General features: G+C 40.4%; 1 protein-coding gene across 2 annotated transcripts; it reads left to right on the top strand.

Moving 5' to 3' along the window:
- The first annotated feature begins 19,323 nt into the window (after window positions 1-19,323).
- Window positions 19,324-45,382, top strand: LOC109923377 (leucine-rich repeat-containing protein 10B). 2 transcript variants are annotated; one of them, XM_048607391.1, is made up of 3 exons: window positions 19,324-19,529; window positions 41,951-42,063; window positions 43,969-45,382. In XM_048607391.1, exon 3 carries the CDS (start codon window positions 43,988-43,990, stop codon window positions 44,867-44,869), a length of 882 nt encoding a protein of 293 aa, XP_048463348.1. In that variant the 5' UTR covers window positions 19,324-19,529; window positions 41,951-42,063; window positions 43,969-43,987; the 3' UTR covers window positions 44,870-45,382. The 2 variants fall into 2 exon arrangements, with proteins under 2 accessions (XP_048463348.1, XP_020379031.2); XM_020523442.2 differs by lacking the exon at window positions 41,951-42,063.
- The last annotated feature ends 26,707 nt before the right edge of the window (window positions 45,383-72,089 follow it).

Genomic DNA, 72,089 nt, shown 5'->3' with positions numbered 1-72,089 from the left:
ATCAACTGCAATGTCAGCCCTATCCAGTGACTGCACAAGTACACACAAACTTACAACTACCAACAATAGTGTGGCACACTCACCGAATCAAAGTATTAACTCCTTGTCAAGACCCTTCCAGAGACGCACAAGGACAAGTCAATTGTGTACAATTAAGAAGCAATAGATTAGGTAACAAAACACATTAGATACATCTTGAAGCTCCAGGGTGTCATAAAGTAGTAAACATACCCCATTTTGGTGAAATACAGCTTGACAACTTTTAAGCTCCATTATATCAGGAGCAATGTGATTCACCCAAGTAAACCAACATGGATTTTGATGGAATGTTGTTAACCTCCATAGTTTTTTTTAAAGGTCATTTCTGAATCCAATTATGAAATTCCAAAGATATTAAAACTTTCATCTTTCGCTCATTTTTTTATAGTTCCATAAGCTGTAGCTCACATCCATCTCATCACCAAATGTCTATTCTCCATCCTTCAGAATATAGGGGATGGGTGCGAGTCAATAATGCAACTGGAAATGCATGATTACTGACTGTTGTTGTGTCCACAGACCCAAAAGCAGTCTGGACAGGAATCCTGCCTAATTTATCCCTCTTTACCCCAGGAGTATTGAGATGAACCATTCGATCTTCCCAAATAAAATGAACCATCACAGCATTGGCCAGGCTGTTCTTCATCTTACATTGTGAACTGTCAAAATTATCCACATGGTTTCAGGTAATCCTTAGCAACAGGTTATCCTTAGATTTAAAAAAGATAAACTTTACTTGATTTAAAGTCAAAATATCACCCTTGAATGATTGATTCTCAATTTAAAATTAAGATAATTAGAATGGTGAATCTACCTATTCGCAGTGATTGACAAGTTTTGAAATTTGAATAGATAAAAAGAAAAAGTGTTGAAAAATGTTTCTCCTTGCATAGGAATATGTTCAAAACGTTAGATATTATATCTTATTCCACCTAATAATAGGTGGAATTTAATGGAACTTGCCAGTATTAGAATAATGGCAATCAGGCTAGAAGAATCAATTGAGAGTATCCATATTTGATTCACAGTAAACTGTAAACTATCCTTCATTTACTGGAATTGGAAAGGGCTCCTATTGGCAGCAGGATGTCAATTAGAAAAGTGTCCATATTACAGAAGAGGAGGTTCTAGAGTTCCTAAAATGCATAAAAGGAGATAAATCCCTCAGATCTGATCAGGTGTATCCCAGAACTTTGTGGAAATCTAGGGGAGAGATTGCTGGGCCTGTTGCTGAGATATTTGTACCATTGATGGTCACAGGTGAGGTGCTGGATGACTGGGGTATGGCTATGGTTGTGCCATTATTTAAGAAAGATGGTAAGGAAAAGCTGGGGAACTATAGACCAGTGAGCCTGACATCAGTGGTGGATAAGTTGTTGGAGGAGATCGGAGGGACAGGATTTACATGCATTTGGAAAGGCAAGGACTGATTAGGGAGAGTCAACATGGCTTTTATATGTGAGAAATCATGTCTCATTAACTTGATTGAGTTTTTTGAAGAGATGAAAACAAAAATTGATGAAGGTAGAACAGTAGACATTGTCTTTGTGGACTTCAGCAAGGCGTTCAACAAGGTTCCACATGGTAGACTGGTCAGCAAGATTAGATTACAGGAAATCCAAGGGGAGCTAGCCAATTGCATGCAAAATTGGCTTGAAGACAGGAGACATAGTGGTGGTAGAGGGTTGTTTTTTGGACTGGAGGCCTATGACCAGCAGTGTTCCCCAAGGATCTGTGCTGGGTCAACTGCGTTTTGTCATTTATATATATGTTTTGAATGTTAATACAGGAGGTATGGCTGGTAAACTTACAGATGACACCAAAATTGGTGGTATAGTGGGCAGTGAATAAGGCTATCTCAGAGTACAACAGGACTTTGATCATGTGGGCCAATGGGCTGAAGAGTGACAGATGGAGTTTAATTTAGATAAATATGATGTGTGCATTTTGGTAAGACAAACCAGGGCAAGACTTACATAGGGCCCTGGGAAGTGTTAGCAAGCAAAGAGATCTAAGGGTACACGTGCACAGTTCCTTGAAAATGGCGTTGCAGGTAGACAGGGTGGTGGAGAAGGCGTTTGGAATGTTTGCCTTCATTGATCAGTGCATTGAGTACAGGAGTTGGGACATCATTGTTGTGCTGTACAGGACATTGGTGAGGCCACCTTTAGAATACTGCATTCAATTCTGGCTTGCCTGCTTTAGGTAGAATGTAGTTAAACTTGAAAGGCTTCAGAAAAGATTTACAAGGACGTTGCCAGGATTGGAGGGCTTATAGAGTCATAGAGTCATACAGCATAGAAACAGATCATTCAGTCCAACCAATCCATGCCAACCATAATCCCAAACTAAACTAGTCCTGCTTGCCTGTGCTTGGCCCATACTTTTCCAAACCTTTCCTATTCATGTACTTACCAAATGTCTTTTAAATGTTGCAACTGTATCTGCATCCATCAGTTCCTCTGGAAGTTCATTCCACACATGAACTACGCTCTGTGTAAATATTTCGCCCCTCATGTCCTTTTTAAATCTTTTTCCTCTCACCTTAAACATATGCCGCCTAGTCTTCAAATCCCTCACCATAGGAAAAAGGCACCTGCCATTCACCCCATCTATACCCCTCATGGTTTTTAAAAACTTTTCTAAGGTCACTCCTCAACCACCCAAGCTCCAGCGAAAGAACTCCCAGCCTATTCAGCCCTCAATCTCAAACTTTGCATTCCAGGCAGCATCCTGGTAAATCTTTTCTGAACCGTCTCCAGCTCGATAATATCCTTCCTTCAAAAGGGTGACCAGATCTGGACACAGTATTTGAGAAGAGGCCTCACCAACATCGTGCATAGTCTCAATATGACTTCCCACCTCTTATGCTCAAAGGTCTGAATAGAGAAAGGCTGAATAGGCTGGGACTTTTTTTCTCTAGAGCATCAGAGGCTGAGTAGTGACCTTACAGAGGTTTATAAAATCATGAAGGGCATGGCCAGGGTGAATAGCCAAGGTTTTTTCTCCAGGATAGGGGAGTCCAAAACTAGAAGAAGATTGTCAAATGATAGAACAGGATATAGATAGGCTGTAACCTTGGGCAGAGAAATGACAGATAGATGCTTTGTTGGAGGCTACACAGTACTGACGATATCACCTTGAAGGGAGCTGAAACGTTTGCATGAAGACCAGTCAGCTCAGCGAACCAACGAACAACTCCAACCGCACTTGATAGAGGTGTACAAAATGATCAGAGGTATAGATAGAGTGGAAAGCCAGAGACTTCTTCCTAGGTGGAGGTAGCTATTACGAGGGGGCATAGTTTTAAAGTGAGTGGAGGTAGATATAGGGGAGACGTCAGAAGTAGATTCTTTACTCAGAGAGTGGTCGGGGTGTGGAATGCATTGCCGGAGAGGGTAATGGAGTCGGCCTCATTAGGGGCATTTAAACAGCAATTAGATAGTCATATGGATGATAGTATAAGATAGGGGTGGGGGTTAGATAAAACTTAGGTTTAGGGTAAAAGTTCGGCACAACATCGTGGGCCGAAGGGCCTGTACTGTGCTGTACTGTTCTATGTTCTAGAGGGCATAGGTTTTAGGTGAGAGGAGAAAATTTTAAAGGGACCTGAGGGACAACGTCTTCACGCAGAGGGTGGTGTGTGTATGGAATGAGCTGCCAGAAGAAGTGGTGGAGACTGGTACAATTACAACATTTAAAAGGCATCTGGATGGGTATATGAATAGGAAGGGTTTAGATGGATATGGGCCAAATGCTGGCAAATTGGACTAGATTAATTTAGGATGTTGGTTGGCGTGGATGAGTTGGACTGAAGGGTTTGTTTCCACGCAGTGACTCTGTGATTCTAGTCTTATTAATTAGCCTTTTAAAACCAATTATGCCTGAGCCCACTGGGTTTACTGGGGAATCAGGGATTTAATGGGAAAAGCATGACTCTTCTATGTCTATGCAGGTCGAACAGGTAAAACTGGTGGATTTGCCTTTGATCTCAAAGTGGATCCCTCATTATCTGGCCATCTATGCCTGATCCAGAGACTTAGCATCTTGAGGTGTGGCTGTTCAAAGCATCCTCTGCCCTTGTATTCGAACCTCCTTCCAACATCCCTCACCATTGACCCCTTCTCAGGGACCTCCATTCCACCTACTTAACACTCTTCAGAGGCTGAGACAGATCTCTGGTGCAGACCTCAAACCTCAGCACTGTGGGTCTTCTTGCTGTTGGGCTCTGATCATGTGGCAGAACTGACATTATCCAGGAACTGTGGGATTGCAGTTAGGCAGCATTGAACCTTCTGGAGAGAAGCAGCAAGGAGCTCCCAACACCCCTCCAACAGATGGGAGGGATCACTGTCACGCAGACTAAATTCCACCCAATGTGTGGGCACAGCACAAATCAAAAACCTATCCAATTATCAGCAAGCTATTCAAGTGTGTGCACGCACAGGATATTTTGATTTACGCTGATCTGACCTTTATGAATTTTATAAGACTTTAGAACTAATAATTTATATGTATTCCAAAAATACCTCCTTGTGTTTAGCTTTAATTTCAACCAATCACAATCTTCGGAAGAAAATAATTGTTGATAAACTGCCTTGCAAATTAGTAGGGTTTGCTGTCTGTGAAGTTGTCTACTCAAGTTTTGCATGGCTAGAAGGCATTAATTATTTGTTTCTGTCAATTCCTATCAGTCCATTCCATACTTTATAGAACATGGTCAGTCTATTTTCATCCCTTCTTTGCTGTATTAATTCCCATTCCAAATCAAAACTGATTCATGCTGAATTATACAGTACTTCTGTGGGTCTTAGATATTTCTTTACATAACGATCTGAAATACAATGTAAACACTCCAAGATTGGATGAACAAATGTTTGGTAAGCTCTAACTGGTATTTTTGTTGCAAAGTCAAAGTTTCTTCCTCAGAAATCCACAAACCCTGTTTACTTTGGATGTTGTCTACTGAATATCGAATCCCCATTGAAAACTGTCTTTAAGTTGAATTCTCGGGTATGGTTTCTAGTTAACTGTTAGAGAATTCAGTTATAGACTTTTGAAGCTGTCTTTTGGTGGAGCCTTTTACTTGATAATGGATAGCTGGCTTTGAATAATGTCTCCCATTGGCCCTGCCATTTTTCCAAATCCAAAAGATGATTTAACAGTGAATTGATGTAATCTTGAGTATTCCCTGATGTGTAAACCATGTATCATCTGTAAGCAGTGGCACCATATTGTTAACTTGTTGGGAAGGTTGCTTATGTATATTAGCAACAGTAAATATCCCAAAACAGTTCCGTAGGGCACTCAGGAGAGGACATCTCTAGGAGACCATAATTCCCCATCCCACACACACTTTGTTTTCTGTTGATAAGGAAGTGCTGAATCCTATTTAATAATGGACAAGCTTTGACAAGAGATTTTCATGAGGAATTTTATCAAAGACTATTGAAAAAAGCTGGTACTGAATGTAGGTAGTCCAATCTCTTTCAAGACTTAAAGTTAGGTCGATGACAGCCTATAAAATCAGTAAATTGATTCCAATGAAAACTATGCTGGCCTTCGACCAGGATATTATGAGATACAAAGTACTTCATGACATAAGAATGAACAATACCAAGAAGACACACTAGCCCTGATATGTGGAATTCAATACCCCTGGACATACTGACCAGCTTAACAAATTTTTCTTCAAGTTTAAACTGAAAGAAATGATCTTTGATGAATATTCTTAGTGGTAATATAATAATTAATATATTTCTATTTGTCATGTCATTTTCATTTCTTTGTACTCTAAGGTAACCTTAATTAGTGCTCTTAATATCCCTTCCTTTTACTCTCATTTTTTTGAATCAGCACTCATTGTAAATCTGTAAACTCACTATATGGTAATTTTTTTGTAGTCATCTCAGTTTTCTGGCTCTCTTTGCTAACAATACATCATGACTTGTGTACCTCTCTCTTTTTTGCTTCCTATGTTTTCCTTGAGGTTAGTCAACATTCAAACAAATGCTAACAATCCCTCCCTTTCAAACAAACGTATAACAAGAATCCATATAAGCTGTAGTAATTTGAATCTTACGGTTATTGTAATTGTGATCATGGCCATTTGTATTGTGCGTGAACAAAATGAAATAGATTTAGCTTGCAACCTCCTATTTTGTGCATAATTGCTTATAAGGTGATCAGTTGAGCTACTGAGGAAGACCTTAATTCCTTCTTTTTTCAAATATATATCTAACAATACATGCTGTCTACTTTATTTGGATTCTACAATAATACCCATCATTGAATTTCCTACCCTAACTTTCTAATTTGTAACTTATGTCTCTAGTGTTTGAACAGTTTTCTAGGATCAAGTTTGCACATTCCCTTATCATAGTCAAGAAGGAGAGCTGAATTGAATTATTTTATGGTGTGCCTCTTTTACCTTTTATCGAATGAGTTTTTGTTTGTGTTCTCCCAAATTTTCTTTTCGTGAACTCCAATTTTTAAATTACCCACAACAAATATTCTTTGGCATTAATATGAATGTATAGTTAATTTGAGCATCCAAACCCAGAGGAATACATTTTTGCAACGCATGTACACACACAAGCTGACAAGGAAAGTAAAAGTATGGACATTAATTCACTTGAATCTGAATCCAGAAAGTCAATTTCCAGTGAATATCCAGCAGAATCCATTTTTCATTAGAGTTTGAATGTAGGTGGATTCATTGAAAGCATAAAAGTATGATCCTTGTCGTCTATCTCTGAGCCAGGAGGCCTGGGTTCAAGTCATACCTGCTCCAGAGGTGTGTAGTAATGTTTCAAAAAAAGTTGATGAGAAAATATGTACGATTCTTCTTGCATGGGAATATATAATTCACTTTTCAGGTGAATGACAGGATTCTTCCTGGAAATCAAGTTTTAGAACATAGAACATAGAACGTAGAATAGTACAGCACAGTACAGGCCCTTCGGCCCACGATGTTGTGCCGAACTTTTATCCTAAACCTAAGGTCTATCTAACCTCCACCCCTACCTTATACTATCACCCATATGACTATCTAATTGTTGCTTAAATGCCCCTAATGAGGCCGACTCCATTGCCCTCTCCGGCAATGTATTCCACGCATCTATCACTCTCTGAGTAAAGAACCTACCTCTGACGTCTCCCCTATATCTACCTCCACTCACTTTAAAACTATGCCCCCTCGTAGTAGCTACCTCCACCTAGGAAAAAGTCTCTGGCTGTCCATTCTATCTATACCTCTGATCATTTTGTACACCTCTATCAAGTCACCTCTCATCCTTCGTCGTTCTAAAGAGAAAAGCCCTAGCTGTCTCAACCTTTCCTCGTAAGACCTCCCTCCATTCCAGGCAACATCCTGCTAAATCTACTCTGCACCTTTTCCAATACTTCCATATCTTTCCTGTAACGAAGTGACCAGAACTGGACACATTACTCCAGATGTGGCTGAACCAGGCTTTTGTATAGCTGGAGCATAACTTCACGGCTCTTGAACTCAATCCCTCTATTAATGAAAGCCAACACACCATATGCCTTCTTCACAACGCTATCCACCTGGGTGGCAGCTCTCAGGGAACTGTGGACATGAACTCCAACGTCCCTCTGCTCCTCCACACTGCCAAGAATCTTTCCCTTAACCCTGTATTCTGCTTTCACGTTTGTCCTTCCAAAATGAATCATCTCACACTTTTCAGGGTTAAACTCCATCTGCCACTTCTCAGCCCAGCTCTGCATCCTATCAATGTCCCTTTGTAACCTAGAACAGCCCTCCGCACTATCCACAATTCAACCTTCTTCATATCATCCGTGAACTTACTAATCCACCGTTCCACTCCTACATCCAAATTATTTACAAAAATCACAAATAGAAGAGGACCCAGAACAGATCCTTGTGGTACACCACTCGTAACTGGGCACCATGTTGAATATTTTCCGTCCACTGCCACCCTTTGTCTTCTAAGGGTCAGCCAATTCTGAATCCAATCTGCCACATTTCCCCCTATCCCATGCCTCCTTACCTTCTGCATGAGCCTACCATGGGGAACCTTATCAAACCCCTTACTTAAATCCATGTATACCACATCCACTGCTCTACCTTCATCCACGTATTTGGTCGCCTCTTCAAAGAATTCAATAAGGATTGTGAAGCATGATTTACCCCTTACAAATCCATGAAGACTATCACAAATCAAACTGTGCGTATCCAAGTGATCATAAATCCTATCTCTCAGAGCCCTTTCCAATAATTTGCCCACCACTGATGTAAGACTAACTGGCCTGTAATTTCCAGGGTTATCCCTATTCCCTTTTTTGAACAAGGGAATGACATTTGCTACTCTCCAATCTTCTGGCACTATACCCGTGGACAGTGAGGACAAAAAGATCATTGCCAAAGGCCCTGCGATCTCTTCCCTCGCTTCCCATAGAATCCTTGGATAAATCTCATCAGGCCCGGGGGACTTATCTATCTTCAAGTTCTTCAAAATTCCTAGTACATCTTCTTTACTAACAACGACCTCCTCTAGCCTACCAGCCTGTTTCACACTGTCCTCCTCTACAACTAGGTCCCTCTGAGTTGTGAATACTGAAGAAAAGAATTCATTAAGGACCTCTCCTATCACTTTAGGCTCCGTGCACAAATTCCCTTTATAATGCTTGATCGGCCCTACCCTTTCTCTGGTCATTCTTTTATTCCTCACATATGTGTAAAAAGCTTTGGAGTTTTCCTTGATCCTATCTGCCAAGGTTTTCTCATGTCCCCTTATAGCTCTCCTAAGCCCTTTCTTCAGCTCCTACGTGGCTAACTTGTATCCCTCTAGAGCTTTTTCTGATCCTTGTTTACTAAACCTTATATAAGCATCCTTCTTCTTCTTAACCAGTCGTTCGACCTCTCTTGAGAACCAAAGCTCCCTCACTCGACCGCCTGCCTGCTAGGGACAAACATATCGAGCACACACAGTATGCATTCCTTAAACAATCTCCACATTTCAGTCATGCTCTTCCCTGACAGCATCTGTTCCCATTTTATGTTACCCAGTTCTTGCCTAACAGAATTATAATTACCCTTCCCCCAATTATAAACCTTACCTTTTGAGAAGAGTTGAGACAAGGTAAAGGCTTTAGCTGAGCTGGAACTACTTGTTGTCTGTTCAAATGTAGACCAGTAGACTGAGAAAAGGAAGTCAAAGGTGTACAATTCAAGCTATTTAAATGCCAAAAGTTTCAGTCATGTGACAGTCTTCCTGCATGGGGCAATTCAATTAAATGTGGTGGTGTCAATGTCTCTCATTGGAGAGAATAACTTTGGGCCTTTTCGCACCACTTCACCGATAATATGTTTCAATGGTATTCTTTGTTCAGAATTAGTTCGAGTAGAAACAATGGACTGATCCTTATTTTATTTGGCTGAGTGCTGGTTTTAAGATTTCATGGAAGGTTTCTCTCCACAAAGCAAATTCTCTTCTTGCATATTACTAAACTTGCATCAGTAATGACCTATCCCACTCAAATGGCAGTCCTCTTATCTGATTCTGGCCCCATTCTATTGCTCAACATGCTCACGCATAACTTACCACTTCCAGGATATCCCCAGGATATCCCAGAATGGGCCAGCATCCATGGCGCTGGCATCATCTTTAAGAGGATGTTGTGCACCTAGAAGAGCACTGTTAGTCTGGAGCTCCCTGCACAATTCTTGGTATTTGGCCAGGACATGCCAAAGATCAAAAGAAGTTCTATAAATTCACTTTAAGGAACAACTTGCTGCACCTTTTAACTGAGTCCCAGGCATCGAGGTGGGATTCTCACTAGGGCAGCAGCCAATCGCCTGTTATGGGGATCATTGCTTCGTACCAACCTGACTAATTGCATATTTTGCCTCATTAATGTACAGCTTTCCATCTCACCAAGGTTGGCTTTCTGAATGTCATCTCAAATTGTGTATGTACACACTTCCCCGCAATCAGAAAACATCCTTCCTCATGCTCAGTAATTGATATCCTAGCCCATCTCACCCAGATAGAATGTATCTGTATTGCTGCCTGGCAGTGTAAGAGTGGATGATATAAGAGTACCGTGAGCTGCTTGATTGAGCTGGGTTTTTGACATACCACCTTTTCTTTGGTCACATTGAGCTGCAGACCAATAACAGTAAAATAGACTCTGAAAAACAGTTTCCACGATCTGATGAATTGTGTACATTGCTGCCAAATATTTGGAAGGGAATGATGAAGTGAATATGAAGGTAATGAAAGGCAAAGAATGAAACTAGCCTTGAGGTTGGCTCAACTCACTGTCATCACTTCCTCATAAATAATCAAGCAAGCTTCTGCGCTAAATCTCCTTCTGTCAACAGGGATACTTTTCCTCGTCACACCTAATGGAATACGCCTATGTATCGCAGAGAAGTAAAGGCGGAAGGGACCTCTTTGATCTCTACCACCACATAGACTGTCAGGGAGTTTTCAAAATGGACACACTTGGCCTTGTCTCTGTGATACGAACAGGCCTTGTATTCTTGAGGAGATGAGAATTTTCTTTCCTCTCTCTCTCCACCCATTGAGTATCTAGATACAATGTTGTTCAATAATGTTCAAAACAAGTTGTGTGCCATTAAAAGTGTGATACTGATCATGCAAGATTAATACATTAAATGATTAAAAAACTCAGTGTCAACAAACTTAATACTAAATGGATTCATAAACAAATTACAAGAAGAAAAAGCAAGTTTATTCGACTCCTTTTACTTCTGAAGAAGGGTCTAGGCCCGAAACATCAGCTTTCCTGCTCCTCTGATGCTGCTTGGCCTGCTGTGTTCATCCAGCTCTAGACCTTGTTATCTCTTTTATCCAACTCCCGCATGGATAAAGGAAAAACCCTCTCAGCGATGAATTAAAGAAAATGCAGAACATGTCCAGAAATGATCATAAGAGCAAAGATATCTGCAAAAATAAGTGGCAGCTAAGATTAATCATTGCAATAAGACATTATTTCAGTGTCACAATAGTAAGACAGCAATCAAATAAGAAAAAACCATAAAAGATGCAAACAGAGTCGAAACTGTGAATGGACAAAAACAGTAAGTATCCTAAATAATTACCTATTTTAAATGTTCTCGGGAGAAGACATGAACAATAAATAATTCTGCAAAGCAATCCATCCCCAACATAGTCAATGATTTCACTATAATGAGATGTAAATTCCTAGCCAAACTGCACAAGATCTATACAAATCAATCCCCAAAGATAGTTGTAGTTATCCCAGAGTGCTCGGTGAGATGAGGAAGGAGACATTTGATGTTGTAGCTTCCTATTCATTTTCTCATTCATTCATTTGCAAGTTTCTTATCCATTCCTTGGATTTATCTGGAATTTCTCAAACTTTGCATTTGATAATAGCCTGATTCTTTGTATCATGAGGCTATGAAGAAAATTTGGAGAATTTTAACTTTTCAACAAACAATCACAGTGAATGAGATGTAACATAATCAATTAACATATGTTTGCTTAGCGTGTGGAAAAAAAAACGAAATCAGAAAATTATTTAGAATGAACTTCAGAGTAGAATTTGGGATATTAATTGAAATTAGTCACAGGTAATTTTAGGATTGATAACAAAGATTTTTCACACAATAATTATTAACATGTTGAATAAAATTCCAGGGAGAGCACTGGTCCTTACGAAGCCCAAACTGAACATTAGTGATAGCAAGTTGATAACTCTGTCAATTACACATCCATCACTTCGCTAATGAGTGAGAGGAGGGTGATGGGGCAAAAATTGGTCAAATGTTGTCAATACACCACCATATAAAGCATAACCTGGTTTGAAAATCAGCCTTCATTTTGTAATGACTGATGAAATAAACCATCAATCATGCACAGATGTGTTTTGCAGCTGCTTTCTCAGTGTCTGGCAACCTTGAATGTGGCTTGTATATAGGCAGTGATTAGAAGGCATGGATCTGTGCACAGGCCAGAAAAAGACATAGGAAGAATAACCTATACCTGTTCCAGATGTCATTAAAATCCTGTGTAAATAAATGGTAAAGCAATTGGGCATGCTAATACTATTACAATAGGATGGTTCTATTTAGACTGACAGTGGGAAGCTTCTCTCTGCTTTGTCCTGCTAAATTGCATTGTTTCAACTAGTTAACCATCGGCATTAACTCAGCCCAGTTGCAGCTCCATAAATCTGTGCCTTACATCTCTAGACATTGGTGAGTGGGATTTGTTGTTCCTGTTATGATCCCAGCTGAAATTATTACTGGACAAGTCAGATGCCAGGCTGAAAATGGCTTGATTGATTATATTTTATTTTGCTTTGTTTTGGAAACTGAAACACAAATATGCAATTCTACAGATTCGGTTTAACAATAAACTGAAGTTTATTATGAAAATAAATTAAGGTAAAATAGAATACCCCAAAGTATTTACAGATAACATGCACTTAAAGATTTTGAAATATATGGTAAAAATCCAATCCCATTAATTTCAACAGCAGCCCATTACTGTACTCAAATGCCTGAGAGAATTTTCTTCTCTAATTCACATAAAATTAATTTAGCTGTGGCTTCTACTCCCTAATGTGAGAATCTGATAGCTTATTCCTTAATTCATTGCATTACAGAGCTTGGACTTTCTCAGCTTCATGTAATCCCTTCAGGTCTTAACCAAATACTTCTGGCTGGAAATTTTAAATTAATTTTTTTACACTGAGGTAATATCATTCCACTTTTTAAGAGAGTGAAAGAGAAAATCTTGGGAATTATAGACCAGTTGGTCTAATACTATGTGATGGGAAAATTGTGGAAGTCTATAATCAAGAGTGAGGTAACTGAACACCTTGAAAATTTTCAGTTAATCAGTGAGAGCCAGCATGGAATCATGAGAAGTAGGTCATGCCTGACAAACTTCATTGAATTTTTTGTAGATGTGATGAAGGTAGTGGACAGGTAAATATCTATAGATGTTGTTTATATGGACTTCCAGAAGGCATTTGATAATTTCCCATATAAGAGACTGTTAAATAAGGTTGAGGTCCATGGAATTCAGGGCAAATTACTGACACGGCTGGGAAATTGGTTGAAAGGCAAGTAACAGAAGTAGAGATAAGTCATATACCCAAGTTAGGCAGCATTGTAAACAGTGTGGATGATAGTCTATCTGAGGAAGGCCACTCAACCTGAAACATTAACTCTGATTTCTCTCCACAGAGGCTGCCAAACTTGCTGAGCTTTTCCAGCAATTTCTATTTTTGTCTCCAATTTGCAGCATCCACAGTCCTTTTGTGTTTTTTTTTGATAGTCTGCCAATATCCCTTTGTAATTTTATACTGAGTGAATGGGCAAGACTGTGGCAGTTGGAGTTCAACGTAAGCAAGGGTGATGTTATCCATTTTGAACTGAAAAAGGACAGATCAGGGTATTTTCCAGATAATATGAAGTCTAAACAGACTTGATTAGAAAGGACATCAAGGATTATGTGAGAAGGCAAGACAATGGGGTTGAGAAACACATCAGGCGCGATCAAATGGAGGAGCAGATCCGAAGGGCCAAATGGCCTAATTCTGCTCCTATGTCTTAAGGTCTCATGGATCTTAGAGATCTTAGAGATTCAGGTCGAATGTCGGAAAAACCCATCTAGTCCACTAAAGTCTTTTTAGGGAGGGAAACTGCCATCCTTACCTGGTCTGGCCTACATATGACTCCAGACCCACAGCAATGTGGATCACTCTTAACTGCCCTCTGGGCAATTAGAGATGGGCAATAAATGATGGCCTAGCTGGTGATGCCCTTATCCTGTGAATGAATAAAAAAAATGAATAAAACAGGTGCATAGATCTTTAAAAAGCCACAAGCAAATGATCAAGAAAGCTAATGGAATGCTGCCCTTCCTATTCAGAGGACTAGAGTATTAGGATGCAGAGGTTATGCTGCAGTTTTATGAAATCCTAGTTAAAACCCAGGTCGAGTACCGCGACCAGATCTGGGTACCACACCTTAGGAAGGACATATTAGCCTTGGAGAGGATAAAATGTAGGCTTACAAGAATGATTTCTGGATTTCAGGTGTTAGGTTATGGGCAGAGATAGTATAGAGTTGACCTGCTTTCTAAAAGACAGGGAGATCTGATTGAAGTCATCAAGATATTAACAGAAAAAGACAGGTTAGATGGAGATAAATTGTTTCCACTGGTTGGGGGTTCTAAACTGAAGGGGCATTGTTGAAAAAGTAGGGCCAGACCATTCAGGAGAGAAGTTAGCAAGCACTTCTACACACAAAGGGTAATAGATTTTTGGGACTCTCCTGCCAATGGCAATGGGTGCTAGATCAGTTTTTAATTTTAAATCTGAAATAGAAAAATTTTTGTTAAGCAAAGCTATTAAGGGATATGGGCCAAAGGCAGATAAATGGAGTTAGGCCACAGATCAGCTAAGATCTTGTTGAATAGTGGAATAGGCTCGAGGGGTTAAATGGCCTACGTCTGTTCCTATGCTCCGATGTAACCTCTTTCTTAACAGCCACACATACAGCTTCAGACAAAACTTCTGCAAACCTGCTCATACTGAAACTAAAATGCTCCTTTCCAAGCCATGAGTATTTCCATTAATCCCCCCAAAAAGCTATTCCAGAATGTTCAACCTGTAATCCTATGTACTATATTGTTTACATTGTTTAGTCATAAACTCTCCCAATGTAAATAAGACCCCATTACTCTTCAGGAAGTTTCTCTGTCACACTGTGTTTTAAAAGAAATTACCATGGCTACAGAAATGCTTAAAAGCTAATCATTAAACCCTTTCAGACACATTGAAAACCCATAGGCCACAAATTCAAAAGTCTAAAATAAATGCTATTACCATTTCACACATTATGAATGTGAACATTTGGTATTTTACAAACAAAAATTCCACAGATGTCAAGCTTAAACATAACATTGTGTTTACTTCTGACTCAGAAACCCAGCTAAGCAGAATCAAAGAGTTTGGAAGAAGTTGGGGGGGAGCATTTTCAAAATGGCAAACTCTGACTAGTGGTGACACATAGGCATTACAACATATATTAAAGACTTGGATGAGGAAAGTGAATGTACTGTAGTCAAGTTTCTAGACAACACAAGAATGAGTGGCAAGGCAAATGATGAGAATGACACAAAGATGGATAGAGACATGTTAAGGGAGTAGGCAAAAACTTGGCAGCTGGAATGTCATGTGGGGAACTATGAGGTGATACGCTTTATCAGGAAGGGTAGAGGAGCAGACGTTCTGACAAAGGCTTACTGGAATCAAAACATTGGCTCTCTTTTTCTCTCCATGCATGCTGACAGACCTGCACAGCCTCTCCAGGACTTTCTGTTTTTGTTTCAGATCTCAGCACCTGCAGTTCTTTGTTTTGCTTTGAGTGAATTGGGCCTGTACTGATTGGAATAAAGAAGAATGAGAGGTGATCATATTGAAACACACCAGATTCTCATGGTTCTTGACAGGGTCAATGCGAAAGGTTGTTTCCTTTGTGTGAGAGTCTAAGACCAGGAAGCATAATCTCAGAATAAAGGATCACACATTTAAGACAGAGATGAAGAGATTTTCCTTCTCTCAGAGGGTAGAGAATCTTTGGAATTCTTTGCCGCAGAGTGCTGTTGAGGCTGGGTCATTAAGTATATTAGATAGACAGATTGTTAATCAGTAAGAGAATCAATGGTTATGGCTAAAAGGCAGGAAAGTGGAGTTGAGGATTATCAGATCTGCCATGATTGTATTGAATGGCAGAGCAGATCTGATGAATTGAATGACCTACTTCCGGTCCCACATCTTATGGTCTTATTATGGTCTTAAAACTAAACAGCTTTAAATTCTAAATGAGTTTGCTGAGTTTTGCCAGCTATTTTTATTGGGTTAACTGGCTGAAGAAACAAATGGAGAAGGGGTGGTGATAGATATTTACATTTTGCATGTCGGCTGATAGGGAGATAGTTTCAATGTTAGCTCTCCACTGGCAATGGCAGATAAAATAAACCATGTGTCTTACAGAAAAGAGTTTCTCAGCTGCCTTGTTCTAACTTTATACTGTATCTAGGAGAGTGGTAATTTTAACCTCAAAGAACAAGGCAGGTCATGCAAAGAGAAACAGCTTATGGGGCATGGAAACAAACATTACCAAGTTCCGGCTCACAGCTTTGCATACACAAGTGTCTCATGTGAGTACAAGAGCAAGACAGACAAAGAGAAAAAAAAACAATCTGGCTGGCCAAAAAAGTTATAAATGCTCAGCACAATGCCTGAGCTCAGAGAGTACTGATATAAATTACACACACACTTTTTCTTTATTGAGGCTTGTATGGAATGAACTCAAGGTTATGACTGTCAAACAAACAATAATTCTTCACAAACCAAGCAGAGTTGTTAACCCTCTATTTAAAGAAAACAACAGTCTCATAGATTCATGTAATTCCCATCTCAAATATTAAGCAATGATAGTTTTTTTTCTTAGTTTCAAATTATCTTAGCACTCATATAAGATTTTTTTAAATTGTCTTGCAAACTAAATTATGTGAGGCCCAGACGTATCAGTGTGTAATGGTGCTACCCAGAAGAAGTCATCCAGACTTTAAATTCTGCAGTTCAATTCCCATCCTGTGCTGTGTTACCTCATCTGAGTTGAAACAATAGCTGGGACATGAATAATCTCAGTGCCCCTGAGCTAAGGTAGGGTTTCCCATCCTAACTACTAGCAAGTGTCTTTATGTCAATTTTGGATGAAGCTAGTATTGTGCTTTGTTACAATGTCTTCCACTGTTGGGCGGACTGCCAATATTCATTTCAATGTTCATACATGAGGTATGACCACTTGGAAGAGGTGCTTAAGAGATGCCAATGCTTTTGGAATTCTACTCCAGCAGGAGATTGAGCACTTGGCATCTAAAAGAATGGAAAGGAGAAGAAACACGTGGCAAATTTCAAACTAATTATATTGGGCAGAGATCAACTCATGGTGGTTTGTATACATTTTTTTATTCAAGCCTGTAAAATGAATGGATTTCTACAGTGCTCTGTAGCTGCCACAGTGCATTGGTGGTAGGGAGAATGAAGTTGGTGGACGAAGTGTTGATCAAGTGGACTGCTTTGTCCTGGATGGTGTCAAATTTCTTGGGTGTTGTTGGAGCTACAGTCATCCAGGCAAGTGGGAGTATTCCATCACACTCTTGACTTGTGCTTTATACATGGTAGAACATACCTTGAGTGGCCAGATATTGAGTTACTTGCTGCGGCATTCCTAGTGTCCAACCTACTCTTGTAGCCAAAGTATTTGTATGACTGGTCCAGGTAAATTTCTGGTCAATAGTAACACCCTAGATGTAATTATATTTAATAATAACAGGAGTAGATTGGATTTTGTCCTGTTAGGGTTGGGCATTGCCTTACAATGTGTAACATGAACATTGCTTGTCACTTGTCAGCTCAACCTTGATTATTCTCATCATACTGCATATGGACATAAAATGCTACAGTAACTAAGAAGCTGGCAATAGTGGTGACCTAGCAGATTAATTTCTATGCAAAGAAATGTGAGGTAATGCGTTTTGGTAGAAGCAACATGGAGAGACAATACAGGCTCAATCGTACAACTATGAGGGGAGTATAGGAGCACAGGGACTCTGCGGTTCAAGTACATAATTTTCTGAGGGTGGCCAGGCAAGTTGAAACAGTTATTAAGAAAGCTAGTAGTGTCCTTGAGTTTATAAATAGAGGCATTGATTATAAAAGCAGAGATGTAATGTTACACTTCTACAAATCATTGATCAGAACACATTTGGTGTATTGTGTTCAGTTCTGGGCACCTTATTTAAGGAATTGTGTTGGAGCCCTGGTAAGATTTACTAGAATAATACCAAGAATGTGGGATTTTAGATATAAGGAAAGATTAGAGAATTTGGTCTTATTCTCCTTGGAGCAGAGAAGATTAAGAGGTGACCTTATTGAGGTATTCAAAATTATGAACAATTTTGACAGAATAAAGAAGGAGATTCTGTTTCCATTAATCGGTATCAGTTATCGGGGTCACAATTTCAAGATTGTCAGCAAGAGAGTTCGGAGTGAGATGAGGAGAAACTTCCTTACTCAGAGATGTGTTAGCTTTTGGAATGCATCGCCTATGAGCATGGTGGAGGTGGATTGCACAGGAGGTTTCAAAAGAGAGCTGGATATATATTAGAAAATGAGAATTATGAGGGCTACGATGAGAGAGGCTGGAGAGTGGGTCTAGCTGGGACCCTCTTTTGGGAGCTCGTACAAACACAATGCATTGAATGGGCTCCCTCTGTACTGCAAAATTCTAGGAATCTATGAACATGGTGCAATCATCAGCAGATATCCCCACTTCTGACCTTATGCTTGAGCCAAGGTCACTGTTGAAGCAGGTAAAAGTAGTTGAAAGTGCATACGCCTCCTGAGAAAATGCCGCACGTAAAATGAGTTAAGCTGCTTCTGACCGTGCAGTTTGACAGATGAATGTTGGTCAGAACGGCTAGGAGCTACCTATTCTTTTAGTAGTATCTCGGGGTCTATAATAACCACCCGAACCACCCAAACAGGTCCAGGATTTAGAAGTTACCTGAAGGACTGTACTCGAGCAGTGCAACATTTCCAACAATACCGTAATGAAAACCAAGTCTTGCATTGATCAATAATTTTAAACATAGGCAGTTAAGTTAATCAAGCTGGATTCCCTGCAAATCTGACTTTATTTGAAGAGAGTCTTTTCAACTGCAGGATCTGAAACATTTCCAATGGTGTACACAATTACACCATCATTTAGATGGTTCGTGGGCCGAAAGAGAAAAAAAAACACACACATAGATTGAACGTAGCCATTAGCAGAGCGTTGGCTGGACCACTTTTCGTAAGGAAAAGCTTGCTCCCAGCAAATAAGCGAATTTTAAAAAAATGAATGGCTTAACACGATTGGAATGGAGCCAGGTTGCCACGGCTCCCCGGGTTTGGCGTAGCGCTTCCTAGCAACAGATCATCTCCTGGTTTCTCGGCGCTGGCAATGAGAAAGGGATTGGTCGAATACAGTTTCCATTCACCCCGGGGGAACGTGGCAGACCAGGGGCGGGGAACGAGAAAGACAGCAGCCTACCCAGGGCCGGGGCTACTGCATAGGTAGGCAGTGAGAGAGAGAAACAGGAGGGCCATTTCCACGCTCAAGTGCCTCTCTTTTTTTTGTTCCGGATGCTGTCTCTTTAGATATCTCCATGGAGATGGCGAGGACGCGCAGAGAGGAGCAAGGAGGCGGGGACGAGCTTGTTTCTTGTGTGTGTTGAGGACAGTAAAGGGTTCTGTAAAGTGACGTGTGCGGATCAGATGGGTTCTGTGGATGGACAAAGCAAGTCTGAGCTTGGTTAACATGTCACCTCCTTTGGCGCCTGGATGTTGCTCCTGTTTTGGACAGTCTCCATCACACACCAAACAAGGTAGGAAACTCGGTGCTGGCAGGGTTAGCCAGGGGACAATGCCTCTCTAAAGATACGAACGCACTTGGCTCCTGCACATTCCCCGAAACCGCTTTCGCCAACTTTCCCGATTAGTTTGTTCCACACCTATAAAACCCCATTGATTGCCAACAACCCCTGCTCCCGTTAGTCAGCCCATTGCTGTTTTCTCCCTGCTGCTGGTGCCCCGTAATGTTGTAGTTCCTGTCCATTTCATCAAGTGGTGATTTCGCATCTTAACGGCACGCTGTCAGCAACTGAGCTGAGCGCCGGGGCAAGTCCTCTTCAAACGTGAAACCGGAATCGGGCTAACTGCAGCATTGTGAATTCTTCCTGGTTCGCCCACTTGGGCTCGGAATCGCCACTGATGTGATTTCATGAACTATCTGCCACCGCTGGCTGTAAAATGGTGTACGGATTAACTCCTTGTTGGCCACAGATGCCGTCCCGCTCCCATCTTTGGTTCGATACGAGAGGCGCCACTTACATGTCTCTGTCTGTGCTCGTAATTTGTCCCTGACTGTCACTATAACCCCTGACATTCTCTCATTTTAATTTATGTAGAGTTCAGGCACAGCCAGAGAGACCTGTTGATGGCCGGATTCGTCTGTTTCTAGTTGCAAATACTGTGTAATATTTAATGCCTCTTGCCTGACTTTTTGATTCTGTGAATGGGAAAACAAAAGGACTGGAAGAGGTTACAGATTCAAGGGGAGTTTCATTTATATCCTCCACACAATTCTCAGACATGTCTCTTTGAGACAGAAGGGGGAATTCAATGCAGTAAGTTCGCAGTAGTGTGACTTGCCATGTAGTGGTAGCTGACAAGCTTTCTTTTTAATAATGTGAAGACATTATGAACCTCTCTTCACACTGCACCCCATTCACGTTGAGGGCGAGTGGCGCGTACACAGATAGTTCACGTTGCACTGAGCTATTAACTTTTGTCCCGGGCCCTGGAGGTTACTGTCGCCGGCTTCATTGGCCTCTGCTTTTGCTCAGCAGCTGATCGGGAACAAGGCCATGTGGAAACAAACGTGGACATGGGAAGCTGAGGCGACATTGCCTTGGCAAAAATCTAAAACACCAAGCATCACTGTGCCCCCACCCCCGTATTGTTTCCACATCCAGCTCCCTCACGCAATGCCCGGCCACTGGGCGAAATCTTTGCAAACATACTACTAGCGAATGGGAGCGGAGACATGTAGAAATGCGGATTTGTGATCAAAAAGAATCGTGCAGGGACCCAAGCCCAATGAAACATGTGATTATCTGTTGTAAGAGAGACATCCATCAGAAAGGGTCACATTTTTAATTGAATAAAACTTGCAGCAAATAGACGAGTTCGCCACGAGATGTTTTCTGTAAGAATAACACCCAACCAGATAAATATATTTTCCTCCCTTGGGAAAAGGAAGTTGTTGATGAATTGGGACGATTGGGAAGAATAAATTTAGCTGAGTAAAAAAAAACTTTACTCTCTTATCCATTCTATTATTTCACTTTAAATAACTTGTATATAAGTAGCATTTTTATCACCTCACACATCCCGAAGTGTGTTGAAACCATTGGTATTTTTGAAGCGTAGTTGTTGTTGTAAGGCCCCACAAACGATGAGCTCAGTTCAGTGATGTTAATATTAACGAGGCTGCTGGGGAGAATTCTCCTCTTCTTTGAGTATAGGCATGGGATTATTTAACAGACAGGCCAAACATTCAATGTTATCTGAAACGTTGCACTTCCAACAGTGCAACACTCCCTTGGTGCTGCATTGAAGATTGGATCATGTACTCAAGCAAATACAAAAAAAAGGAATCATTAGCAGCTCATGTAGATTCTGTGGAGCGAAAAGCAAAAGCAGAGTTGATGGCCCATTGGAAATGAACTGGGAGATGGGGAGATCACATAGAGTCAGGTAGTTATGATGTTGGGACATTTTTCTGCCTAGTTTCTTATTCTAAGGAGGTTGCCAGATGATGACCACAATTAAAGGCCTTATTTGGGGTTATTTTATGGTGTTGTTGGCGTTTTGCTCATGTTAAGGGAGGTCACTGGTGAAATAGAGGTGTCATTCTTTTGTAGGGTGGGTGGGGAATTGCTTGGCTTTCAGCTCTAGGTGAGGGTTGTTGGTGCGGTAGGTAGCCCAATGACTTCCATGGCGGGGTTTCCCATATGTGTCTTGCATAGCCCCTGAAATTCTAATTTTGCTTTCCTGTTTGCAAGATTTCCCTCACATGTTAGCAATGAGTGTCTTTTCCAGAGCACTGCTGAGGTTTTCAACGCAGAAGGAAAAACCAGTAAAACTTGCAAATGACAAATACTGGTGTGTCTAACCTTATATACTTCAAAACGGAGATCCAGTTTGCTAGTGTATTTATTTCCAACTATTACTTTTTGATTTTTTTTTTGCTCTGGGAAGCTGCTAGCCAACAATTATTATGCTTTTATTGTAATATTAACTGAAGGAACATGTTGGCTCGGTAAATATCTCATTCATCTTCAAATAATGCTTTAGGAATCTGACGTGTAACATGTAATGTGTAACATAGCGTCAGAAGTTGATTCAAGCAGGTGGGTATAATGACTGACAGAAAAGAGGCTATTTGGTTGGTAGTATAGACAATACATTTGACATTCCCAATTGGATCGTGGGTCTATAGGCAGCCACTTGGAAGACCACCTGTGGTAACATTGCTGAGGTGACCTCATTGTGAGCTGTTAGTGCCCCACTTATTATATCCCCATGACCTAAAATTCAGGGTCATGTTTCAGGTCAATGATCTGCTCATTCTGTTAACTCTGTCACTCCCCACTGGTGGCACAAGACCTGCTCAGTATTTCTAGCATTTTCTGGTGGTATTTTGATTTCCAACAATCACACACACACACACAGAGCTGCATGCGTCCTACCTTTGAGTCCAGGCTGGCAACCTTGGTGTTGATGATTACACCAGCCAAAAGGATGAAGGTATCCACTTTCTCTTTGTTTCTTCTCTGACTGCAGTAAGCAATTTCACATGTTGAAAATGGCTTCAAGTTCACCACAGGCCTGGAAAGCAGAAAGCTTATTCTGACAATACAGTAAATTGTGGAAGAATGTTTTTGAATCTCAAATCAACTGCACAAGGTCTGTCCCCAAGTTTAATACTGGGTGCAAGTAGGTAAGAAAGACATGGCAGCCAAGATAATTCAGATTATAAAACAAATACTTTTAGTGAAACAGAATGCAAATGTGCTATGTCATTGCAGACCTGATGTGTAAAGATTATAAATAGAGTTTCAAAGGAGAGCCAATGATCTCAAAACCAGATGTGATGTGCTTTTCTATCAATCACATGATCAATAATGTCCGTTTGCCTGCATCAACTTCTGATGAAACATTGTATTTCAGATCCTCTGGCATAATTTGAAAGGGAATAAGATGCCTTCTTAGCTGACATTTTCCTTCAAATAGGGTAGAACAAATCAGCAGAATAACTCTTTTGGGCATTTGCTATCCGTAACATTGGCTGCCACAATAGCCCTTACGTGAGAACGATTATTGTATTTTAAGGTAATTGTTTCTGAAATGCATTTCTGAGCTACAAAACATGCTAGAGGAGGGCAAGCTGGCTTCTTTTTTTATATCATAAGATACCAATACTTACAAACTGTATAAAAGTGATAAAGGTATCCATAACAATTTTGTTTCTAACTTTTACATTTATTTTTAGTTTTAAAAATTGCTGTCTGCAACATTCATGTATTCCACTTCAACATAGCTGCTTGTACCTCTATCTAGTACATACATTTGCACACTGTGGAGTTCATTTAGAAAATGTTTGCCTGCTGTATTCTTCCTATAACAAGCAGATTTGCATTCTGTGTAGATTCCCTTCAGCTCAGGTATTTACTTGTTGCTCTGGGTTCTGTTAAAACACACATTAGTATGCTGAGTACAGTTTGTTACATGCATTAGAATGCTCCTTGGCAATATTTAAAGTGCATACATTTTTATGCTGTATACTTAAAACAAACATTTGTGTACAGCGTAGAGTATAATTAGCAAATATATATTTGTACATCGTGTAGAATTCCTTTAGAATACCCAAAATGATGCCATGTAGTGAGGGATTGCTATCATGCATCCAAAATGGGCCGAAATTGGGTGAGTTGTCAGCAGTGCCTGTGCTACAATTAGGAAACTTGAAGCAACTTTAGGGTATGGCATTTTTGACTTCAATTGAAAATGTGTAGGTTCCAAATGGGTGCTTCACTGCAGCTCACCAGTTTTGAAAGAGGAGGAATCTTGTAACTTTGAGATGACGCTGGGCAACAGGCCAATTTAGAAGGACCAGCAAAAGCAGTCTGTCAATGGGCCAGATAATTTTTGTGCAGCCAAATCTTACCTTTCCTGAGCAGGCAGTTGCGATATTTTTAAGTTCAGCAGAACTACTTAAACTGATACATTGGAGCTGGTTCCTCGGTTAGGAGTTCTTAGTAAAGACCAACAGTTATACAGAGCACTTGTTAGGAAAGTCATAGAGTCACAGAGTCATGCAGCACGGAAACAGACTCTTCGGTCCAACCAGTCCATGCCAGCCAAGTTTCCCAAACTAAACGAGTCACGCTTTGGTTCATGTCCCTCTAAATCTTTCCTATTCATGTACCTATTCAAATGTCTTTTAAATGTTGTAACCGTACCTGAATCTACCACTCTCTTTGGCAGTTTATCCCACGTACGAACAACACTCTGTGTGTGTGAAAACGTTGCCCCTCAGGTCCCTTTTAAATCTTTCTCCTCTCACTCTAAAAATATGCCCTTTAGTTTTGCACTCCCCTACCCTAGCGAAAAGACGTTTTGCTGTTCACCTTATCTACACCCCTCATGAATTTTGAAACCTTTATAAGGTCACCCCCAACCTCCTATACTCCAGTGGAAAACACCTCAGCATATCCAGCCTCTTCTTATAACTCAAACTCTCCCATCCCGGTAACATCCTTGTAAATCTTTTCTGAATCCTCTCCAATTTAATAATAGTACACAGTACTCCAAAAGTGGCCTCACAAACATTCCGTACAACCTAGGATCCTGAATTTCCACCTGTTCAATAAAATGGAGGGAAAATCAATGTCTGTGGAACCATGATTCTTGACCAGAGCATCATGTTTTTGATGGTGGTCATTAAGGGGGGAATGTTGGTGAAGACACCAGAGGAGAGTTCCCTACCCTTCTTTTGCACAAGGTTATAGAATCTTTTATAGTCTTTTAAGATGGGAAGGTGATTGCCTAGTGGTATCACCAATAGATTATTAATCCAGAGACCCAGGTAATATTCTGGAGGGATCAGGTTTGACTTCCATCATGTCAGGTAGAGGAATTCAAATTCAATAAAAAATCTGGAACTGAGAGTCTAATGATATCTATCTACAAAACCATTGTCGATTGTCAGAAATACATATCTGATTCACTAATTTCCTTTAAGGAAGGAAACTGCTGTCCTTATCTGGTCTAACTTAGATGTGACTTCAGACCCACAGTAATGTGACAGACCCTTAACTTCCTTTGGGCAATTAGGGATAGGCAATAAACGCTGGCCTAGCCAGCAATGATCACATTTCAAGAATGAATAAAGAAACGGCAGATTAGTACCCCGTTTAACATCTTACCCAAGAGATGGTACCTGTTGTGTCTCACCGTTAGTATGTCAGTATACCTTTAAGAGGCATGTTCGTCAGATCATCACTGTATTATAGTATATCAGCTGAGTATATAAAGGTCTCAGACTGCATGTCAACTTAGGAATTGAAGCAGGATGCGCTGATGGAAGTGTACTAACCTTTATAACTGAAAAGTTTAATATTATCTCAGCCATGGAAGTGCCTGGGAGGTAATATTACATACATATGTGAGCTGTTATAAACATTTGTTGGATCTTTCAATATCTTCGTACCCATGTGTACATCGTTTTTTGAGGAATAACAAGCATTAGGTACAAATATCCTGCTTGAGGCAAAATAAACATCACAGATAATGCAGGACACTAAAATGTTAACTTAGGTTGCATGCACAAATCCCACATTGAAGCTTGAATGTATGAGATTTTGACTCAAAAGTGAAGTTGCTTCCAACTGAGCCAAAGCTGTCACTTGATATCAAACTGGGAAATTGTGCAGAATCTTAAGCCCTCTCCTTTGAAATGTTTGATCATGGAGGCATTTAATCAGATGGGAGATTGGTGGGGTGAAACCTACTACATTGCTGCCTTATCTGATTAATTCCCTGATAGGGGTGCCTTTGGACAGTGGCAAAGCCTTAAAACTAATTGAGGCCCATAGGTGGGTGATTAATGCACACTTAAGGAGCCGTCTCAGTTGGGCTGGTATTAACCTAATGGCAGGTGGGCGCTGATATGTACACCGTAACTCCATTAGATGTAATAGGTGGAGTAGGCCTTTCAACTTATCATTTGTGCTCTGCCATTCCATGAAATCTTGGCTATTCTGACAATTCTCAACTTCACCGTCCTGCCTTTTCCCCACAACCCTGATTTCCTTACTGATTAAAAATTGATCATAGCCTTGCACATACTTAAAGACCTACTTCGACAGCTCTTAGCATTAAAGATTTTTACAGATGTATTAATGTCTGAAAGAAGAAATTCCTCCTCATCCCTATCTTTACTTTGAGATTATTACCCCTGGTCTTGGACTTTTTAAAAAAGGGAAGCAACTTGTCCACATTTACCCTGTTAAGTCCCTAAGAATTTCATAGGTTTCAATTAAGTTACTTCTAATTCTTCTAAACATCAATGAGTAGGCCTCATAAGAAGATCCCTCCATATCTGGGAAATACCTATTGAACCAGATCTGGACTGCCTGCTTGCCAATATATTTTTAATCAGATAAGAGGACCAAACCTGTTCACAGTATTCCAGGTATGGCATTACTAGTGCCTTGTTTAATTTTAGCAAGATCTCCATACTTTATACTCCAAGCCCATTGAAATAAAGGCTACCATTCCATTTGCCTTCCTATTACTCCTATGAACCTGTATGCTAACTTTTTGTGATTTATGCATTAGGACCTCCAAATCCCTCTGTGCTGTAGTTTTCTGCAGTCTTTCTCCTTTTAAGTACAAAATTAGCTCCTTTATGTCAAAGTGCATAATCTCATTATAGTACACCGGCTAAGCTTTGCCCACTCACTTAACCTGTCTGTATCCCTCTGTAGACCCTATGCCATCCTCAGTACTTGCCTTTCCACCGATTTTCTTTTGTCATCTACATACTTGAGGATATTACATTCATTTCCCTCATCCACATCATTATTATGTATTGCAAATAATTATGGCCCCAGAACTGATGCCTGTGGCAGTCCACTCGTTAAAGGTTGCCATCCTGAATAATGTCGTCTTTATTCCAACTCTTCATCTTCTACTAGTTAGCCAATCCTCTATCCCCAACATACTATCCCCAACACCATGATCTCTTATCTTATTAAGTTGCCTTACGTGTGGTCCCTTATTTGATATTTGAAGGAAGGCCTAATATATGAATCAACTGGTTCTCCTTTATGTCCTCAAATAATTCTAATACATTTATCAGACATTATTTCTGCTCCATGAAGACATGCTGACTTTGTTTGATTATATTACACTTTTCTAAATGCTCTACTATTACATCCTTTATGACAAACTCAAAAATTTTCCCAATGACAGATGTCAAGCTAACAGTCTTATTGTCACTGTTCTTTTTTAATCTCCCACCCTTTTAGAATAATGGTGTTGGCAGTTTACAAATCTCTGGCACTTTTCCAGAATCTAAGAAATCTTGGAAGATTACTACCAATACATCCATTAGCTCTGTAGCTACTTCCTTTATTATCATAAGATGCATCCCATCAGATCCAATGGGCTTTTTGGTCTTTAGCCGCATTACTTTCCTTTGAATTTTCTGTACTGATAAATATTGTATTTATTTCCTCCCACCTTATGCCCCATGAATAAGTATTTTTGGAATGCTTTTAATATCCTCTACTATGAAGACTGAGGCAAGATATTTACTCAACTTCTCTGGTATTTCCTGTTTCCGCCTTTATTATTTCCCAAGCCTCAACCCCTAAAGGAACTATGTTCACTTTGGTCCCTGTCATCTTTTTATATACTTAAAGAAGATATTGCTGTCCATTTTGATATTAATTGCGAGTTTACCCTCAGTTTATTTTCTTCCTCTTTATTTTCTTTTGGTCATCTTTTGTTGGCTTCTAAAACTTTCTCAGTCCTCTGGTTTACCATTAGTTTTCACCACAGTGTATGTTTTCTCCTTCAATTTGATAATGTCCTTAACTGCCATGATAAACCATAGCAGGTTTATCTCTTTCCGGGAATCCTTCATCCTCACTGAGATATATTGCTGTTGTGAGTCATGAACTATTTTCTTAAATGTCTGCTATTGTTCATAATCTGTATTTTCTGTTTAACTCCATTCCCAGTCCACTTCAGCAAACCCAACCCTTACTCTTTTGTATTTACCTTTATTTGAGTTTAGCATAATTGTTCCTGACCCAGGTTTCTCACTTGAAAACTAAATGCTAAATGCTATCATGTTTTCGTCACTGTTTCCTTGGGGATCTTTTACCCTGAGATTATCTATTAAATCTGCCTCATTGCACATGACCAGTTCCAAAATAACCCGATTTTGTTTCGAAGGTTGTTCTATAATATAATGTTCTAGGTTGTAGTAGTATTAGTCAGAGTTACCATAGCCCAAGAGGACCATAGGGCTGCTGTATCGTTAGAGAGATGGTGCTGAGTTTATCCTGAGGGAAACAACTCCTCAGGTGAGGGATGAAGTTGAGAAGGTTGGATCTCAAGGTGACCTCAGTCGTTTGGAAATTTAACCTACGGTGTTGGTATGAATATGAATGACAAACCAAATGTTCTAGGGCGTCTTCTGAAAATACTTAATGAACTTTTCTTCATGGCTGCCTCTGCCAATTTGATTTTCCCAATTATATGAAGATTAAAGTCACCCATGATTAGTGTGCTGCCCAAGTACTCATTTTCTCCTGATTTATTCTCTCCTCTTACAGATATCCTAACAGCTGCTATTAAGGGGATCTGTAGACTACTTCTATGAGTGCCTTCTTTCCCTTCTTCTTATCTAAGTTCCTTCTTAAGTAAGTAAAGATGGCAGGAGAGTAGGGTGGCTGAGCCCGGGGCTTGTCTGCTCCCATCGGCTTTCTTTCTCATTTTATTCTTCTTTTAATTTTGCCCTTTTTTCCCTTTCTTCTTCATTCTCTTTTCTTTTAAGCCTGGAGAGTGGCAGGTGAAGGAGGAGGCTTCTGATCGCAGTGACAGCAATGTCAGGACGAACCAGATACAGCTACACCCCAGCTTGGGGTTTCCCAGCGAGTGAGGAGCAGGAACAAAAACAAATTTGCTGGAAAAGCTCAGCAGATCTGTGGAGCATCTGTGAAGGAAAAAACAGAGTTAACGTTTCGGGTCCGGTGACCCTTCCTCAGAACAGAACAGAGTGAGGAGCAGGCTCTGGGTGATTCCCCTGGCCGTGACTCACAGGCTAGGCTGAGGGTCCAGGTTTGCAGCCAGGCCTGGGCACCCAAAGGAGGAGAAGTAGGCGGTCTCGGCCTGACATGGTGGCATCCCAGTGTGGAGGTCTCATCCCGGTATAGAGGTCTTCTTTGTCTTCGGCCTCCAGGAATTCCAGCGGGCTTGGCAGGCAGTCTTGTTCAGGAATGGCAGTCTCAGCTTGTCATGGTGGTCTTCTTCAGCAGAGGCTGCTGGCCCAGTATTCCCGGTGGCCCAGAGTGGCGGTCTTGTCCTGGCTACATCTTCAGGGTATTCCATCAGTGCTTAATTGGCTTTCCCCGAACCCAGGAGCTGTTAACTGATCTGTGATGAATCTCGTCTTAATTTTACTTATTTTTTATTATTATGTATGACTTCTGTCATTGATGTAGGTACCATGTTGGGGTGACTTATAAAACTTTTCACTGTATTTTTCATGTAAAAGTACATGTGAAAATAAATTTCTTTTCTATTCTATACTACACTATATTCTATTCTATTCTATTCTGTCTCCACCTCTAAGGAGCCTACATCTCCTGATCCAAGATCATTTCTTGCTATTGCACCTATTCCATACTGTACTAACCAGATTACCCCACCAGTCCTCCCTTCATCCCTGTCCTTTCTAAAATTCACATACTCATGAATATATTGTTTCTGGCTTTGATCTCCTTGTAAACATATCTCTGGAATGGCTATAGGATCATAACTATTAACCTCTATATGTGGTGTTAATTCATTTATTTGTTTCTGAATGCTACTTTACTTTTTTGCCATTTTGTTCCTCTATTTGCTGCTTCTTTTAACATTTGTGCACACTATTCCTTCCTGTCACACTGAGTATCATTACCTAAATAGCTATCCTGCGTTGCTGCCATATCATTTTGCTTTCTAAGCCTATGTTTCCATACTCCAGAACCCTGTCCCCCTTCACGAGTTCAGCACTATTTATTAAATTCACCAGGAAAATGTCCAAACATAATTCAAGGGAATCCCATACCACCAGAACATTTGCCTTCTACCCCAATACTGGAGTCAGTACCCCATGAACTGAAATCCATATCTCAATCTCTGATCTGTGCATTTAACTCCTTGAAAGACTAATCCATGCCAGTTTGCTTTGCCTATGGCTCAGGTGGTAATCCTGAAATTATTGCCCTGGTGGTTCTACTTTGCCAGCTCGCTCTGCAATGTTCAAAATCTTTTAGAAAAACTCCTTCCTAGTCTTCTCAATGTCATTAGTACCAATGTGTGCCAATTAGTACACAGCCTTTGCAACTAAAATAAAACAAAGAATTGTGATGCTGGAATCTGAAACAAAAACAAATTGCCAGAGAAACTCAGGAACAAAAAACAGAAGTTGCTGGAAAAGCTCAGCAGGTCTGGCAGCATCTGTGAAGAAAAAATTGGAGTTAATGTTTTAGGTCCAGTGACCCTTCCTCAGAACTGATGGTGGCTGGGAAAAGGTCAGTTTATATGCAGAAAATAGGGAGGGGGGGTGCGGGGTAGGGAGTAAACGTTAGGATAGAGCCTAAAGAGAGAAGAGCAGTTGGACAGACAATTAAGTTGCTAATGATCAGGCTAGGAGGGTGAATAGTTGTTAATGGAGACTGTTAGTGACTAACAACAGGGGGTGTGTAATGGCAGCTATGTGATACCATACACACCATTTATTGTTAGTCACTAACAGTCCCCGTTAACAATTATTCACCCTCCTAGCCAGACCATTATCAACTCCTTTGTCTATCCAACTGCTCTTCTCTCTCTTTAGGCTCTATCATATCATTTATTCCCTACCCCACTCCCCTCCCTATTTTCTGCATATAAACTAAAGGTTTAACTCTATAAAATACTTTACCTTTATCTCAAAAACTCAGCAATTGTACTCCCCAATTATCTACTTTGTTTAAGCAAATACAACTAAACACCTTGCTCTTTCCATTGCTTACCTCCTTGCGACTCTCAACTCCAGCTCACTACTGTAAGTTGCATTAAGTTGGCTACTTAGTTATATTCCCAACTCAAAGTGCTTATCTCAATAAATTAATGTGGATCCAGTTTCAGCTTGTTCTTAATTAGTCAATTCTTTCATTGCAAGCTTTGAAAAAAATTGTGCTCAAGGCAGTACCTGTAGAATTTAAACTATAGATTTCAGTTTAATGCCAACTGCAAACTAAACTAGGTTTGTACAAATTAGAGGTTTAGACTTCCATACCTAGCAAATGCATGCACTTAGTCTTGTCATTTGGGGAACATGACAAATATATGCTTCTGTGTTTGCACGTGGGCCCACTTTGAGTCTGAAGAAAGGGAGAGAGGGCCCCTTAAAGGCAATCGGTGCCAGATTGAGGGAACCTGGCAGTGGAATAACAGAATGACAGAAGCCTCTGGACTTCCAGGAGGGAAGGTAGTGTGTCCTTCTCTCCAGTTTAATACCTAAAATCTGAGGAAAGCCAGTTTATTTTCCTTTGCCAGTTGTTAACTGCTGTGGCTTTAATTAGCAACTAAGAGACTATGCTGTTAATGTACCAATCGCATATGCCTTCTGCAACGAGATGAAAAGTGTTTGGAGAAGAGAGATTGAAGAACAGTAAGTCCAGGCAAGCAAAAGGATCATCTCAGTAAACCCTGTGATCTGGGGCCATTTGACTGCTTTCTACTCTTTATCCTCCACCCATAATAGCAAATGTTATTTTGTCTTTTTGCCTTTGTCTGTATATGTGTGTAGGGAAGTATTTGTATTAGAAGTAGTAAAGTTTACAGTTTTAGCCAATAAAGTTATATGTCAGCAGCTCATATGGTTAGAATCCATTTATTTGTAATAAATAGTAGTTCCTATCACCCTCTGTTGGGCTGAAAAGTAAATAGGCAATTTTGCATACTTTAATAATTTATTTCACCTTTTGTGATGACTCTGGGAATCATGAGGCTTAAATTCCAACATACTATCCCAGTGAAGTGACCTCCAAGTCACATATCATTCTGAATTGGAAATATATCATTATGCCCTCACTGTCACCGGATCAAAATTCTATAACATACATCATTGAGCTGAGGAGGAATTCTTCACTCAGAAGGTGGTCAACCTTTGGAATTCTGTACCTCAAAAGGCTGTAGAAGTGCAATCATTGAGCGTGGTCAAGAAACATACCTAGGTGCTAATGACATAGCTGGATATGGGAAAGTGGAAAAATAGGTAGATAGATTAGCCATGATACAAAACAGCAGAACAGTCCTGCCTGGCTGAATGGCCTACCCCTGCTCCTATCTCCTATGCTTCTATGAGACCCATGAATATTGCTGCAGTTGTGCTTATCCAGAAAATCTAAGAGTAGCCCATTGTACTCCTGACTTGTGCTTTATAGGTGGTGGATGTGCTTTAGGGAGCCAGGAAGTAAGTTACTCATCCCAGAACTTGTACCCTCTGACCTGCTGTTGCAGCCACAGTGTTTATATGCCTCACTGTGTTGAATTTCTTTTCAATGTAACTCCCAGGATGCTGTTAGTGGGGTATTCCATGATTGTAATGCCATTCATTGAATGACAAGGGAATGATTAAATCATCTTGGCTGTGATTATTTTACCTGGCACATGTGTAGTGCACGTGTTATTTGACACTCATCTGCTCAGGCTTTGATGTTGAATAGATTATAGAGCCAGAGAATTTTTACAGCACAGAAAGAGGCCTTGGGTTCATTATGTCCATGCCGGTCATTAAAAATCCATTTATTCTAATCCCATTTTCCAGGACTTGGACCATAACCTTGAATGCAATGATATTTCACGTTCCTGAATATCTTGAGGGTTCCTGTCTCTACTAGTCATTTAGGCAGTGAGTTCCAGCCATCCACAACCCTCTGGGTGAATAGATTGTTCCTCAAGTCCCTGTAAACCTCCTGTTCCTTACCTTAAAACTGTGTCTCCTGGTTATTGACTCCTCTGCTACAGGAAAATGTTTCTCCCTATCTACTCTCAGAATTTGGTACACGTCAATCAGATTCCCTCTCAATCTTCTATGCTCTAAGGAAAGGAACCCCAGCCTTTCTAAACACTGGTCATTGGTGAATCACTCCAGCACAGACAACATCCTGCTGAATTGCTTCTGCTCACTCTCTAGGGCAATCACATCCTTATTATAGTGTGGTGAACAGACTACACACAGTACTCCAGCTGTGGCACAACTAATATTAGATCTTGCTGCACATGGACAAAGTTTGGTTTGGATCTGATGAGTCACAAATGGTGTTGGACAATGTACAATCATCAATGAGCCACAATCTACATTTCTGACCATATGTGGAAAGGAGGCCTGTCGTGAAGCAGCTGAGATGTTTGAGTTTCTGGCATTACTTTGAAAAACTCCTGCAGGAATGTCTCCGGACTAAAGTGAATAACCTCCAACAACCAAATCATCTTCCTTTGTATCAGATATGAATCCACCCAATGGAGAGTATTCCCCTGATTCTCATCGACTCCAGTTTTGCAAGGGCTGCTTGTTGCAATTCTTGGTCAAATGTTGCCTTAGTGTCAAGTGTAGTCATTCCCACCTCACTATGTCTTGACCGAAGCTGTAAGGCTGATAGCAGCTGCAAACCGAATGCCATTAAGCAGCTTATTGCTGAGCAAATGCTGCTTGATAGCACTTATTAATGAGCTCTTTCATCACATTGCTGATAATATGAAGTAGGCTGTTGAGTAGTAATTGGTCAAGTTGATTTGTTTTACTTTTTCTGGACAGGACATACCTGGGCAATTTTCCACACCACTTAGTAGATGTTTGTATTCTAACTGTATTGGAACAGCTTGGTTACAGGCACAATTAGTTCTGGACCACTGCCATTTGTAGTATCCAGTGGCAATCAGTCTGTCTCATGTGCAAGTCAAAGGATGTTTCAAAACAATTTGCTGCAATGCAAGTAAGGTTTGTGCTGTGTGACCAAGATGGTATCCTGCCATCCCACATGGGCACATCAGTTATCTATCTCATCTAATTCATCAGGGAGATGGAGCACAGGTGTATTGATAGGATCTGAAGAATGGTGAATATACCCGGGGAGGGCAAAGCCTGGCAAAATACTAGTGGAGGTCTGTAGCAATACCGATACAAGTCACTCATCTCACCTTGGTATGATAATGCCAAAGGAACCTGATTCATACAGGGTTTAGGAAGAACATCAGATCATTGAGAAAGAATTTGCAAAGTTACTGGAAAGGAGCAGGGAAGTGGGACCAGCTGAGTCCCGCTTACAGAGACCCAGAATGGTCACGACCACCACAATGGCCATCTTCTCTGCTGTAAATATTCAGTGATTCAATAAAAAAATGTTTCTTTGCTGCATATTGTTCAAGGAGTGCTGGAGTCATATCGCTCAATATCCTAAAACAGTGAAGAAAGGAATCTGATGTGAGTGCATTAAACATTAAAATGACAACTGCTATCTGCAGGTTAATATCTCCAATTAAGTAGTGAACTTTTAATGTTTTTGTTGTAACTCAATGGGAGGAATGGAGTAGTTTTTTTTCACAAAGTGCTTCCCTACTGAAATAGTATAGCTGTAAAATTTAGTCCAGTAATACAGAAGGTTATCAGGCTCTTGGATCAACAATTGACAAAATGCCAATTAGGTGGAAGAGATATATCAGAATTTTACTAAGCTGACACTGGTCATGAGGTCAATCCCTGAACTAAATCATTTACTATTACTGTTAAAATTCACACTACACCCAGGATTTCCTGACTGGAATGTCTAAATTTAAAAGAAAGCTGCACATGATGCAATGCGTAGGTTCAGTGATAGCATTCCCTGTTTATGTCAAAGGGTTGTATGTTCAAGACACACGTCAGGAACTTGAGAACATTTGCTTAATTCTTCCAGTCTTAAATATCTCAGAGGTGGGATGTACATTGGGAAATATGCATCTGGGCTCTGCATTTGTGGAAAAGGCCCAAGAAACTAAATGTTCTATGGATTGATTTCTGCTGCATAGCAGCCTTTCAAATGTCTCTGACCCTTAGATTAGGGCGGAGACTTGAAACAGATTGTGGGACTTCCCTGTGTATTTACCCTGGAAATGTCAGTTTAATACTTGCTCCAATTCAGTGGTTAGCTAGCACAACTCAACTGAGCATCACAACTGACAGCCCCTATCAACCACTGGCCACCCAGCGCAATCACACAACAACCCTCTAAGCAACTGAATAGCTCCACCAAGCACTCAACTATCCTAATGATCACCAGGCTACACACTAACCCACCTACCACCTCACTCACCTATCCACATCACTCACCTCTCCATTTTATCCTTTCATACACCTATCTATCTATTCATATCACCGGTTACCTACCTACCCATTCCCACACTCATCCCTTCACTAACTTATTTGTTTACTGAAATTCGTTGGACTGGAAAGAAGCATGTATATAATTCTTCTACTCAAGATGGGAGGGAAACAGAAAATAGGAAACCGTAGGCCAATTATCCTGATGTCTACTGTGGGGAAGAAGTTAGAATCAATCATTTTAGAGATTATAGCTGATCACTTAGAAAATTGCAAGGGATTTGGGAAGACATAGCTTGGTTTTTTTGACAGGTGGAAATCATATTTAACCAATTTACTTGATTTCTTTGAAGGAGTAACATGTACGTAGATAAAGGGAAGCATGCACACACAATATTCTTTGATTTTCAGAAAGAAAATTTTGATAAGGTGCTATATCAGAGATTATTGCAGAAAATAAAAGCTTATGGTGTAAAGAGTAATGTCATAATATGGATAGAAAATTGACTTGCTAGTAAAAACAGAGAATATGCATGGGTCTTTATCCTATTGGCAGTATGTGACAAGTGGAGCTCCACAGGGATCTGTGCTGAGGCCTTAACATTTTACATCAATGATTTGGATGAGGAGAGCAAAGACATGTTAGCTAAATTCACAGAATACGCAGGATAGGTAGGGAAGTTTGCTGTGAAGAAGACATGAGGAAGTTGCAGACAGATATAGATAGATTTTGTGAGTGGGCAACAGTCTAGCAGATGGAGTATAGTGTGGTAAAATGTAGATTTGTTCACTTGATAGGAAGAATAAAAAAAAAGTGTATTACTTCATGGAAAACGTCTGCAGAATCATAAGGTACAGAGGAATTTAGGTGTTCTGGTGTGTGAGACACAAAAAGTTAGTAAGCAGGTACAGCACATCATCAACATGACTAATATTACAAGAGGAGTTGGACATAAATGTACAGGGAGTTGGTGAGACCACATTTTGAACACTGTGTGCTGTTTGGTCTCTTAATTTAGTGAAGGATGTAAATAGTTCCGAAGTGGTTCTGAGGAGGTTTGCTAGATTGATACCTGGTAAAAGTGGGTTACTTAATGAAGACAGAGTGAGCAGGCTCGTGTGTTTCCACTGCAGTTTAGTAGAGTGAGAGGTGACCAGATTAAAGTGTATAATATCCTGGAGGGTCTGGCCAATGCGGATGTGGAAAGGATATTCCTGTTATTGATCAGTGCTGAAAAATAAGCGGCATGTTTTGAAATCACCATTTCAGAACAATGATGAGAAGATTTTTTTTGAGGGATGAGTAATTTACCTGGATGAGTGCAGCGCTATTACATAAGAGGCTTTACATAATCCAGGACAAAACACTCCACTTATTTGGCACTCTGTCCACCACCTTCAACATTCACTCCCTCCATCAATGATGCACAATTTACAAGATGCAGCAACTCATAAGGGCATCTTTGACAGCACCTTCTGATCAAAGACCTCTACCACTTAAAGGTCAAAAGCAGCAGATGCATGGGTCCACCCTCACCTGTAAGTCGCTCTTCAAGCCACACACTATCCTGAATTGGAAATATATTGTCCTGTCTAAACTGTCACTGGAATGAAATCCTGAAGCTCCCTTCTGAACACAATTGTGGGTGTACCTACATGCCCTCTCAAGGGCAGTTAGGGATGGGCAATAAATGCTGGCCCAGCCAGTGATGTTCATCTCCGATTAACAAATAAATAAAAACACATTAAATCGGTGTCCTTTAGTTTTCAACCTTTCAACTAATAGGAACACTATTTCCCCGATCTATGCTGTCCAAACAGCCCCATGATTTTGTACAACTTGATCAAATCCACTCTCAACTGTATCTTTGATGAGAAAAATTAATATCATTGGAATCATTTGGATGAAGGATAAAATCGTGTTATTCAGGACATTATTAAGTTTGAAAAGACAAAATAATAAGAATTAATTGTTAAATATTACGAAGAATGGACATTGTAAGCCTCCACATTGCGTGAGAAATAAAAAGTCAATTGATATAAGAAGCTTTACATTTTCAGATCCAGGGAAGAAATGGGTCACAATAGAAAATGAAATAGACTATGATTTACATGCAAGGAGAAGCTATCTCATGTAGCTGAAGTATTTGTAGTGTGGTAGGAACAATGACATCATGCAGTATCCTCTGTTATATATTCAATTTCCTTCACAATAAATCATAACATTCTATAAACTTTTCCGAGTACTTGCTGTACCTGCATGTTAATCTCCTGTGATCCTTGCATTAGAACAGCTAGATCCTCCTGTACCCCTGGCTTGTGCAACTTCTCACCATTTAGATAATATGCTTATTTTTATTCTTTCTGCTGAAATAGATAATTTCACTTTTTTTTTTACACTGCACTTCATTTTTCAGATCTTTGCCCACTCATTTAATCTATCAATATCCTTTTGTAGGCTCCTTATGTGCCCTTCACAATTCACTTTCCTACCTTTCTTTGTGTCATCAGCAAATATAACTACTGTACCTTCAGATCCCTTCATCAAAATAATTTATATAAGTTGCAAAGAGGTAAGGCCCCAGCATTTATTCCTGTGGCACACCACTCATGACATCCCACCAGTTTGAAAAAGATCCACTTATTTCTACTCTCTGCTTCTTGTTAGCCAGCTAGTCTTCTATCAGTGCCAATATGTTACCCCAAACTATGAGCTTTTATTTTCTGTAATAATCCTTGATGTGGTACCTTATCAAATGCCTTCTGGAAATCTAATATAGTACATCCAGTGGTTCCCCTTTATCGGAATCACAATTTACTCCTTCAAAGAACTCTAATAAATTAGTTTTGCCAAAGGAAACTGAAGTTTAACTATGTCAACTTTGCCTTTAACTTAACCAAATGCCCTGTTACACCACTGTTAATAGTAACTTCTAACATTTTCCCTGTGACAGGTATTGAGATAACTGGTCAGTAGATTCAGGAAGGCTGACGTTTCAGGCCTAGATCCTTCTTCAGAAAAGGGTCTAGGCCCGAAACGTCAGCCTTCCTGCTCCTCTGATGCGGCTTGGCCTGCTGTGTTCATCCAGCCCTACACCTTGTTATCTCAGATTCTCCAGCATCTGCAGTTCCTACAATCTCTGGTCGGTCGATTCCTGTTTTCTGCCCCCCCTCACTTTTTGAATAAGGGGGTTACGTTAGCTATTTTCCCATCTAAAGCATATTACCTGAATTTGCGTTTTAGAAAATTAAAGTCAACGCTTCAACTATTTTACCAGCTGTTTCTTTTGGGACCCTAGGATGAAATCCATCAAAACATGTCAATTTGCATTTCCAAAAATTTACTCTGCACTTTCTTCTTTGTAATTGGAATTTTCTTGAGTTTGTCCCTCCCTTTCAATTCCTGACTTACAGCCATTTCCAGAATGCTACTTGTATCCTCTCCAGTGAAGACCATTGCAAAATATCTGTTTAATTTGTCTACCATCTCTTTGTCATCCATTACTAATCCTAAAGGACAAACACTGACTTTGTTTTTTAAATAACTAAAGAAACATTTCCTATCAGCTTTTATATTTTTGGCTAACATTCTTTCGGACTCTTATTTTTGTACTACAGAGGATCCCTGATTTATGAATGTCTGATTTATGAATGTTCTTACTTACGATTGTGATCCCATACAGGGGTGTAATTTCCTGCAGTAATGAGTGGCTATTTTATGTTGTCCTGCATTGTGTACCGACTTGCGTGCAAAATGACTTGTGAACAGACTCAGAATGGAACCTGTTTCCAACCTGGGAACCACCTATATATGTTAAGCACCTTGTTAACAGCTCAACTCAGAGATAGCAAGAACTACAGATGCTGGAGTCAGAGACAACACAGTGTGGAGCTGGAGGAAACGCAGCAGGCCATTCGTCCAACTACAGTCCAGAAAATGGGCAACGGTCAGTCCTATAGGACCAGTACAAGCAATTTGGGACCCGACCCGAAATGTCAACTTTCCTGCTCCTCTGATGCTGCCTGGCCTGCTGTGTTCATCCAGCTCTACACTGTGTAGTCAACAGCTCAACTCACCTTATTAATATTCAACTTCCAGGTACATGGAGAGTTCAGCTTGCCTCTGGCTGTGAGGAGCCTTCATGTTGCTCAGCACTAAACTGCATCTTAGAGCACAGTCCATGAGCACCGGCTACATGCACTCCTTGGCCACAAACATCAGCATCTGAGATTTGCCAGCCCCTCACAACCCTCATGATACCACTCCGACCTGCTTGCGGGATGCTGAGGAAATACAGACCTGCATTGTCAGACACACTGGCAACTAGCATTGAAAGGCAGGCACTTTGTGCATCAGGGCAGACACTCAGCTCAGGATTGGACCAGGCTGCATCTCAGGGCAGCTCAGTTATTCTCTGAGTGCTTGCTCACTTAAAATCTACCTACATGCTCACAGTATCCATGCCTCAACTTGCCTTGCCATGCCTGTTAGCATGTTGGTGCCTCAGCCAGAGCCTATAGGCCATCAACAGCACCTTTGTACTGACTTGCTGTATGTGTAGACAGCCAAACAAGATTGTCATGCTCATCAGTGGAGATCTATCCCGGGCTTTGGGAGTCAAGGGGGAGTGCGGCACATCTTGCTATACACCACAACAAGATGTCAGTCTAACACCTACAGTATGTACCAGCTACCTGTGTGGCAAATATTCTGCATGTTTATTTAACCAATTGACTGTGTCAAAATTTGCAAGGGGGCAACTCCTCAGTCCAGTCAAGGGGGGACCGCTCCCTAAGGGGTACCAATACCATCCGTCATGGGCACAGTTTGCACTCTGTCCACTGTCCAGGGACTTAGACATGGATTTTCCTGTGCTTGGCCAGTCACAGTCAGGGCATATGTCCAACTACAGTCCAGAGAATGGCAACCGTCAGTCCTGTAGGACCAGTACAAGCAGTTGAGAAATTCTCAGTCAGGATGCTGCAAAGACATGATCAGGGAACTGATTAGTCATGTCCAGGGGCTGCTCGTTGAAGTCAGTCAAGGTTCTGGGGCAAAAACAATCTCGGGGTCTGTCCATCATTAAGGACAGCTCATGGGGGAATCTGTAAGGTCAGCAGAGAAAAACCAGAGACAAAAGGAGGTGGGACAGTTAAGGCTGGAGAGAAGAGCAGAGGCATGTGTGGAGGTGGGGACAAGGATGCCGACTGCGAGAAAACTCGAGGTTTCCAGTGGGTAGGTGAAACAGCAGCCACTTTGATCTTCCACAAACAGCAATTGGCATTGGCAATGGCAATCACAGCATTGACCTTCAGTTCCAGAAGTCACTTCTGTGCAAGGGCACCAAAGGCCCGTGCAACCAGTAGAACAATTACGGGGAATGCTATTTGTAGCCAAGGAGAAGTAAACTGTGTGGTCTGGTGGTTAAACAATAAGTGGGGTGAGAGAATGGGCTTGCATGCGCAAGCATGTGTCAGCCATACCAGCTATATGACATGGGCACCATGGTTTTGTGGATGCTGTGCCACTATATTGCCAGTGAAAGGCAATGCTGGATTGCCAGTGTTTGCCTGGGTGAATAGTGGCTTTTTGAATATGGCACGGGAAAAAGGGGTGCCATCCTTTGGTGGATATCTGCTGAGTGCTGAGCTGCACTGGGAATGGTGCATGGTAAAGTGGAGATAGAATTGAACTAAAGGGAGATCATTAAGATTCGACAGATAGTTGAAGAGGTGACTTCAGAAATCTCACTAGGCAATGTCGTGAAAATCTTCTGAATAAATTGACACAATGGCACTTAGCCAATCAACCACAAGGTTCGGTCTATTAACTCGATTTCTCTTTCCACAGATACTGCAGGACTGCTGAGTATTTCCAACACTTTCTGGATTACATTCAGATTTCCAGCCTTTGAGGTATTTTGCAGTTGTTCTCCCCAGGGATTAGATCTCATCTAGCTCAGAGCATTAAGACAGCCTTGGGAGAAGGGCCAAGAGTTTCCCCTTTGGGCACAATCAGTGCAAATTGTATTCAAAATTGATTTCAGAAGTTGTTTTTCCTCAAGTTTCCACTTAAGCTCTGCCATGAGCTACTTCAACCCTGCAGCATGTTAAGACTTTTTTAAAAATGGCATTTAAAAATAACATTGCTACATCTAAGAGTAGTAACTTGGTGCAACTTTATTAATAACTGAAAATAGGTTTATTTCAAATCTAGGCAGTTTCAGTCAAAATGGCTTAGCTCACCACTCTTAAATATGAAAATCACTTTAAATGCTACAGTGAGCCATTTACTGGGGTAATTGGCATACAGCAGTAAAATTTAGGATATTTAGATAAAAGTAGTATTGAAAAGGATTTAAAATGTGCGCTTTTGTGCCATTTCCTCCAAAAACCACTTAAATTTTAAGAATCTGTGTTAACAGCCCCCAATGATTACAATTCATAGAATCTCACCAAGTAAATCATTGATCTTCGGGACATAGCAATGTTGTTTTTCTGATGCAAAGCTTTTAAAGTAGCTCAAAAGGTCACATAACTCATATTATATTTAAGATTCAGCCGCTATGGAAGAATTGTACTGAACAAAAATTGGTGTTACCCTGCAAAACATCCTGGTCACCATTGGCAAGACATTATGAAGAAGACACTTGACACTAGATTGATGTGTAAGTAAATTAGTACCTAGCAACCTAACGAGATACAGGTAACTACAGATTCATCATCTTTCTTCAATTTGGTGTAAAACAATCTAATTAATTATCAGGAATAAATTTGGAAATTACAGCAATAATATTGTGAAGAAAAGTCCACTTGCATTGGGAAGAGAAGGTCTTGCGGAAAGCATTATGCAGATGACTGCAACGTTCCTAATAAAAAATATAAGATGTTTCATAAAGTTCTAACCAAAAAGTTATTAGTTTAAATTCCAAGTTGTGTAGGTTCAGGTTAAAGTTCAAGAATGGAATTTAAAAACAGCAGGAGGTCAATGAGTTTTTGTTATATGGAGTTATATGGAAATGTGTGTGATTCCAATTGGAATGTTCTAGAGCTAAGCTTTCTTATTGTTTCCAATTTACACCAAATTACTTTGATTCAGAAACTTCAGACGAATTGGTTAAGTTTGCTGATATAGCAAACTAGTAGAAAACAATAGAATTGGAGGAGGCAGACCAAAAACTATAAATCAGGTGATCAAAGTATGCGAGTAATCAGTTTAATGGCTGATGAAATTTTAATAGTTATGGGTCCTACAAATAGGCAGGAATAATGGGCAACATATGTATTTCATGAATAGCAATGAAATGGCTTAGGATAATTTTTTGTAGGAGAACTAAATATGTCAATGACCTCATTCTCATCAGAGTATTACAAAACAATAGAGCATGAGGTAGGAAAAGGTGTGATTAAATTGTATAGCACTCTTGTTAGACTACAACTTGATTAATCTATTCATTTTGTGTCATTGAGACAAAAAGGTAATATTTAAACTGAGAGATAATACAAAGAGCCAGAAAGTTTATCATGACATATAGAGGTTTGAAATATCATGATAACACAGAGAAACATAGGTTTGGAGCTTATTGGGGTGATGGGGTTCCTGTTCTCAATGGTCAAAATTATGAATGAACCCTTTCTATCATGGCTGGCACATCCTAGAGCCACTTATTGACTTGGGGTGGGCCCTTAACCATTGTCAAGGAAGGAAGAAGTGAACCTCCAAGAGATGCTGTGAAATTGATGGTAACTCTCTGGTCCTAGCCAACTGATATTCAGACTGGTGGACACTGGTGGGACTGGTGTCAGTCCTGAGAATGCATGCTGCATTGGAGCTACACTTCAGGGTAAATCAGGATCTTAGCTGGGACTAGGATGAGAGGCCCTGCTGATTTAGGGCCAAGATGGAAAAGGCAATGGGAGGGAGGGAATAGGAAAGCCACAGTGGGTTTTGCATCTGATAGGCACAGAGGATCTATAAAGACAGCATGCTCCACCTCGTCAAGTCACAAGTTCACCAACTGAGACCTAGCATGCAGGGCAGTTAGCACTGACATCTTTCACCATGGGTAAAATTACAGCAATGGGGAGGACTTTAAATGACCATGAGTTAACAACTGGAGGGCTTCATTTAGCCCAAGAGTTGGCATCTTCCCAATGCCTTCCCCGCCATGAGTTAAATTACGATGGGCTAGAATGGGTAGGCCCTGAGTATGGTGCCTGTGATTTGACACATAATTTGATCCCACCACCCACCAGGCCTTCCAGTCTTAAGTTTCAGAGAGGCGATGTTCTAGTGGGATACAAAGTTAAGGGTAATGAACCTAAATCTGAGAGTACTTTAAATGATGAGAGTAGAAAAGGGAACACAAGAGTTCAAACTCGTACAAACCAATTTAACATGAATGAACTAAAGTTGGCTAAATTCTTTTTTTCTTATTTGTAATAATCTTCTGCTTTTTCATTGCCTAGTAACTGTAGTATAGCACTCTATGATATCATTTTCAATCAAATAGGTATTCTGATAATCTATATTACAAATTTTCAATTCTGATTTTTTTTTTTGTCCTGTGTAGGGAGGGCTGACCTCCAAGAATGAAAATGGGGAGTGCATTTCAGAAGGTTGCCTCTGTCTTATCTTGCAGCCCTGATGATGAACTGAGCTGCGTTTCCACCGACATGGATGAAGTAATGGCTGACAGGATGCTGGATGCCTGCCACAAGAAGATAAAGAGGCTCCCAGTTCCGATCTGCTCGTTCACCCATGTAGAGAAGTTGTACATCAGCAACAACAAGCTGAGGGAACTCCCCAATGAGTTTGAGCAGCTGGTCAACTTAAAGATTCTAGCACTGGACTTTAACAAATTTGAAGATGTGCCTAAAGTTGTATGCAATATGCAAAACCTAACCCGGCTCTATCTTGGTAGCAATAGATTAATGACAATTCCTCCAGAGTTTAGGAATCTAGAAAATCTCAGGTGTCTATGGATAGAGAGCAATTATTTCAGAAAATTTCCCAAACAGTTAATTAATATGCCCAGTCTGAGGTCACTCCAGATGGGAGACAACAAGCTAAAGACTTTACCAGAGGATCTGGTTCGGTTCATAAATTTGCGTGGATTTTGGTTGTATGGAAATAGATTTGAGGACTTCCCGAAAGTATTACTAAAAATGGAATTTCTAGAAATCCTTGATGTGGACAAAAATAAAATCACTGAGTTCCCTAATATGGAACACCTTTCAAGGCTCAAACTGCTTTCCTATGACCATAATCCTGCCAAGCGCCCACCAAGTGTTGCAGATGGCGTAACACTGGTAGGTGAAGGGGCAGCTGAATTAAGGGCTGCCAGGGCTCAAGAAAGTGAAGAGAATGATGAAAATCAGGAGCCTCTGCACAGCATCCTCAAAAATGGTTCCATGGGACTGGAAACAGAGGGAAACTTCTCCACTTTAGACTGTTCTCAAGAGGAGACATGAGACCTACTGCGGATAACAGCCATGGAATATCACATACCAGGCACCGAGTGACAGACAGCTCCTTTGAAGTCATTGTGAGATGGTGGTTAACTCACTCTGGAACAGTCAGAAATGGAGTAGGCAGCTGAAGATATAAATGGCCCAATGGTCAGGAACTGGATGAAAAATACAGTCGAACACACAAAAAAAGAAAAATTGGTTATTTCTCTGTATGACGCTATTTGTCAGATTACAGGAATGGGTGTGTTTAAACCAGTAAGGGCCCTTTTAAAGAAAGATTTTGCTGTGACAAATTTCTCAGCTGATTGTGTTAACAATGTGGATGTGCCACATGCAATTTAGGACCATATGTATCTGTATTACCAGATTAACTTAAAAATGTCTATAACTCTGCATCGCAGTGATAACAGTTGGATAATACTTCATAGGAGAAAGTAGTCATTAACTGTTATAAGTATTACAGTAATGAAGCTTGAAGGCCAGTTTTCATATTAGAATAAGATGTGGGGTGAGAGTTACATATTTATTAATAAGTTGTTCTTACTAATAAATTTGTAATGAATAAAACATTGCAAGAATGTGTTACTTTTGCACAATGGATCATCTTGAGCTGCATTACTAAACTCCATTCATCACTTTGAAAATAAGCTGCTTCATCGATTGTTTACATGTTCATAGAATTCCAATGAGTTAAAAATAACAACTCATTCTGTCCATAGCAGAGGTTTAAAAAAAAGAGCAAAAAAAAATCACACACTCAGTATTTGCATGCATGGCTGCTTTACGTTTCCATTTCCTTAAATGGCAAGAGAGAGATTTTTTTAGCTGGAATGGAGTGTGCCAGGAATGCAGTTTAGATCTGCTCACATATCCACTCCTTTACTTCTGTTTAGGGACAAACGATTCATGGCATTACAAAAAACATAAGCCAGGAAATGAGGGACAAAAATATTACAATAAATGAAAATTGTCATACAGTTGAAATTGTGGGAAATCGTATGGACATAGTCATCTGCAGGGGCACTATAATTGCTGAGCAATGTAAATAAATATGCTGGACTTTACTGAAGAATTTCAATTTCCTCCCCTTTTTATTTAATCCATTTATCAGGGCAATCTTACCGAGGTTTAAGTCCTCAAACAAGGAAAAAAAAACAAGAAAACTGGCGAATGTGACATACTGGTCTGACTCATCCTGTACACTTCAAAATAGAGGTACAGTACAGCCAGTGTATTGTTTTCCAAGTATTACTGCTAAGTGTAAGACTAGAAAATAAATATCAGCAAGTTATTCAACTTTTACTTCTACTCTTCTTCCTTCATATTACCAAATACATAATTTCTAGTATGGGGAAAAGTATAGACAGCAGATTCCCTGCCTCATATATCCGTCTAATCTGAGAGAGCATGGACAACTGATTGAGATTTAACCTGGTGCTTGTGATCAATATGTTAAGTTGCAGCCTACAAAGTAGCTATACTCATTGAAGAAACTCTTAATTTAAATCCTAATGTTTCATCTTTAAATACTGGCTTAGAAATAATAGCCAAGAATTTCCTGGTTGCCATGAGGTTTTATGCCTGCCCTGTTAATGGAAATACGTTATGACTTCCCTTATGGGGCACAATTGGCTGCCGTAGAATGTACATATTCATGTGGAAACAGTATAAATTCAATACCATCTAAAGGAGTAACATTGAGCGTGTTATTGCATGTGGCACCACTCCAAGAACCACTTGCCTCTGCTGGTCCCCATTATTATGCATTACAGGGATAGGAAAACCCAATCCAACTTCATTTGAATTTGTGGAGAACCAGGCACGCTGAAGTTTCACTTTGGTTAGGTATACTTCAGGTGTGAACAAGGGAAAAAGGAAAAATAAATGCAAAACAAAAAAAAAGTTCCTTAATTGTAGAAATCTGATACACTGACATGAAATGAATTTTACACTGCACTGCACCCAAATCTGGTGAAATCCCATGCCAGTGCATTACTTGCATAAATACAGGAACTGGCCAGGTGTTGGTTGAGCAAAATACGTTGCTGGAAAATTGATGGTGGGGAATCAGGAAAGTAAAAATACTATTGAAGGAAAGAAATAAAAATCCAAATGGCAGTGCAGAATTAAAGGTGGAAACTCTAACAATTCCTTTGTCAGCCACATTAGGCTCTTTACCAATCATGGAGTACAGTCAGTTCGAATGAAATTATGTTACAGAAGTTATGTTACAGATATTGGAATGTGATAGTGTAACTGGAAATTATTTTTAACCTGGCAGTTCATGGTGCTCCATATGGGATAACATATTTATTGGCAGGAGGTAAAGTATAATATATTCTTGATATATTTTGGGAACAAAGATATGTTCACAAGGCAATATAATAACCTTTGTCAGAGTTTAGCACTTTTTTGCATAGACTACTGGACAGGATCATCTGAGATTGATTATAGAAACACTCACAAGTAGAATGTTCAGGAGTTTGATTATATGGCACAGGTTTTGCTTTCTTCTACTCATTTTCTTCCATTCCATTTTACACAAGCTGTTTTAATGGGCTTTGCCAGTCATCTGTTTTAGCACATGAATTAGACATTTCAGGATGGGGGTGGCTTCAGAGAGTGGGCATGAGAGCTGAGCTAACACTGTCCTCTTAGGAGTCCAATCATATACATTTTCTGAAGAAGGGTTCCGATCTGAAACGTCAGCTTTCCCATTCCTCTGATGCTGCCTGGCCTGCTATGTTCCTCCAGCTCCACACTGTGTTATCTCTGACTCCAGCACCTGCAGTTCTTGCTATCTCATCTATACATTTTCCAGTTGAGATTTGTTCCGGTCGCAATGACCCAGACGTATAATTATTTTTCCGTAGTTGCTGTTACTATTTCCTGCCTAATATGTTAGTATCACCATCTCTATAGAACTTGTTGCGAAGTTGGGTAGAGTATTTGTGGTTTGGAAGGTAGGCTATTAGAATTTAGTGTTCATAAAATATTGGTGTTTCTAAAATGCTAGGGGGAAAGCAGTGTGTGGTCTCTTTAAAAGATGATGTGCTTTTTCATGTCTGTGGGTAGTAGCTTGTGGGTTTGCAGGTGCGCATGCAAACTGAATTGAAACATTTGTATCAAAAGACTGTATAGTTAGCAGGCCAAGCAGCAGTTTTGTTTTGTTATCAAGAAAACAAGTTTTGCATTTAACCAATTAATTTGAATCAGGCACTTAGACACCAAAAACCAATTAAATTTAAATCTTAAGGTTTTGACAACATAGGACCAACCCTACTGTAAGAAATATTGATATGTCATCAAGGGTGTAAAAGAAGGGGCAGCTTGGGCAAAGACAGGAGAGCGAACTGCCATCTGCAAGAGTTAAAAGCTGTCAGTTCTCAAGAGGGAATCACTACCTCTCACAGTCTTCTCTAAGTTTTAGAGGAAGCACCATCTAAGTCAAAGGTACCTACAGCACAACTAATTAATATTCCTGACAGAACGTTCGACAGAGAAGGCACAGAACATTTCTGAAGACATGTAACCTGGCTGTAATTTTGAGAGGATAAAATCTATTTTTAGTATTTTTGTTTTATATAAAAGTGGGACTTGTATTTATTGGAACAGCATACCATTAGACGCATGTTTTATTCAGGAATAGTTAATAGTTAGAAGGGGTTTATTTGGTTTGTTAACAATTTAGTTAATTTGTTCACTGGAGTTAGATAATTTGTTGGAGTTAGATAAAAAAATTGTTAATTGTTGATTGTAAAGTGAGTGTCAGGGGTTTGTTTTACTTGATCACTAGAAGTTGCTGAAAAAATGGATTACACCTCTTCTCACACTCCTTTCAACAGATGATTGGATGAGCTGCTCCTCTCTGGGTGTTTCAGTTTTAGTTATCAAAGGGGGTCAACCTCCGTTTTATAACAGATTGGGGGCTCGGGTCCGAGATCTGGCCAGCTCGGGCCTGGGATTTGGACAGGTTGGAACAGATCAGGTCCAGGATTAGAACAGATTTGGACTGATTTGAACAGATTTGGGGTATGAAAGGACCCAGTGGATTAAACAGATTTAGGGATTAGAGTCCTAGATTTTTAAATAAAACTTAAGTGAGCAGTTGAAAATTTGCTTAATTTCATTTGCTTGTCGTTGGTTCAATCAAAAGTGGAGAAATGGCTCTTAACATTGCTAAAGAGGTTTTGGGGGTCGAAGATGCTTCCCAAGTTTGCCAAGCATGTTTAGAAAGACAGGAAAAGGAGACACTTTTAGCAGACAGGCTAGAATTGGATTTAACGAGGGATAAGAAGAAAGCTGAAATTGTGATGGTGTTAGCCATTGATTTAGGTATATCAGAGAAACAGTAAAGTGCAGTGGAGTTAGAAAAAGTTAAATTGCAAATAAGACAAGTGGAGTTAGAAGAGAAAGAAAGGGAAAGGAGTTCTTAGCTGCACAAAAAGGAAAAGAGAGAGAATAAAGGAAGAAAGAGAGAGAGTTTGAACTTTGGAAGTTGACAATTATTTAGCAAAGTCAATTTGAAAGGATGGAGATGAAGGTAGAGAGTAGGCTTAGTGAGGAGGAGAGCGATGATGAGAACCCATTGTAGCCAAAGGCTTGGTAGGGATATATACATATATGTCAAAACCTCACCAAAGTTTGATGAAAAAGATTTTGAAGCCTTTTTCATTTCTTTTGAGAAATTGGCTAAACAGATGAACTGGCCAGAGTCTATGTGGGTAATATTAATTTAGACCAAGTTATCAGGCAGGGCTAGTGAGGTGTTTGCAGTGCTGTCAGAGGAGGTGTCAGGAGAATATGAAGAAATAAAATAGGCTATTTTGAAAACCTACGAATTAGTACCAGAAGCATATAGACTAACAGTTCAGAAACATAGGAAAGGAACCAGGTCAGACTTATATCAAGTTTGAAAGAATTAAATGGAGCTGGATGGGTGAGAGCATTAAAGATAGAAAAGACATATGAGGATCTTAGAGATGTTATTCTGCTGGAGGAGTTTAAAAACTCATTTCCAGAAGTGATAAGAATCCATGTTAAGGAACGGAAAGTTATAACACTGAGAAGAGCTGCAGAGAGGGTGGAAGAATACGCATTAGTGCATAAAAAGAAATCTAGCTTCCAACAGCAATTTCATTCTGTGAGGGATAGAAATTGGGAAAAAGTGAGATCCTTCAATGAGAAACAAAAAGTGGATCACACTGGGAACAGTTTACCACAGGTGAAAAAAGAAACCCAAGAGGGTGGAAAAGATGCGAAAGACCTCAGGTGTTTTCACTGCAATAAGGTGGGACACACAAAGTCACAGCGCTGGTGGTGTAAGAAAGGCCTGGGATAAAAGATGTGGTAGAAGAGGCTAAACCAGTGGGACTAGTTGAGGTAGTGAAGGAAATCCCAAGAGAAGTCAAGGAGCTGCAGGAGAGTACACAGTTACAGGCTGGATAGTAAGGTAGTGCCCAATCTTTTCAAGGACTTCATCTGTGTGGGTAAGGTTTACTCAGGTAGAACAGGGGGAGTAGGTAAAGAAGTTAATATAGTAAGAGATATGGGAGCTGGTTAATCTCTAGTAGTAAGGATGAAAATATTTGCACTCCTTCTGAAATATTGCTCGAGAGAATGATAATCTGTGGAACAAATGAAGAGAGAATTAGTGTTCCCCTGTGTAAGAGAAGGCTAGAAAGTTAAACAATACTGGGGAAGTGATAGTGGGAGTGATTGAAAAATTGGCTATTCCAGGAGTGCAGTTTGTTCTTGAAATTGATGTAACTGGATTGCAGGTGGGAGTGATGCCCATTGTGGTGGAGAAGCTAAAAGAAAACCAGGGAAGTGAGGAGTTAAAAGGAAAATGCCCTGGAATTTTTCTGGACTGTCTGCTGACAACATTCCACAGCCATAAGTTAAAACAAGAAGGGTAAACAAAAGAGAAAGATGAAGGTGTTGAGGCCCAGTTAGCTGACACCCTGTTTGATGAAATGGTAAAGGAAAAACCTAAGCAGGTAGAGGATCAGGCAGCTTTTCATGAATGCTGAATTGCCCATCAAGAAATGGTCATGCAAAAACCAGATATTATCTCCATCCAGGCAGGAAACATAAAGAACTACCATGAAAGGCATCTCAGTTCTCTCTTTACAGCCTCCACCGATAATGGATCTGACCAGTTTTATTGGAGATTAGGAAGTGACTCATCTGCCTACCTACCTGCCTGCTGCAGATGGATAACCTCTTGAGGTAGGAAGTCAATGACGGGCTGAAGAATAACTTGTGTGACATTATATCCAATGCCCAGGTTGTTCAGTGGCAGAGAGTAGTATTTCCAGTTACCAAAGAATAGACTAGAATAATGGCTTCCTTTCATCAATTTTCTCTTCTCTTCAGTAGTTGGCTATTTCTTGTAACTTAAAGTGACCAGTTTTTTTGTGTGTGTGAGCGCGAGCAGTGAGTAAGCGTTGGCTATTTAAGTGGTAGGGGGCACCAGGGTTAAACTCGATCATACCATCACCTAACATCCATTTGCACACACATTTCCCTAAGAGGTATTGGATCATGACCAATAGTGAAAACGCTGTCTGTAGACTGCAGTCTGGCTGTTGAGTCAGGCTGTTGCAGCAACCAGGGATAAAAGCAGCTGATGCAATGCCCAGCTGGGATTGAAGCTGAGATTTGCTTGGTTTTCGGCTGAGTGCTACTCTGAGAAATATATTGACCAAGACAAAAGAGTGAAAGGTAACATTGAAATGAGGTTGTCACCATTGTTTCAAATAAGCTTTTGGCTGATAGTGACACACACAGTATTATTCCAGGAATAATTTCAAGACTTTATTAAGATTTCTCAGCCCATTCAGCCTCCTACATTAAACATTTTCACCATAAAGCTAAGGAACTCTGAGTGCAACCTCACTCATGTGGAAGCCCACCAGGAATTGCATTGCATCTGTGCCACTTGAGGCCTGGGTCTTATCCCATGAAGAAGGAACACCGAAGCAAACTTCTTACACAGCCATACTTTTTATCGAAAGGCACAGAAAGGCATGTGTATCTCTCTGCAAATACTCCTCAGTACTTTTTGATGCAAGCTGTTGAAAAAGCCATTGGTCAGCTGACAGGAAGTGTAGGTTAACAGTTATCTGGCCTCATCTTCCCGCATCTATCTTTTCCCCACACATCATTTCTGTTACTTTTTCTATTTGTGTTTGGCAATATGGTCACTTCAGTGTTGACAGCAATCCTGCGTTGCTTCACAGGTTCAGAATACTGAGCATTTATAAATTAAGGATGCAGCAGTATTCTTCAACTCTGCTGAACTTACGTTCAGTATCTGCATGCAAATCCTGGTGAAATTGTTAGGTTTATTTATGAACTGACAAAAAGTTGGCACTGGGGCTCAGTGGTTAGTGCTGCTGCCTCACAGTGCCAAGGACCTGCGTTCGATTCCACCCTCTGGTGACTGGCTGGGTGGAGTTTGCACATTCTCCCCATTTCTGTTTGGGTTTCCTCCCACAGTCCAATGATGTGTCGATTAGGTGGATTGGCCATGCTAAATTGCTCACAGTGTCCAGGGATGTGCAGGCTAGATGGGTTAGCCAGGGGAAATGCAGGGTTACAGGGAGAGGGTGGAGGGATGTGTCTGGGTGAAATGCTCTTTGGAGCATCAATGGGACTTAATAGGCTGAATAGCCAGTTTTCACACTGTAGAGATTCTATGATTCTATATAAAGAAAATCAGTCCATACATTTGGTCCTGCCACTCACATCATTGAGGGTTGCAATGGTTGATGCAATGGCCCCTTGCCTCAACTTAAAAGTTAGGGGTCATCCTATTTTTACTGGACCCTGTCCTGCTCAGACAATTTTAGGGCCATTAGATCTTTAATTGCCACAAGAACAGATTTTTGCCACCATCTGAGAGGAAGTACCATCTCTGAGAGGTGCCAACCAATTAGATGGCCATAGCTCTCTCGTGCCAACAGCACCATCGATGGCAGTATCCACTGGTGGAATAGCAAGAGTTCATCATGTTAAAAAGTCATGGAACTAGATAGGAAGGTGAGTACAGGGGGTTTTGTCATGGCCTGTTTGGAAGACCCCAGGGAAAAGGAGCATTGGGGTGATTGACGGTGCAGGAAGGTGATATGGGGCATCAGCAAAAATGTTTAGGGTAGAATATTGTGTGTGGGTGCCTCCATTGGGCACAGTATATTTGAACAGGAGGATCACCACTCTTCAGTCCTCAATTTATGACACCATTTGTTAAACACCAGTGGAGTTGAGTTCAATACTGCCATTATGGCATGCAATTTTATGTTCCTTCCCATTAATTTATAATTTAATAACATGCAAATTTGTTGCAGAAATTTGTTGTTCAGGCTCAGAGACTGATTCCCTTCATTACAATTGCTTTCATTATGTCCCTTCTCCTAAAACGTGTAAAACTAGCCATATTAGATCAACAACCAATTATAGATAACACTAAGTTAGGGCAAGGTTGAGGGGCCTGGTTAGCTTAAATGGCTAATGCGTAGTTTAGAATAATAGCAATGGTTTGATTCACATTCCAGCCGAGTTAGACATGGGACCTGCTTCCTCCCCCTGTCCTTAAGAATGGAAGGAAAAGCTAAACCATCACCGACAAAATCTGACAAGGAAATGGCTCAGGATAAAACATCAGCAGACAATGAACCAGACATCCATGCATGCATTATTGATGGGTAATCAATTCAATTAATGGCCATTTTACTACATTGATGTAAGTTAAAATGGTCCTCTATAGATGTCTGTTACAATTTCAAGGAGTGAATACACCTGTCACAAGCGTGATCAAGATATTACAGTAGTTGTTCAAACTTGCTTTATAGCATACTTGCTGTAAAATTGAATGAGTTGTCACAGTGGTAGACAGAGTGCACAAGACTGTTCCAAAGGTGCATGAGCTGCACAGTATTGAACAGGAGTGGCTTGCATTTTTATTTAGTGTGTTCACATTTCTGTACTGTATTATGATTGAATCCACATGCTTTAGTTATAAAGTTTAGTTTTGCTAACTTTTAAAACTTTTGCTAACTTTTAAATAAAACTTGTAACCCTGCTTTCAGAAATCCTCTTGGTATATTTCTAAGAGGAATATTGAATTTTGAACTCAACAATAATGTTCAGCAAGATCTGAATTTGAGCCATAAACACATTGATCAGTATACCTAGACCACTTGTTTCTTCACTGATTCTCACCTCAAGAGATATTGTCTTAGTTAACAAAGAGGAAATACAGAGAATGCATAGAGGAAATAAAATTTTGTTAAACCCAATTCAACAAAGTAGTGGCTCTGGAAAGGTTTCTGTGGGGTTTCATTGTCTCTGCCAAGCACAATTTGTGGTGATGGCCTGCTGGTATAATCACTGGACTATTAATCCAGAGACCGAGGTAATGTTCTGGGGACCTGTGCCTGAATCCTGCTTTGGCAGGTATTGGAACTCGAATTCAATAAAAATCTGGAATTAAGAGTTTGATGATGTGAATCTGTAATTAATTGTCAGGAAAAAAATACATCTGGTTCACTAACGTCTTTTAGGGAAAGAAATCTGCCATCCTTACCTGGTCAGGCCTAAATGTGACTCTAGAACCACAGCAATGTGATTGACTCTTAACAGTCCTCTGGGAAATTAAGGATAGATATTAAATGCTGGCCTAGCTAGCGACACCCTCATTCCGTGAATGAATAAAATAAAATTCTAACTGATACCGTCATCCATGCTGCACATCCTCTTATTTTTGTTTGCATCCTAATTTAGGGGACAAAAATGGAGTTGTGGCAAAACAGGCCAATACAATCAATAAAGATTGAAAGTGAAGAGGACAAAACCTAATAGAAGTTAGGAGTTTTGCCTAATAGAAATTACAAAGTGCCTCAGCTACCAGCTTGTGCAGCATGAGCCTGGGTTATTCTCACTGAAGCTACATGCCTATAGGCTTGCATGGGTAGTTAGGGCCTCTCACTGGCCAAAGTGTGTCAATGTCTTCTCTTCAAATATGACACTTAGGTAAGTGGAGTTATTGGAGTGGAGAATAGTTCCATTAGTGTGTTAGATAATGTACTGACACTGCCCACTTACTGTCTGTAGCTGAGAGCTAAACACACAGAAACTATCACAGAGCCTGCAGTATGAAACAAAGGCAAAAGTGAATGAGTAACCTGAAGTAATCCGCATATAACGTGCCTAGTGTCATGTGCAGGATACAATCCAGCTGCTGGAAATTAATAATACTCATAGCAGGGGTGTCAGACTGTCAGGCTGACCTTAACATCGTGCTACACAATCTGTGTTGACATATCACTTTCACTTTCTGTTACTGTTGGAAGTAGATTTTAATTTAATAGCTATTGGAAAGCAAGCTGAATAAATATTGAACTATTCCTTCCAGTGACTGCAGTATCAGCTTTGTTTATTTTGTTATCCTTGCTGCCATCTTATATTGTGTCTGGTCTTCCTGCATGATTGTTGTGAACTTTCCAGCAAATAAAAGTTAACGATTTTTTCCAGAGCCCTAATCCAATGTTAAAACCTTTATAAAATGATATATTTTAGCAACATCTCTGCCTATGTTTAGTTCTACAAACTTTAGGAAATGTGCAGTTCTTTGTGGGGTACATTATTTATAATTTTAAAAAGCAAGAGCAAATTCCTGAGGACATTTTGCTGCCCCACTGCAAGCACAGAGCTTTTCCAATTACAGCAAAAAATAAATTCTCGGCAGCCTGTTCATTGCTTATCACAGGGCCAAGTCTGACAACTCTTACAAGTCTGACTGCACTAATAAGGTTTGTACTAGCAACATGTAACTTGAGGGACTTGCCACACAATCATGATATTGATTTCTATAATATCTAATATTTGGTATGCGTTGGAATAAAGGAACAACTATTCTTACTTAAGTAAAACAAAAATAATAAATATGTTTCATTAATGTAATTTGTATACAGGATTAACATTGTGTTATAGGGATCTGTACCTTTTCTAATATGATTGGGAATGAAGGGACAACCTCAGAAACTAAATGACTGTGAACCCCCACTGATACAGCAGACTGGAATAGGCTACAGCATTAGATTTCCTGCTGCATTTTGCAGCTCACTTCCAAACCAGTTTTAAAAAAATGTTGGACAGCCATCAGCAGATAGTGATACCAGCTGTTAGATTAATGATGCTACAATTGACGTAAGCAGTTTAAGCTAAGGGTGCAATTGGTTGTTCCCTGTTTTTAAAGGAATGATGCTGCACACCATTTCCGATTGATAAGCAGTGATTCCAAAAATGTTTGACATCTGCAATTTTCTTTTTATCCTATCTACTACGGTCCTTTCTCCAACTTGTAAGATCGTGCTCCAATTCCAGTCTGCTAGATATGAGCTTTTATAGAAAAGGGATAACAATTTCCAAAATGTAAATATATCAGACGAGATTTTCATTGTGGTGAGTCTAGCACAGGATTGCATACGCATTGAAAATTGTGCTGTCAGTGGATCTCATACCCTCCAGGACTTGATAATATTTTGAAGGGGGGCTTTGGGGAAACTGCATGCCTCCAAATAACAGGCTGTTGAACTCATTAATCAACTTGTTAATAGGCTTTAGAGCAGCAGTTTTAAATGATCAATCAGGAGCTACCAGGAAAGTGCAGGCAAGCAGTGATAGTGTCCCTGCCCTGGACCCAGAGGCCTGTGTTCAAGTTCTATCTAATCCAGAGGTGGGTAATACCATCTCTGAACAGGTTGATTAGGAAAAATAGATTAAATAAAATAAAGGGAAAGCATAGGTGCTCCTGTGGTGCAGTGGTAATATCCCTGCCCTGGACCCAGAGGCCCAGGTTCAAGTCCTACCTACTCCAAAGATGTTTAATAGCAACTCTGATTAGGTTAATTAGGAAAAATAGGTTAAAGTAAAAGATAAACAGGGAATGTTCAGTGACTTGAACACGGTAGCGTCATAGAAATGTACAGCAGGGAAACAAACCCTTCCATCTAACTCGTCCATGCCAACCAGATATCTTACATTAATGCAGTTCCATTTGCCAGTATTTGGCCCATATCCCTCTAAACCCTTCCTATTGATATACCCATCCAGATGCCTTTTAAATGTAATCATTCCAGCCTCCACCACTTCCTCTGGCAGTTCATTCCAAAAAGTTGCCCCTTAGGTTGCTTTTAAATCTTTCCCCACTCACCTTAAACCTATGACCTCTAGTTTGTGATTGCCCCACCCTCATGAAAAGTCATTGTCTATTTACCCTATCCATGCCCCTCATGATTTTATAAATCTCTATAAGGTCACCCCTCCCCTCTGACACTGCAGGGAAAATAGTCCCAACCTATTCCGCCTTTCTCTGTAGCTCAAACCATCCAATCCTGGCAACATCCTTGTAAATCGCTTCTGAACCCTTTCAAGTTTCACAACATCTTTCCTATAGCAGGGGGACCAAAATTGCACACAGTATTCCAAAAGCAGCCTAACCAATGTCCTGTACTGCTGCAACATGCCCTCCCAACTGCTATACTCGATGCACTGACCAATAAAGGTGAACATACCAAACACCTCCTTCACTATCCTATCTACCTGCGACTCCACTTTCATGGAGCTATGAACCTGCATTCCAAAGTCTCTTTGTTCAGCAACACCCCCAGGACCTTACCATTCACTGTGTACATCCTGCTCTGATTTGCCTTTCCAAAATGCAGCACCTCACATTTATCTATACAAAACTCCATCTGCCACTCCCCAGCCCATTGGCCCATCTGATCAATATCTCGTTGTACATTGAGGTAACCTTCTTCGCTGTCCACTACACCTCCAATTTTGGTGTCATCTTCAAAATTACTAACCATGTTCACATCAGTGGACCCAGCATTGATCCATGTGGCACCCTACTGGTCACAGGCCTCTAGTCTGAAAAGTAACCCTCCGACCCAGACAATCTTTCCAAATCTGACCTGGTCTGCTGTATCTGTTGCTCCCGATGTGATCTCCTCTGCATCGGTGAGACCAAGCGCAGACTCGATGACTGATTTGTAGAGCATCTGCGCTCTTACGTTATAATCAACAACACCTTCTGCTCTCCAACCATTTTGACTCCCCCTCCCACTCCCTGGGTGACATGTCCATCCTGGGCCTCCTCCAGTGTCACGATGGCACCACACGCAAACTCGAGGAGCCACACCTCAAATTCTGCCTTGGGAGCTTACAGCCTAATGGCCTCAACGTAGAATTCACTAGTTTCAAAATCTTGCTACCCCTAGCCTCATGCCATGTCCAACCCTCCCTCTCATCCCCTTCTTCTTGATCTGATACAACCTGTCCATTTTCTTTCCTACGTTTCCGCCTCACCCTTCCTATTGACCAATCTCCACTACCTCCTGCCTGCATCCACCTATCACCATTCCACCTACCTTCTCCTAGCCTCACGCCCCCCGAGCTCCTTTCCCCCTCCCCAGTCCTGATCAAGGGTGTAAACCCAACACATCAACTTTCCTGTTCCTCTGATGCTGCCTGACCTGCTGTGTTCCTCCGGCTCCACACTGTATTGACACTGACTCTAGCATCTACAGTTTTTGCACCCTCCATTACCACCCTCTGTTTCTACCTTCAGGCTAGTTCTATATCCAAATAACTAGTTCTTCCTGTATTTCATGTGATCTAACCTTGCTAACCAGTTTACCATGAGGAACGTTGTCAAATGCCTTACTGAAGTCCATATAGATCACGTCCACCGCTCTGCCCTCATCAATCCTCTTTGTTACTTCTTCAAAAAATTCAATCAAGTTAGTGAGACATGATTTCCCACACACATAGCCATGTTGACTATCCCTAATCAGTCCTTGCCTTTCCAAATACATGTAAATCCTGTCCCTCAGGATTCCCTGCACCAACTTGCCCACCAACCATGTCAGGCTCGCTGGTCTATAGTTCCCTGGCTTTTAGATACCATCTTTCTTAATTAGTAGGTTGCTATTAGACATGATATACGTAAGTAAGAAATAGAGAATTCAGGAGACCTGACCTAAAATGTCACCTCATCTTTACACTGATAAAACCTTTAGTTCTCTCAGGACAATGACTTCAAATAAATTTGGGGATTTACATGTACATATTAATCAATTGAATCCTTTTAACTGATTAAAGATTTCACAGCGTCTCAGGTTTGTTTAATACATCCTGATCAGTGGTGTGACCCTTTGATATTTTACTTATAAATTCTGTGTCTGATACTACCTCTCTCACTACCACCTGAAGAAGGAATGAACCTGTTGGACTATAACCCGGTGTTGTATGATTTCTGACATTTGGGTGTAGATTTGTTGTTGAAACTGAACTCAACTGCACAAATTGTTAAGTTCATAAGTTTTATGTAAATCAGTCAGATACCGATGATGCATCTAGACTGCCATGATATCATAGTGCAAATGTCAATGGAATGATCAAACAAACTTGTTTCTTGATGTATTATCTGAAAACCTGCTAATAGTTTCATGACTGTTATCTATCAAAAGCCTATGCTCAGTGGCTAATATACACATTGAGTTTGCTACATTGTCATATGCTACAGGATCAATCTTATTAGCAATCATGTGAAATAGGGCCCTAGTCAAATGCTAACCATGTAAGCTTGCTGTGAGGACGTGGCATTTCAAAATTATCCTGTGGGATATTGGCTCCCTTGATCAAATTATCACATCCACAATAAATTCATAAAAGAGCCCATTACCGCCATTTTTAGCCCTGAATGGTTTCTATTCCACCTTAGATTACCTTAGAAGGGAAAAGCGTCTCAAATTTGAGCAGAAAGTGATATTAGTTTTCTCAGATTGCTGCTTTGCAGTAAATACACATGTAGTTTTCCCAACTAATGAGATGCTGCCATTGAACCAAAAAGATGTGCTATGAGTTTCAGTGCCAGTGTGATGCAAGTACGTTGGCCAGACATCCCAACAACTTACAGATTATATCTATCAACATGTCCTGTTGACTATTTTCAGTTCTAATTGTGCTCAAGCAGTCCGTGCTTGCAAGCCTCAGAACACTCTGCTAGGCATTAGCTGTGATTCTGGCATTTGTCAGAATTAATAAATTGGACAGGGCCAAAAATTACACTGAAAACAATTTAAGATTATCAGTTAAACCCACTGATGCATTTCTACATGCTAGAAGATACATATATCAACAACAGAACTTTGTTTCATATAGGTTAAAGGAATTCATATATCAGTTGCATTTTTTTTATTTGGGAAAAGGATAATGAAATCCTTTAATCTCTGCCAGATTCCACACGCCAGCACCCTGACTGACCACAGTCTACCTGCCTGGTCTGAGAACTAGGATTGAAAGTTAATAGTTCCTGTTGCATCTCCATGTTGAAAATTGCCCAGCCAATATGTACCCTCTTCTTATGGCATTTGAACTGATGTTTATTTTTTCTAAGTCTGATTTCTTAGTTCCGTTGAGTGCACGATGAAAAGTTTTGACTTTGTGTCAGTTTTTATAAATGTTTAACATGAGTTTGTTCTCTTGTGCACAGGAAGGAGCACAGCTCCTCTAAGTTCTATTTCACGCAAATTTGTCCAAAGTGCAGATGTTTTCAAGCATCTATAGAGTATGGGATTTGAACTCAATGCTCTGCCCCTCCCAACAAGCCAAAAATAACTTGTCAGAGATTGTTTGTTTTATTCTTGTTCTAGCTCTCCTTCTTGTGCAAAAAAATAGTAATCAATGACTCAAATGCTGGCTCTGGGCAACAAGCAACATTTATTTACTTTAAATGAATTTCACTTGGAATCTGGACAACATTTGGCGAAAGTGGGCATTTTATTGCAGCATGGCATTGCTCCGTCTTATAATCCTAACTTTTAAATAACATGTTTAAAATAAACCAGAGCAAAGGTTTTCATACTTAAAACTGACTGGAATGAGTTTTCCTTTTCAGCATTCTTAAGAAAAAAAGATCCACAACAAATATTCAAATTTTTCTTCAAGTTACACTTCTCCGCCTCAAGATTTTAATTCATTTTGACTAATTAGCAAGCTGTCATTAATATTTTGTGGTGATTCTAACCTCAGTTACACAGTTATACAGTTATAACCAGCAGATGGTTAAGGTTAATGCTGCCTTTGCTACACTGCAATGCAGAATAGACTCACACATTCCTGCAGGAAGAAAGTGTGATTCCAGAGGCTGCTCAACTATTGCTGCAATTCTGTCACCCACATTCTTTTGGAGTCTGGCTCTCCATAGGGAGCGTGAGGGTCAATTAATATTGAATCACCTCATTTGCTGACAAACATTAGCTCATAATCTCAGTTGCTGGATCATATAGACCAGTTGCTGTCATTGTGATCCTCCAACATTCTGATTGAGGAAAATTTTAATTACAAGAATGGATAGAGGGGAAAATGTGATTTTTAGAATGGGAACGTAATCCAGTCTCCATTCCCAGATTTAACATGTGCATTTGGACACCAGCCAGGTATTGAAGATGGGGATTCACTAATTGGATGGAACCTAGAAAGGATTAGCATCCGAGAAACAAGGTATTTTTAAATTGCTTTAACCTTTCTCCAAATTTTAATTGAGCAGTCTGAGTTTCCTGGTCAAATTGGGCAGGAAACAGGCGTAAAAGCAAACTACTGTGAATGATAGGAATCTGAAATAAAAACAAAGTTTGGAGAAACTTGGCAGGTCTGGCAGCATCTGTGGAGAGAGGAGCAGAGTTAATATTTGAATCCAGTATGACACTTCTTCAGAACCCTTTTCAAACACAGTTCTGAAGAAGATCCATACTGGAGTCAAAAGTTTAACTCTTTCTCTCTCCACAGGTGCTGCCAGATTTGCTGAGTTTCTCCAGTACTTCGGTGTTTACTTCAGGAGCTAGTGATGGACTTGAGCAGCATTTCAGATGGGGATTTGGATTGATCAGAATCCATCTGAATAAAAGCTCAGTTATCACAACTATTATCTCAATTCCCTCTGGCAGTTAAAAACTGGAAGAACTGCAGATACCGTAAATCAGGAACAAAAACAAAGTTGCTGGAAAAGCTCAGCAGGTCTGGCAGCATCTGTGAAGAAAAACACTGAGTTAACATTTTGGGTCTGGTGACCCTTCCTCAGAACTGATGGTGGCTGGGAAAACGTCAGTTTACATGCAGAAAATAGGGAGGTGGGTGGGGTAGAGAGTAAACAATAGAATAGAGCCCAAAGAGAGAGAAGAACTGTTGGACAGACGAAGGAGTTGATAACGATCAGACTGGGAGGGCGAATAGTTGTTAATGGGGACTATTGAGTTCAACAATTTTAGGGCCTAAGCTCTCCCATGTCCCAGCCCCCTACGCCACATACCAGGCCTTGTTATCACATAACCTGCCATCACACACCACCTGTTGTTAGTCACTAATAGCCCCCATTAACAACTATTCACCCTCCCAGTTAGTTAGTTTCAGTACTAACCTCTTGGCATTTAAATTTCCATAGTACAGATCATTTACCCACACCCACTATAATCCAGAGTTTGTAGGGACTAAACTATGATTATTTTAGGCTGCCACTGGGTGTATCCTCAAGGTGCCTTCGAAGTTAAGTCAAGGAAGAATGTTAGAAGATTTTGTAAACAGGTCATGGACAAAAAATCATTAAACAATTGCTAATGTATTTTTTTGCTCAAGCAAGCAATTTTATTTACCCATGGAAAACTAGCAGCATAATAGTAAGCTATGCAATTCTACAGAAAGGCTAGATTCCAAAAAGTATCAAGAGTTATGGATTGAAATTTAGGACTGGATTTTCATAGAGCTTTGGAGACAGGCTTGAAGACAGTGGTGCATGCAGCATTTTGCTGGTGTCCTGCTGTGAGGATGCATTTCTCTGACGTATTCTGTTTGACGCTGCTTCTGGGATGTGACAACTATAGCCAATTAGGTCAAGTGAAGTGGCAACAGAGAACACTCTTCTCATGCCATCTGAAATTTTCCAGTTAGCATAAACCTTCCCCTGCTGAAGTGTGTTGGCTGTATCAAGGTGGCCTCTTGAAAACAGGCCAAGGTGGAATGTGGGGAGTAGCAAAGCCTCACTCAATGTCCCTCTCCATTTTAAGGAGCCCTGTTGTTCTCCCATCTACATTGACTTCAAGCCCTCTCCTGTTGGGGCTACTGGCCAAACAGAACTTATTGGTGTTTTGGGCTGTAACTATTTTTCGTTATATGGATCTCTCAGAACCAGCCCTTTTATAAGTTACTCCCTCAAAAATCTGCTACGCCCAGTATTCCCAAGTTCCCAACCTATATTTCATCCCACAACAGAACTGAAATCTAAGATTGAAAATCCTACCCTGTATACCCCTTTTCATATTTCCCAAAGCAACAAAATAACCAAAATTTCTGAGATAGTAAGAACTGCCGATGCTGGAGTCAGAGATAACATAATGTGGAACTGGAGGAACACAGCAGGCCAGGCAGTGTCAGAGGTACAGGAAAGTTGATGTTTCAGGTTGGGACCATTCTTCAGAAATTTTTGAGAAATGGCTTCAGTCTATGAACATTCAGTTAGCTGAACATTGTATTATGCACCTAATCTCCAGCTCTCCAGGCAACTGTCAGGGTGCTTTCATCAAAAAGAAACCTACTTCTGTGAATAAAATGTTGGTAACAAAGCAAGTGGCAAAGTGCATCCTCAGTAGATGAGGTAATTCTGGCTTGTGAGACCTCTAGGGCATTCATGAACACGGGCTGTATAGCTGTAATTAGCATGTGCACTATTGACTTTCTGAAATAACACTTCAAGTGCCTGGGAAACTTATGAAGTGGTCCTGCCTATTATGTTATTAATGATTGCGATCACCTCCAGCATGTTTCACAACTACAGAGCTGTCATCTTGTACCAAACCTGTAACTAGCAGCAATTTACCAGAATGTTTCAAGAAATTTTGTTTAGTGGCTGTCATAAAAGGTGATCATAGCAGAGATAAAGGTCACATGACTATGACAAGTTAACCTGTGCACCAAATACAAATGCATTTCTCCAAACAATCCTCGTTTCTTTAAAAGAAACAATATGCACTATCATTTACAGTTACAGGTTTATGGAAGATACCCAACACATTTGGTTATAAAGAAAATTATTGCTCATTAACAGAAACGGGTGTTAACCCCAGTCAGTTCCACTTCCATCAGTGTCTCTCATGGATGGCATAATAGTCTTTAAATCATGCATGGTATGTCAACCGATGTTCAGATCACATAGAACTGTAGCCTGAGTCTGTCGATGTTCACGTTTATTGTTCAATAAAGCCAGTTGCTGTTCACTTACTAAAGACTGGATCTCACATTACCACACTTTATGTAGGTCAATCCTCAGTATCTTGGCAACAATAATGATGCTTTCATTTTGTAGCAGCCTGCTATATAATCTACACTTGAGCCATTAGAACAAACAAGCAGACGGCTAGAGGATAACAAGAGACACAATCTGGCCATGCAGCTCATGCCTCTGGTTACACAATCCATGTATATATGGATAACAAGTCTGTAATGAAAGCAATGCTGTTGCACAAAAATAAGATCAAGCCATCCACTGAGTGCTTCCAAATGCCGATACTGCTCTGGAGGAGCCCTGTAATACTTAGTAGAATCTGTATCAATACTAAACATAAACAGCTCCATACAGCACTGCTTGGCAGTAATGAGCGCACCAGCTGAGGAGGAAGGGAAGGGATGGAGGCAGCCAACATACCCTCTCTATGACTATCCCAACTGGACACATATGTGTGAAAAGAAACCCAATCACTAAATATCTCACGCATCTTGCATTTGTTACCATCACAGAATCCTCGTGACTATAAGGCTATAACAAAACGCAGCACAAAAGAAACATTCCATTTCCAATTGTATAAGTAAAACTGCTATATTACCTACTAGCCAACTACTAGCACATTGCTTATTCCGATTTTCATTTGCTCTAGTGCTATCCAAGTGGCTAAAGTGTGGCTTTTGGATGGCTGCTGACTCTCAGTGGTGGGGCCTGCAATGGCCTGGCAATAGACTGTAACACCTTAGCAGGGGTCTGGATGAATGGAAGTAGTGGGAAAAGTCAAGGCTTCATAGAGCCACTGTTCTTCCTTTGGGAGGCACCTTGTGTTATAAGCAAACAGTGATTGAAGTTGACCAAGTTATTACAATTCCAGAAGGATACCCCAAATCAGTAAGCTTCCATGCAAGGAAGAATGAACTGGCTCCCCTTGTTCATTCACCCACTCCCTTCAGCTGGTCAGAGCAAGGTCAATTGAAATACTGATCCCTCCCTTGTGGATGTCTTTTTCCTAGACCACTTAAGTTCTAAGAGCCAATTTAACCAGGCTTTATTGAGATAAAAGAAGAGTGAGTTCATTAGCTATGAAATGTGTGAAGAAATACTGAACTCCCACCCCCATCCCCTCCCCCCCCCCCCACCCCCCCCAACACACACACACACACACACACACACACAAATGCATATTAATGCCCTTTAGGGAAGGAAACTGCCATCCTTACTTGGTCTGGCCTACATGTGACTCCAGACCCACAGCAATGTGGTTGACTCTTAACTGTCCTCTGGGCAATTAGGGAAGGGCAATAAATGCGCCTGGCCAATGATGGCCTCATCCCATGAATAAATAAATAAAAAATAAAGCACACATGCACATCCCCTCCATCCCATGCACACACCCCCATGCATCCATGCCTATGCACAACCCTCCCCCCATGCACAAAGCCCCCAATCCCTCCCACACTCTGCATTCTGCACTCTCTGCCCACACACCTATAAGTAATTTAATGAAATGTAGATAGTGGATCCTTGATAGCCAAACAGTCAATTTCAGATCCTTCAGCTTTGCAGTTTGTTGAAATTCTTTTGTCCTCTTTCCTTTTGATGGTGTTTGGCTGACAGCATTCAGTGAGAGAGTCCTTCTTGCCCTATGCCCTTCTGACCATCGAGTTGGTTTCTAGCAAGCAGAGTGAGAAGATATTTTATCTGCAATTCAGGGGTGACTAGTGGGTTACACTTTGACTATGACCTTCACAGCATAGTAGCACTAGCCCAGACTAGAACTAATGAATGCCTAGGTTCTCTAGCATGCTTTCTTCCCCTATACACCCTTTTCCATTAGCATGTCAGACCAAGGCTACAATTGGTTTACAATCCTGTTATTGTATATTTCTGGAAGAGAAATGTGTTTACTCGAGTTGGCTTTCTACTGAAAATGGGAAGGGATACCATGCTGAAATTTGGAACAGACTTTTGATGGAATCTTTACATCCCCAATTACATCTTGATTTCTTGTGTTGTTGTCAGAATGGGAACTGTGCTAGGATTCTACTTTTGCAGCCCTTTGCAGTATTCCGTTTTGACCCACTCTGCAACTTGAATAAGTCATTTAGGTCGTAACAAACTTAGTTTTGTGAGATTGACTGCTAGGTCAGCTAACTGTACTTTCAGGAAGACGGCTTCCAGTTGCTGTAAGTGCATTTCCCACTTCCTGTTGTAACCTGGAATGTTATCTGTACACTACACATTTAGACAAACCTGCCACTATCTGGTTCATCAGTCTTTGAAAGGTGCCTTGGAGTCTGAATAGCATGACTTGACATTGATCTAACCTGTTGGACTTACGAAAGCAGAGATTTCCTTTATGCATGCAGTCAAGAGAACCTGTTAGTAACCCTTTAGTAAGACTATCCTGATAATGTAAGCTGCTTTACCATATGCAATCTTCCAGCTGCATATAGGGTAGGGCTTGGTTCTGGTCACTGCGTTAATTTATTGGTAATCTATGCATATGTGGAGCCATCTGACTTGGGCATTAACACTACTGGGAGCTTCAGCTACTGCAATTAGGCTCCATTTGTTAGTGCTCCAGCATGTAGTTAATATCATCACAAAACTGATCCAGTAGTTCTGGGCCTAGTTGATAAGGACGTTGCCTTGTGCAAGGGTCCACATTTTGTAGAGTTAGGATGGTCCATCCTGGCTTGTCTCTGCTAAGCTCTTGAATGCAGTGAGTGACCTTGTTAGGTCTGTCTGCTCTTCTGCACCTAGGTGTATGACTTAGGACTCTAATTTTGCTAGTATTTCTGTATTGGTTTGCTGTGTAGTAACTGTGTGGACCCACTCGCATTACCTTCCAATTCATTCCTACTGCCAACCTTACGCTCTAGATTGGTGACAAATGGGACCAACTTGTCCCCCTTCTCACTATAATGTGGAGGTGAAACAGCCTTTGTTTTTCTCTGATCTGGGGTCTCCTTCAGACAATTCACTTTTGAACAGCTTTGCTATTCTATACTGGACACTGAACCCAGCTTTTAAGGGTTTACCTGATATTCGTAGGTGCACTAATACACAGACTCCTGGCTGAGACGTTTGGACCCTGGCATATTTGTCTACCTTTTTGTTTCATTATTTCACAAGACTTGCTCTCAGAACTCTGCTACATAATCTAATATAGTCTATTCTAAAAAGCTCTCTTTGATTAGATTCAGAGGCTGCCTATGAACCACTGAAAATGGATTAAAACTGATAGACTCATATGGTGAGTCCCTGGTGGTGAACACAAGAAAATCTAATCCTTTATTCCTGTCATAGGGATACACATGGTGGCAAGTCCTGATTACTTTTTCTATGGTGGTACCTTTCTAGCAACCCCTGTAACTGCAGGTGATACACTAAAGACATGGATTGGGTTACACCTGGGTTACTGATGACTTCTTGGAATATTTTGGACTTGAATCTTGAGCCCTGATCTGGCTGGGTCTCAGTTGACAGTCCATACCAGGTGACGAATTGGGTCAAATCCCTCACCATTACTTTGGCAGATGTGGTTCTCAGGAGAAGAGCCTCTACGAAACAGGTAGCCTCATTTATGATAGTCATGATATCCAGATAACCTTCTTTTGTTATGAGCAGGGCTCCCATACAGTTCACTAAGACCCTGCTCAATGCTTCCACGAAAAAAAAAACAGCATGGGAACCGTAGATGCAGGTCTTATTGCACGTTACAGTTTTCACACAACCTGGCAAGTGTGACAGGTTCTGAACAACCTTATTACATCCTTCCAAAACGTTGGCCAATAGAAGTGATGGCTGATGTAGACTTGACTTTTGCATATACTGAGATGCCCAGCCATTGGAATTTTGTGAACTAGCTAGAATATTTCCCTACAGTACCTCAGCAGCATCAGTACCTGCTGAACCACTGTCTACTTATCATTTGAAAGTCCATTTCCTTGTTAACACCTCATTTTTAATGTTGTACTATTCAGGGATTACTTCTGCCTCAGCTTCATTCTGAGCAGTCTGAGCTAATGTGGAGCAGTTTGATGGACTTCTAATAAGGAAGTTCTACTTATTACCTCTTTGGGGTCTTTGAGACTCCTGAAAACGTTTTCAGATTGCTAGACTGGAAGGTTTTCTATCTGCAATGCCACCTTAGCCTTCACTGGCTGAGCTTGTCTAGTTTTAGACCTAATCACCGCACTGTTAATGGCAAATCATTGGACGACTCCTATGATCACAGATCCCATCAGAAGATCACATTCCAGACACCGCTGGTGAAGGGGAATGGACATGTACCTTCCCTCAATCAAGCATCTTGACATTTTCTGTACTCTCCGTTGGGAAGGCCATGCCTTTTCCAGTTGTAGAACTACATTAGCCCTGGTCTCCTTCAGTGTCACAATCTGCTCAAGGGTCTAGGCCCGAAACATCAGCCTTACTGCTCCTCTGATGCTGCTTGGCCTGCTGTGTTCATCCAGCTCTGCACCGTGTTATCCCTGAATCCTACCCCTCACTGACCCCCTCAGGCTGACTTGAGATACTGCAAATTAGCTTGAGCTTGTGAAAACCTATAAAGGTTCTGTGCCCTGCTCAACAATACATTTACAATAGCACACTTTGTATCTTTTAAATGAACAGAAAGCACCTACTACCAGCATCAATAGCTTATGGTTTGGTGGTGAGGGCAGGGCAGTGGGTTAATCAGACTTTGTGATCTGTGAAGCCTTTCTTAGTTTGAGCATCAAGTAAAGCCTAAGACTGACTGAACCAACCACATGTAATTCCAGCAGCGCACATCAAATAGTAATAACATGCAAGAACCATGACTATTTTCACTTTCTCTATCCAAGGTACTCGATTTCAGGGGGTTGAATTTTTCTGCTCCTGTGGTGGTGTGTTTGAATGTGCAGAGACTTGAGGAATAGGGAAGAGCAGCATCCCAAATACATTCCCTTTTCTTGGGAACTCTCCCAGGGCGGTCTGGGATGCATAACATCCAAATGCCTCATAGCGACAGGCAAACAATTTACCTACTCAAGGCTCCAATCAATGGTAGTTTTGCAGCGCTACTGACTCTTCCTCCTCCACATGCTGAGGTTGTTAATGAAGGCAGCCTTCCTGCAGCAGAATGGCAGAGAAGTGAATCTGAGGCTTCACGCCTACTGAGGAGACTGTTGGTAAGAAACCCTGCATCTACGGCCCAAACATTACCACCACTTCTAGGGATCTAATAGCTTGCCACTCTGAAATTTTCATTTTGATTTATGTTACCAAGGATATCTCTGCGCTTCATAGTGCATATTTGAAAGAAGACATCAATTGGAGAAGCAAGGTCAAAAATGGCAATATTGGCATCATTTCAACATTACACAGTGGCAGCTGCCACAACCCATCTACTCTTCAGTCTTCCAGCATCTGCTTCAAATACCAACCTTAATGCCCTCACTGAGACAATAGATTTTATTAAGTTCATCAAGTTAATTAAAGTTGATGTTACTGATGAATGATTTTCAGTCATATTTAAACTTTTATAAGAGAAGAGAAGCACAATAAACTTTGAACAGAAAGTAGTTTTCCTTACTGGCAAGGTTATCATGCTATGTTCAGATTTCTGTTCAGTCATCAGGTCTAATGGCTATATCAATGGGATATTCTTAAATAAAAGGATTTCAGTGCACTTAATACAGTTGTTTATTTGAACAAAAACTGGAATGTGATGAAAAGGTTTGATTTAAAATGTACAAAATTGGATCTTCACTCAACATCAATTGTAATTTTGTACACAAGTGGGTGTTGTGTGAATTATATCTGAGATCCTTAATGCTACTTTTTTATTGCTGCTTCAGAAGACAGGGAACTTCAACTTGGAAGGTGGCAAACATATGACTACCTCTTGGCAGGAGAGCCACTAACTCAATTCTTCCTAGATTTAGTTTTTTTTTGTTTCAGAGATAGCACAAAATAAAGAACTCCACTCGCTGACATGGTCAAATTACTGAAGTATGCAATTTGAATCAGAGAAACTCAGAAAATAAAAACCAGGTTAAAAAGAAGCCTGGGAGTGAAGGTCTTTTGGACATTAAATTTATAAAAAAAAGGACATTAGCTTCAACTACTGACACCAAAGCACAATACTATTGGATGCTGGAAACTGAAATAAAAACAAAAAAAGCATGCAAATCCAATGTCAGGTAGCACATGTGGAGAGAAACAGATTGCATTTCAGGTTGACCGTTCATCAAATCTGAAGAGAAATGAATATGTCAGAGTATTTGAGCAGTGATATGGGGAGAAAGGGCCAGGGAAAAAAATAAAGGAAATAGTGTATGGAAGAGACAATCAAATATAGTTCTCCACTTAGCTTCAGACAACAAGGGTTAATTTTTCTCTTACATGATCTTTATTATTTGCCACTGCATTAATCCATGACACGAGAAGAACAACAAACAGTAAATAGAAGTTCACTTACTGCCAAGGTCATTGTGCTTTGTTAATCATGGTGAGCAACCGGCTCTACTGATTATAACAAGTTGCTCTATGAATGACAAAAAAATGGCAATCACATGTAAGATAATGTTGGAACTTGTAAAAGTTATATTAATCTAGAGTAGCAACATGCTCAAAATGTAATCATTAACTGTTTGTTTACAATAAAGTTAATTTGCATAATTTTAAATGTAAAGGCTAAAGGACCCAGCTCAATTAAATTTGATTTCACAGGTCCCTATTTGACACTAGAACACTGAAGTTGCCTCCAAGTTGTTTGTCATAGTCTTCACTGGTGAAAAATACTTCAATGATCTTGCTTTTCAATTTGTAGTTTTATAAATTTCATTGGAGATCATGTCTCAGTAGCAACATGGGCGATAATAGTTAAAACCAAACATTTTTGCAATAGCAGACATGATTGGGCAAAAGTTCTGTTCACTTTTGCCAGCAATCTTAGCATAATCTGAGCTGAGGTGAATGTAACCTTTGGAGTGGGACTTGACATCAGGTTAAGTTTTCACATGAAATATTTTCCATATTGTTCAGTAAATCTCAGGATTTTTTAAAATGGGGCCAGCAGCTATGGAAAATGCAAGATCCAGACTGTCAAAAGTCATGAACACTGGAGACTGCTTCCCAGAATGAAACCAAGTCCAGGAGAGTTCACTGGGTCCACTTTTTGAATGGAAAGGAGACCAACATAGGACGAAGTTAGCCACACTTCACTTGTGATGCCTGTGAAGTACCACTACTTCTTCTGGCTCCACTAAAGAAACTTTTTGATATTACCTCCTCTTCCCTATCAGATTTTACTCATTGAGGTGCTTGGTGCACAGACCCTGCTCAGCAGCACACTTGCACCGCACACTTGCACCTATATATATGAATAGACCCTTATTAATGCAAACTAATGAGACTCTCACCTGAGTCAGACAGGCATCAAAGTCACCTAAAGAAGCCCAGATGCTGTGTAGTTATTTTAATGGCACACTCCCTGTTCTTGTTGAATGCAGTTGATTAAATTCTTCCCACTTCATGATGCTCATAATTGAGCCATTTCTTAGTAAATGACTTCTGATGGATAGCTTTACATTGATATTAACTCACATCTTCATCCCCACTTTTATGTGAATCCCATGATCTGCTGTCCTGCACGTAAAACAAAAACATGTGACAATAATAAGTCAAATAATAAATAATAATAACATAGTCTTTACTGTGTGGCCCATTACATCCTGAAATCCGCTGTGTAAGTGTTCCTGAAATGTCAAGAAGGACAGTATCCTTCACTGCTAAATGTTGGGGCTTCTTAGGTCAGTACTAGAATCCACAATGAAGGAATTAGGAGCTTGACCTCCTGGATCCAATAAGTTCATGCATCAATGAAGC

The sequence above is a fragment of the Rhincodon typus genome, chromosome 17 (genome assembly GCF_021869965.1).
Source record: "Rhincodon typus isolate 14 chromosome 17, sRhiTyp1.1, whole genome shotgun sequence".
NCBI lineage: Eukaryota > Metazoa > Chordata > Chondrichthyes > Orectolobiformes > Rhincodontidae > Rhincodon > Rhincodon typus.
This window is presented reverse-complemented; position numbering and strand designations above follow the sequence as displayed.

Excerpts from the sequence above, each read along its gene's own strand:
- LOC109923377 (XM_020523442.2), top strand. The coding sequence starts at position 43,988 with ATGAAAATGGGGAGTGCATTTCAGAAGGTTGCCTCTGTCTTATCTTGC.